The following is a 70,000-nucleotide window of genomic DNA, read 5'->3' as shown; positions in this document are numbered from 1 at the left end:
ACATACATATATATATACATATAAACTAAACAGTTTTATTTGAAGTAATATAGACATTTATTAGAGCTGTTTATCTATTTTTTTTACTTTATATTTTTTTTTTTAAAAAGAAGGGCTTTAAGCCTTTTTAAAAGCATCCACAGTCTGTGGTACCCTCAGGTGGTCAGGGAGAGCGTTCCACAGACTGGACTAGGCGGAGCAGAAAGCAACCTTCTACAATCCAGGTGGGAGGCATGATTTATCATCTTGAATTAACTTTCACCAACTCAGTATGTCAATATAGTAGCATAAGCCAGTTAGCTCTCTGTGATCATGGCCCCACTAAAAGTAGTCCCTCGGCGTCACCGCTTATAATAACAACATCGCCAATAATTGGGTAATATTCAGTATTGTTGGCGGTTTTTGGATGTTTTTTTTTTTTTGGGAGGGAATAGTGCACTCCTCTTTGCTGCATTGTTAGCCACCTCTTACTTGCCGTATCTTACGATTTAGAATGCAGTTCTCCCTTTGAAGAAACACACATCCCGCAGCGCGGTTGCGAGGGACCTCTTCAAACACGTAACATTTGCTGTCCTAATCTGAACAAGTGGATAAATCCTCCACTCTTATCAGCTGTACCTACATCTGCAGCTCTGAGGGGGAACGGGAGGGAGAGGGGGGAAAAAAAGACCTTTATGTTCCCCTAAAGATTTGGATATCTCTTAGGAGAGATTATTCTTGCAATCAAAACAGAATTAGACGGGGGGGGGGGTGGGGAGATTACGTCTGCAAGCAAGCCGGGGGAAAACAAATCTGCGGTAAATATGAAATATGCACATGATTGCGGCGCATAATCGCATTGTAGTCCAGCAACAACTGGGAAACAAAGTCTGTGGCTTTGGCTTTTTAATTCCAGACAAATGTCAAGTGGTACAAATATTGTGTTCATTTGTATAATTCCGCGAGAGATAAATACTGTTTTGTATGGTATGCACGCTAAAAAATGTCAATTGTCATCCACTTTGCTTTAATAAAACAACAATCAGTATCATCACGAGTATTTATGCTGTTACAATTTATGTTTTAGGTTAATCTGTGAGGCGAAATTAAACAAGTTGACATTTTACAACGTTCCAAACGAGCTCACTGGGGGAATAAAAGAGGAAAATACGTACATTGCTTATTATTTTATTCACAATATATAAGAGCCAATACAACACAGTAATTGGAGTCATCCCAATTGGATTTATTTGGGGGCATATCGGGATATCAATCTGATGAAATCGGTCACCTTTTATTCGCACTATCATTTTGCACATTGTACTTATTCATATTTTTCCGTCAGTGCTTAATATTTATTGTTTACATGGAACAGGAGAGCACAGCGTGTCGCTACTGACACGTCGATGCCAGATATCCACGCTCTAATATCCGTTTTCACATCCAAATATCGATACTTTAGTTATTTGAGACATCATTAACCGAAACAGTGTTAAAAATTTTTTTTTTAAAGTCATTAAACTTGTGAATGAGGCAATGTTGGATGATTTTATTGAGTGTTGTTTACATTTTAAGCATTTACTTTAACTGGTAGTTCCCAATACATTTATAGATATTCATGCTCTAATATCCATTTTCACATCCAAATATCGATACTTTAGTTATTTGAGACATCATTAACAGAAACAGTGTAAAAAAAATAAATTTAAAAAAAGTCATTAAACTTGTGAATGAGGCAATGTTGGATGATTTTATTGAGTGTTGTTTACATTTTAAGCATTTACTTTAACTGGTAGTTCCTAATACATTTAATTCTTAAATGCCTGATATTCACGCTCTAATATCCATTTTCACATCCAAATATCGATACTTTAGTTATTTGAGACATCATTAACAGAAACAGTGTAAAAAATGTTTTTAAAAAAGGCATTAAACTTGTGAATGAGGCAATGTTGGATGATTTTATTGAGTGTTGTTTACATTTTAAGCATTTACTTTAACTGGTAGTTCCTAATATGCTTTTATTATTTTACTTATTTCATTTTTTTATGGTTTAAAACAACATTTTCATGTACTTTGTATGATTTTTTTTTAGTTCCTGATATGCTTTTATTATTTTACTTATTTCATTTTTTTATGGTTTAAAACAACATTTTCATGTACTTTGTATGATTTTTTTTTAGTTCCTAATATGCTTTTATTATTTTACTTATTTAATTTTTTTTTTGTTTAAAACAACATTTTCATGTACTTTGTATGATTTTTTTGTAGTTCCTAATATGCTTTTATTATTTTACTTATTTCATTTTTTTATGGTTTAAAACAACATTTTCATGTACTTTGTATGATTTTTTTTAGTTCCTAATATGCTTTTATTATTTTACTTATTTCATTTTTTCATGGTTTAAAACAACATTTTCGTGTACTTTGTATGATTTTTTTTTAGTTCCTAATATGCTTTTATTATTTTACTTATTTCATTTTTTTATGGTTTAAAACAACATTTTCATGTAATTTGTATGATTTTTTTTTAGTTCCTAATATGCTTTTATTATTTTACTTATTTCATTTTTTTATGGTTTAAAACAACATTTTCATGTACTTTGTATGATTTTTTTTTTAGTTCCTAATATGCTTTTACTATTTTACTTATTTCATTTTTTTATGGTTTAAAACAAAATTTTCATGTACTTTGTATGATTTTTTTTTAGTTCCTAATATGCTTTTATTATTTTACTTATTTCATTTTTTTATGGTTTAAAACAACATTTTCATGTACTTTGTATGATTTTTTTTTAGTTCCTAACATGCTTTTATTATTTTACTTATTTCATTTTTTTATGGTTTAAAACAACATTTTCATGTACTTTGTATGATTTTTTTTTAGTTCCTAATATGCTTTTATTATTTTACTTATTTCATTTTTTTATGGTTTAAAAAACATTTTCATGTACTTTGTATGATTTTTTTTTTAGTTCCTAATATGCTTTTATTATTTTACTTATTTCATTTTTTTATGGTTTAAAACAACATTTTCATGTACTTTGTATGATTTTTTTTTAGTTCCTAATATGCTTTTATTATTTTACTTATTTCATTTTTTTATGGTTTAAAACAACATTTTCGTGTACTTTGTATGATTTTTTTTTTAGTTCCTAATATGCTTTTATTATTTTACTTATTTCATTTTTTTATGGCTTAAAACAACATTTTCATGTACTTTGTATGATTTTTTTTTAGTTCCTAATATGCTCTTATTATTTTACTTATTTCATTTTTTTATGGTTTAAAACAACATTTTCATGTACTTTGTATGATTTTTTTTTTAGTTCCTAATATGCTTTTATTATTTCACTTATTTCATTTTTTTATGGTTTAAAACAACATTTTCATGTACTTTGTATGATTTTTTTTTAGTTCCTAATATGCTCTTATTATTTTACTTATTTCATTTTTTTATGGTTTAAAACAACATTTTCATGTACTTTGTATGATTTTTTTTTTAGTTCCTAATGTGCTTTTATTATTATACTTATTTCATTTTTTTATGGTTTAAAACAACATTTTCATGTACTTTGTATGATTTTTTTTTAGTTCCTAATATGCTTTTATTATTTTACTTGTTTCATTTTTTTATGGTTTAAAACAACATTTTCATGTACTTTGCATGATTTTTTTTTAGTTCCTAATATGCTTTTATTATTTTACTTATTTCATTTTTTTATGGTTTAAAACAACATTTTCATGTACTTTGTATGATTTTTTTTTAGTTCCTATAATGCTTTTATTATTTTACTTATTTCATTTTTTTATCATTTAAAACAACATTTTCGTGTACTTTGTATGATTTTTTTTTTAGTTCCTAATATGCTTTTATTATTTTACTTATTTCATTTTTTTATGGCTTAAAACAACATTTTCATGTACTTTGTATGATTTTTTTTTAGTTCCTAATATGCTCTTATTATTTTACTTATTTCATTTTTTTATGGTTTAAAACAACATTTTCATGTACTTTGTATGATTTTTTTTTTAGTTCCTAATATGCTTTTATTATTTCACTTATTTCATTTTTTTATGGTTTAAAACAACATTTTCATGTACTTTGTATGATTTTTTTTTAGTTCCTAATATGCTCTTATTATTTTACTTATTTCATTTTTTTATGGTTTAAAACAACATTTTCATGTACTTTGTATGATTTTTTTTTTAGTTCCTAATGTGCTTTTATTATTATACTTATTTCATTTTTTTATGGTTTAAAACAACATTTTCATGTACTTTGTATGATTTTTTTTTAGTTCCTAATATGCTTTTATTATTTTACTTATTTCATTTTTTTATGGTTTAAAACAACATTTTCATGTATTTTGTATGATTTTTTTTTAGTTCCTAATATGCTTTTATTATTTTACTTATTTCATTTTTTTATGGTTTAAAACAACATTTTCATGTACTTTGTATGATTTTTTTTTAGTTCCTAATATGCTTTTATTATTTTACTTATTTCATTTTTTTATGGTTTAAAACAACATTTTCATGTACTTTGTATGATTTTTTTTTTAGTTCCTAATATGCTTTTATTATTTTACTTATTTCATTTTTTTATGGTTTAAAACAACATTTTCATGTACTTTGTATGATTTTTTTTAGTTCCTAATATGCTTTTATTATTTTACTTATTTCATTTGTTAATGGTTTAAAACAACATTTTCATGTACTTTGTATGATTTTTTTTTAGTTCTTAATATGCTTTTATTATTTTACTTATTTAATTTTTTTATGGTTTAAAACAACATTTTCATGTACTTTGTATGATTTTTTTTTAGTTTCTAATATGCTTTTATTATTTTACTTATTTCATTTTTTTTATGGTTTAAAACAACATTTTCATGTACTTTGTATGATTTTTTTTTAGTTCCTAATATGCTTTTATTATTTTATTTATTTCATTTTTTTATGGTTTAAAACAACATTTTCATGTACTTTGTATGATTTTTTTTTTAGTTCCTAATATGCTTTTATTATTTTACTTATTTCATTTTTTTATGGTTTAAAACAACATTTTCATGTACTTTGTATGATTTTTTTTTTAGTTCCTAATATGCTTTTATTATTTTACTCATTTCATTTTTTTATGGTTTAAAACAACATTTTCATGTACTTTGTATGATTATTTTTTTAGTTCCTAATATGCTTTTATTATTTTACTTATTTCATTTTTTTATGGTTTAAAACAACATTTTCATGTACTTTGTATGATTTTTTTTTTAGTTCCTAATATGCTTTTACTATTTTACTTATTTCATTTTTTTATGGTTTAAAACAAAATTTTCATGTACTTTGTATGATTTTTTTTTAGTTCCTAATATGCTTTTATTATTTTACTTATTTCATTTTTTTATGGTTTAAAACAACATTTTCATGTACTTTGTATGATTTTTTTTTAGTTCCTAACATGCTTTTATTATTTTACTTATTTCATTTTTTTATGGTTTAAAACAACATTTTCATGTACTTTGTATGATTTTTTTTTAGTTCCTAATATGCTTTTATTATTTTACTTATTTCATTTTTTTATGGTTTAAAAAACATTTTCATGTACTTTGTATGATTTTTTTTTTAGTTCCTAATATGCTTTTATTATTTTACTTATTTCATTTTTTTATGGCTTAAAACAACATTTTCATGTACTTTGTATGATTTTTTTTTAGTTCCTAATATGCTCTTATTATTTTACTTATTTCATTTTTTTATGGTTTAAAACAACATTTTCATGTACTTTGTATGATTTTTTTTTTAGTTCCTAATATGCTTTTATTATTTCACTTATTTCATTTTTTTATGGTTTAAAACAACATTTTCATGTACTTTGTATGATTTTTTTTTAGTTCCTAATATGCTCTTATTATTTTACTTATTTCATTTTTTTATGGTTTAAAACAACATTTTCATGTACTTTGTATGATTTTTTTTTTAGTTCCTAATGTGCTTTTATTATTATACTTATTTCATTTTTTTATGGTTTAAAACAACATTTTCATGTACTTTGTATGATTTTTTTTTAGTTCCTAATATGCTTTTATTATTTTACTTGTTTCATTTTTTTATGGTTTAAAACAACATTTTCATGTACTTTGCATGATTTTTTTTTAGTTCCTCATATGCTTTTATTATTTTACTTATTTCATTTTTTTATGGTTTAAAACAACATTTTCATGTACTTTGTATGATTTTTTTTTTAGTTCCTATAATGCTTTTATTATTTTACTTATTTCATTTTTTTATCATTTAAAACAACATTTTCATGTACTTTGTATGATTTTTTTTTTAGTTCCGAATATGCTTTTATTATTTTACTTCTTTCATTTTTTTATGGTTTAAAACAACATTTTCATGTACTTTGTATGATTTTTTTTTTAGTTCCTAATATGCTTTTATTATTTTACTTATTTCATTTTTTTATGGTTTAAAACAACATTTTCATGTACTTTGTATGATTTTTTTTTAGTTCCTAATATGCTTTTATTATTTTACTTATTTCATTTTTTTATGGTTTAAAACAACATTTTCATGTATTTTGTATGATTTTTTTTTAGTTCCTAATATGCTTTTATTATTTTACTTATTTCATTTTTTTATGGTTTAAAACAACATTTTCATGTACTTTGTATGATTTTTTTTTAGTTCCTAATATGCTTTTATTATTTTACTTATTTCATTTTTTTATGGTTTAAAACAACATTTTCATGTACTTTGTATGATTTTTTTTTTAGTTCCTAATATGCTTTTATTATTTTACTTATTTCATTTTTTTATGGTTTAAAACAACATTTTCATGTACTTTGTATGATTTTTTTTAGTTCCTAATATGCTTTTATTATTTTACTTATTTCATTTGTTAATGGTTTAAAACAACATTTTCATGTACTTTGTATGATTTTTTTTTAGTTCTTAATATGCTTTTATTATTTTACTTATTTAATTTTTTTATGGTTTAAAACAACATTTTCATGTACTTTGTATGATTTTTTTTTAGTTTCTAATATGCTTTTATTATTTTACTTATTTCATTTTTTTTATGGTTTAAAACAACATTTTCATGTACTTTGTATGATTTTTTTTTAGTTCCTAATATGCTTTTATTATTTTATTTATTTCATTTTTTTATGGTTTAAAACAACATTTTCATGTACTTTGTATGATTTTTTTTTTAGTTCCTAATATGCTTTTATTATTTTACTTATTTCATTTTTTTATGGTTTAAAACAACATTTTCATGTACTTTGTATGATTTTTTTTTTAGTTCCTAATATGCTTTTATTATTTTACTCATTTCATTTTTTTATGGTTTAAAACAACATTTTCATGTACTTTGTATGATTATTTTTTTAGTTCCTAATATGCTTTTATTATTTTACTTATTTCATTTTTTTATGGTTTAAAACAACATTTTCATGTACTTTGTATGATTTTTTTTTTAGTTCCTAATATGCTTTTACTATTTTACTTATTTCATTTTTTTATGGTTTAAAACAAAATTTTCATGTACTTTGTATGATTTTTTTTTAGTTCCTAATATGCTTTTATTATTTTACTTATTTCATTTTTTTATGGTTTAAAACAACATTTTCATGTACTTTGTATGATTTTTTTTTAGTTCCTAACATGCTTTTATTATTTTACTTATTTCATTTTTTTATGGTTTAAAACAACATTTTCATGTACTTTGTATGATTTTTTTTTAGTTCCTAATATGCTTTTATTATTTTACTTATTTCATTTTTTTATGGTTTAAAAAACATTTTCATGTACTTTGTATGATTTTTTTTTTAGTTCCTAATATGCTTTTATTATTTTACTTATTTCATTTTTTTATGGCTTAAAACAACATTTTCATGTACTTTGTATGATTTTTTTTTAGTTCCTAATATGCTCTTATTATTTTACTTATTTCATTTTTTTATGGTTTAAAACAACATTTTCATGTACTTTGTATGATTTTTTTTTTAGTTCCTAATATGCTTTTATTATTTCACTTATTTCATTTTTTTATGGTTTAAAACAACATTTTCATGTACTTTGTATGATTTTTTTTTAGTTCCTAATATGCTCTTATTATTTTACTTATTTCATTTTTTTATGGTTTAAAACAACATTTTCATGTACTTTGTATGATTTTTTTTTAGTTCCTAATATGCTTTTATTATTTCACTTATTTCATTTTTTTATGGTTTAAAACAACATTTTCATGTACTTTGTATGATTTTTTTTTAGTTCCTAATATGCTCTTATTATTTTACTTATTTCATTTTTTTATGGTTTAAAACAACATTTTCATGTACTTTGTATGATTTTTTTTTTAGTTCCTAATGTGCTTTTATTATTTTACTTATTTCATTTTTTTTATGGTTTAAAACAACATTTTCATGTACTTTGTATGATTTTTTTTTAGTTCCTAATATGCTTTTATTATTTTACTTAATTCATTTTTTTAATGGTTAAAAACAACATTTTCATGTACTTTGTATGATTTTTCCCCCCCTGTTTTATTAGCTACCACAACATACTGTGTTTGGAATAAATGAATAACTCTGTGTTGTGTTCTTTATACTACGAGACGTGTATTTATTTTAAATACACGACTTTTAAAATTTTAGCAAACACCTTAGGTATATCGGTATGGCCGATACCAGCTCAAAAAAGAAAACCAGTGTTATCGCCCGATTACTCAGCCAATAAAGATGATCCTGAGGTTGCACACAGTAGACAATATCCACACCCAAAAGTGTTAAAACTGTGAATAAAATGTATATTTTTAACAAGTCTCACCTGGTGCAGGAGGAGAAAAAAGAGGAATATTTTCAAAGCTCCCATCTTCTGTGATGTATCGAATTATTTAAGATCCTCTTGAAGAAGCAAATATTTGCGGCTCAACCATCTCTGTGGTCACCTGAAGGGATGGGGGGGGGAAAAAAAGTCCACATTTGAACTTTTACATGCAAAAATAATAAGAAGAAGCTGAACGTACCTTACTTGTAATCTAATTGCTGATTTATGTGTCCTGATTCATCATCCTTGTGCGCCGAAGAAAGAAAATCCCCACTGCGTGCCTACATGGGAGAGCGAGGCATCACTTCAACACAATTGCTCCCAAACATCAGAGCTCAGCCGCGGTCCTTCTTCCCGCCAAGCAATTCCCGCCAAGTGCGCGCGTGAAAAAGAGGCGGCTGTGGAGTGAAGTATCCCCACAGTGCGTGTCCACGTCCCACTCTGAGGCAGGCGTTTCGAACATGTCCCACGCTGCTGGGGTGGGGGGTGGGGGGTGGGGGGGGGACACGTCCACGGAGGGTTAACCCTTCAGAGACACTCCCTGGCGTGGTGGACTTTAATTGCTGTATTACAGGCACGATCCATTACAAGCTCGTTTGGCTGTCGTTGTACAAAACGTTTTGCCAATTAATATTTAAGAGTTGTAAACTCCAATGTCACTTATTAAATATGAAGTTGATTGAAAGCAGTCTAATCTTGACCTCTTTATAGAGAGCAAAAGGTCAATTGTGTGCTTCTTGTAAAGCTGCCTTGCAGACATAGGACTTTGGCGCCATCATGTGGTCAACTGTGGACATTTCCACTTGATTTCATTCATTAAAGTCAAATAAAAGAAAACACTATCAACGTAACATTGGAATAAATTATGCAATGCACTTTTTTCTTTCTTCTTCTAGAAATGTCCTGAGTTTTAAGAGCTATTTGCTTGTTGATTCAAATCAGTGTTTTTGTTTTTGTGATTTTTGGTGTGATAATTATTATGACACTTTTATCCAAACTGGTTACGTTAGAAAAGCTCCTTCTGGTTGCATGGAGATGGACTAAAAATGTCTTAAAAAAAAAAAAAATTACTCTCGAGAAAGAAAGGAAATATGTAAAAAAAAAAAAGAAAAAAAAAAGGGAAAAAAAAAAAAAAGAAAAAAATATATATATATATATATTTTTTTCCCCCTTTTTTTATTTTATTTACTCTCGAGAAAGAAAGGAAATATGTAAAAAAAAAAAAAAAAAAGGGAAAAAAACATAAATATATATATATATATATATATATATATATATATATATATATATATATATATATATATATATATATATATATATATATATATATATATATATATATTTTTTCCCCTTTTTATTTTATTTTTTTTTTTATTTTTATTTTATTTACTCTCGAGAAAGAAAGGAAATATGTAAAAAAAAAAAAAAAAAAAGGGAAAAAAACATAAATATATATATATATATATATATATATTTATTTTTTTTCCCCTTTTTTTAATTTTATTTATTTATTTTTATTTTATTTACTCTCGAGAAAGAAAGGAAATATGTAAAAAAAAAAAAAAGGTAAAAAAACATAAATATATATATATATATATATATATATATATATATATATATATATATATATATATATATATATATATATATATATATATATATATTTTTTTTTTTACATATTTCCTTTCTTTCTCGAGAGTACTTTTTTTTTTTTTTTAAGACATTTTTAGTCCATCTCCATGCAACCAGAAGGAGCTTTTCTAACATGTAACCAGTTTGGATAAAAGTGTCATAATAATTATCACACCAAAAATCACAAAAATAAAAACACTGGTTTGAATCAACAAGCAAATAGCTCTTAAAACTCAGGACATTTCTAGAAGAAGAAAAAAGTGCATTGCATAATTTATTCCAATGTTACGTGTATATATATATATATATATATATATATATATATATATATATATATATATATATATATATATATATATATATATATATATATATATATATATATATATATATATACACACTACCGTTCAAAAGTTTGGGGTCACATTGAAATGTCCTTATTTTTGAAGGAAAAGCACTGTACTTTTCAATGAAGATAACTAGGGATGTCCGATAATGGCTTTTTGCCAATATCCGATATTGTCCAACTCTTTAATTACCGATACCGATATCAACCGATACCGATATCAACCGATATATGCAGTCGTGGAATTAACACATTATTATGCCTAATTTGGACAACCAGGTATGGTGAAGATAAGGTACTTTTTAAAAAAATTAGTAAAATAAGATAAATAAATTAAAAACATTTTCTTGAATAAAAAAGAAAGTACAACAATATAAAAACAGTTACATAGAAACTAGTAATGAATGAAAATGAGTAAAATGAACTGTTAAAGGTTAGTACTATTAGTGGACCAGCAGCACGCACAATCATGTATTGATATATATTGATATATAATGTAGGAACCAGAATATTAATAACAGAAAGAAACAACCCTTTTGTGTGAATGAGTGTAAATGGGGGAGGGAGGTTTTTTGGGTTGGTGCACTAATTGTAAGTGTATCTTGTGTTTTTTATATTGATTTAATAAAAAATAAAAAATAAAAATAAAAACGATACCCATAATAAAAAAAACGATACCAATAATTTCCGATATTACATTTTAACGCATATATCGGCCGATATTATCGGACATCTCTAAAGATAACTTTAAACTAGTCTTAACTTTAAATAAATACACTCTATACATTGCTAATGTGGTAAATGACTATTCTAGCTGCAAATGTCTGTTTTTTGGTGCAATATCTACATAGATGTATAGAGGCCCATTTCCAGCAACTATCACTCCAGTGTTCTAATGGTACAATGTGTTTGCTCATTGGCTCAGAAGGCTAATTGATGATTAGAAAACCCTTGTGCAATCATGTTCACACATCTGAAAACAGTTTAGCTCGTTACAGAAGCTACAAAACTGACCTTCCTTTGAGCAGATTTGAGTTTCTGGAGCATCACATTTGTGGGGTCAATTAAACGCTCAAAATGGCCAGAAAAAGAGAACTTTCATCTGAAACTCGACAGTCTATTCTTGTTCTTATAAATGAAGGCTATTCCACTAAATTGTTTGGGTGACCCCAAACTTTTGAACGGTAGTATATATATATATATATACATACATATACGTGTGTGTGTGTGTGTATAAAGTTGGTCTGGTACATGTATGTGTATATATACATATATACATTTACCCATTCTTTGACGTCTCTATATCCGCTTTACCTTGCATGTCACCGGGTAAAGGTTTGGGAACTGAGGAGACACATTTTTGAAGCTTCTCAGGTGGAATTCTCTCCCATTCTTGCTTGATGTACAGCTTAAGTTGTTCAACAGTCCGGGGGTCTCCTTTGTGCTATTTTAGGCTTTATAATGCACCACACATTTTCAATGGGAGACAGGTCTGGACTACAGGCAGGCCAGTCTAGTACCTGCACTCTTTTACTATGAAGCCACGCTGTTGTGACACGTGGTTTGGCATTGTCTTGCTGAAATAAGCAGGGGCGTCCATGGTAACGTTGCTTGGATGGCAACATATGTTGCTCCAAAACCTGTATGTACCTTTCAGCATTAATGGTGCCTTCACAGATGTGTAAGTTACCCATGTCTTGGGCACTAATACACCCCCATACCATCACACATGCTGGCTTTTACACTTTGCGCCTAGAACAATCCGGATGGTTCTTTTCCTCTTTGGTCCGGAGGACACGACGTCCACAGTTTCCAAAAACAATTTGAAATGTGGACTCGTCAGACCACAGAACACTTTTCCACTTTGTATCAGTCCATCTTAGATGAGCTCAGGCCCAGCGAAGTCGACTGCGTTTCTGGGTGTTGTTGATAAACGGTTTTCGCCTTGCATAGGAGAGTTTTAACTTGCACTTACAGATGTAGCGACCAACTGTAGTTACTGACAGTGGTTTTCTGAAGTGTTCCTGAGCCCATGTGGTGATATCCTTTACACACTGATGTGGCTTGTTGATGCAGTACAGCCTGAGGGATGGAAGGTCACGGGCTTAGCTGCTTACGTGCAGTGATTTCTCCAGATTCTCTGAACCCTTTGATGATATTACGGAGCGTAGATGGTGAAATCCCTAAATTCCTTGCAATAGCTGGTTGAGAAAGGTTGTTCTTAAACTGTTCAACAAATTGCTCAGGCATTTGTTGACAAAGTGGTGACCCTCGCCCCATCCTTTGTTTCATGGAATCTACTTTTATACCCAATCATGGCACCCACCTGTTCCCAATTAGCCTGTTCACCTGTGGGATGTTCCAAATAAGTGTTTGATGAGCATTCCTCAACTTTATCAGTATTTATTGCCACCTTTCCCAACTTCTTTGTCACGTGTTGCTGGCATCAAATTCTAAAGTTAATGATTATTTGCACACAAAAAAAATGTTTATGAGTTTAAACATCAAATATGTTGTCTTTGTAGCATATTCAACTGAATATGGCTTGAAAATGATTTGCAAATCATTGTATTCCGTTTATATTTACATCTAACACCATTTCCCAACTAAAATGGAAACGTGGTTTGTAGCTTGTGGTGTGTTTTTGTTGCGTTGTGCCCTACAAAGTGTTGATACTGCAAGCATTGTACTTATTACACACCAGCTGTTTGATTGTACCGTGCATCTTAGTTGTCGTTTTTCCTAACAAATTTGGAGGTGTTGAAGTTGCCGTGTGAATCCGCTAAAGCTAATCAGTAGCGTGTCAATAACACAACCAATTTAAAAAACGAGCTGATTATGACAACTGTCTTCAGGTTTTAATTTTTAAGACATCACCTTTGTGAGTCTCATTTGCAGGTATGACACTCATTTGCCATTGCGGTTGCAATTCCAAGACGCTAGATGGCAGTACTGTATAGTTTGTGGTGTGTTTTTGTTGTGTTGTGCCCTACAATGTGTTGATACTGCAGTGTTTCCCATAAACTGCCAAGATACCTGTGGCGGTGGGGGCGTGGCTATGGGCGTGGTCACCATGACATCATCGAGTAATTTGCATAATGTACTACAATGATATGATTTTCTCTAAAAAGGCTCAAAAAATGTATACTTATTAATTAATAATAACAGTTTTGTTTTAAACGTCCATCCATCCATTTTACAATATAATTACAACACTATGTAAATAAATAAATAAATACGCAATGTACATATTTATATACAGATTTGAACAATAAGTTATTCACTGAAATATATTTTATTAATTGTGGTTCTTACAAAAAATATATCTTATAAAATATAACAGCTAAAATGTCTCTTAAAGCTCTGCCCCTTTAATTAGTGCATACTAAATAATTTAACTTTAGCCTACTACTACAACCATATTATTTACCAGCAACATAATAATTTCTCTCTTTCTATCCCCTCCTGCTCCGGCCCGGCTGCACCAAGTGATAATATAAATACATTTAATAAAGTCAAATACAAATAAGGCAACAAGAGAAGTATCCTACACTTCTCTTTTGTAAAGAAAATCTGAACAGCCGATATGGGTATCTACATCAACTATATCAGTGATCCCCAACCACCGGGCCGCGGCACGGTACCGGTCCGCGGACCGATTGGTACCGGGCCGCACAAGAAAAAAAAAAAAGAAAAAAAAAAAATTTTTTTTTTTTTTTTTATGAAATCAACATAAAAAACACAATATATACATTATATATCAATATAGATCAATACAGTCTGCAGGGATACAGTCCGTAAGCACACACGATTGTATTTATTTTTGTAAAAATAAAAAAAAAAAATAAATAAAAAAAATTAAATACCCCCCCCCACCGGTCCGTGGGACAAATTTTCAAGCGTTGACCGGTCCGCAGCTACAAAAAGCAAAAAGGTTGGGGACCACTGAACCGGTACCGGTCCGCAGACCGATTGGTACCGGGCCGCACAAGAAATTTAAAAAAAATATATATATATATATATATATATATATATATATTTTTTTTTTAATGAAATCAACATAAAAAACACAATATATACATTATATATCAATATAGATCAATACAGTCTGCAGGGATACAGTCCGTAAGCACACATGATTGTATTTATTTTTGTAAAAAAAAATAAAAATAAAAAAAATAAAAAATTAAATACCCCCTCCCCACCGGTCCGTGGGACAAATTTTCAAGCGTTGACCGGTCCGCAGCTACAAAAAGCAAAAAGGTTGGGGACCACTGAACTATATGATTTGCCTGAGAAGCTGGACAGGACAAAAAAAATAAAAAATAAAATAAAAAATAAAAAAATAAAAAGCATACCTAATTATTGCACACCAGCTCTTTGATTGTACCATGCATCTTAATTGTCGTTTTTTTCAAGGTTTCTCATTGTATCCCATTGGGTTGACTTTTGTCTTGCCCTGATGTGAGATCTGAGCAGAGGACGTCGTCGTGGCTTGTGCAGCCCTTTGAGACACTCGTGATTTAGGGCTGTATGAATACACTTTGATTGACTGATTGATCCCTACATTTATTACACGACCCGGCAAAAATCAAACTTCCCTTTTACTCAGCCAGGTGAGGACGTGAGAGTTGACCTCCTGTAAGACGGACTCCTCCGACCGCCCTGGCACCTTCAGGCCGTGGCTTCCTCCGTCCAGCCAGAAAACCTCCGCTTGAGCCTTCATGGCCTTCACCGTGCCGTCAAAAAGAACCTGGACGGAGAAAAATCGTGAAACAAACACGGTGACAGTCAAATGGGGGGGGGGGGGGGGGGGAGCTACCCTGTCGCACATGTTGTCCTCCGTGCCCGACACGAAGAGGACAGATGTGTTTGCAGGAAGCCCCCTGAGATCTGCACTCCGCTGTCGATGGGCAGGAGAGTGTCCTGGGGGGTGCAGAGGGAAGGACAGACAGATGACTCCCTGAACCGCACCGTCCTGTTCCTCACTGAGTTGCTTGGCCAGGGCAGCGGCAGCACGGCAGCCCATGGACCGGCCTGGAGGAAGAACACATTCAAAAAAAATGTTTTCTGGTGTCATAAGAAAAGTACAACTCTGCACTGTTTATGAGCAGCTTACCTCCGAAGAATATGTGCTTCAAACTCTGCAATGTTTTGAAGTAGAGCTGGTGGGAAAGCAAGGAGAGGAAATGATTAGAAATGTATCCATTGTGACAGTGAATACGCTTGACGGTAGGCATGGTGCTCCTTGGATTAAAGGCCTCACTTTTTGTCCTCCAAACATATTGCTGGGTATTGTGGCCAAATAGCTACATTTTTATTTCATCTGACCACAGAACTTTTCTCCAGAAGGTCTTATCTTTGTCCATGTGATGTCAGATGAAACAAAAATACCCAGCAATATGTTGGGAGGAGAAAAGGCGAGGCCTTTAATCCCAGGAATTATTAGTATGAAAAATATTTTGCTTTTTTGTTCGCGTTATATCACAAATTGTTGTACTGTTATTTTTTAATCCAACAATATGTTTCGTCCCGACAAAACTGCAGCTGCGGGCCGGGCTTTGTACACCCCTGTGTTAATATAAAGTTTGAGGGGACAAAGTTTATGGTTATCAATTGTTACACAGGTTAAAAAATAAATAAACAAACAAATAAAATAAAAAAGCAAAAAAAAACTTTATTTCATGAGAAAAGATTTTTTGTTTTTTTACGAAACAAACTAAATCAAAACAGTTCCGCATACGTTGACTTTTCAGTATGAGTCTCTCGGTGGAAGAATTTTGGACACGCCCGGGTTATTAGTATCACATGTTTTGCTTTTTTTTGCAATATATCACAAATTGTTGCTGTTTTTTATTTTATTTAAAAAAAAAAAAATTCTGTTATTTTTTAATTCAACAATATGCTTTGTGTCGACAAAACTGCAGCTGCTTTAATTTAAAGTTAAAAAAAAGAAAAATTAAATTAAAACAATTTAAATTAAAAAAAATTTAAATAAAAAAATAAATGTAAAGTTTGAGGTGACAAAGTGTATGATTAATAATTGTTACACAGGTAATAAAACAGTAAAAAAAAAAAGTAATTTAATTTTTTACAAAATAAAATAACATCTAAATGACCCCACATTCTTTGACTTTTCAGTATGAAATCCTTGATGGAAGAAGTTTAGACATACCTGAGTTATTGGTACACTTTTTTTTTTAGCTTTTTTTCCCACATTAATTCAAAGATTTTTGCTCTTTTTTTAACAGTTATTTTTTTAATCAAACAATATGCAGCTGTGGGCCGCAGTTTGGACACCCCTGTGTTAATTTAATGCTTTAGGTGACAAAGTGTATGATTAATAATTATTACACAGGTAAAAAAAAAGGGGGGAAAAATGTGAAAAAGCAGAAATGTTCAGAATTTTTTTTTTTAATTTTTTCTGTTATGACGGTTAACAGTTATTTTTTTAATTCAACAATATGCTTTGTGCCGACCAAACTGTAGCTGCGGGCCACACTTTGTACATCCCTGTGTTAATTTAAACTTTGAGGTGACAAAGTGTATGATTATTAATTGTTACACAGGTAATAAAACAGTAAAAAAAAAAAAAAAGTAATTTAATGAAAAAAAGTTGAAATGTTCCGATTTTTTTTTTTTTTACAAAATAAAACAAATACAAATGGCCCCACATACTTTGACTTTTCAGTATGAAATCCTTTATGGAAGAAGTTTAGACATACCTGAGTTAGTAGTATCAATTTTTTAAGCTTTTTTTTCACATTATTTCGAAGATTTTTGCTCTTTTTTTTGTTTTTTAAGTTATTTTTTTAATCCAACAATATGTTTCGGGCCGACAAAACTGCAGCTGCGGGCCACACTTTGGACACCCCTGTGTTAATATAATGCTTTAGGTGACAAAGTGTATGATTAATAATTATTACACAGGTAAAAAAAAAAAAAAAAGGGGAAAAAATGTGAAAAAGCAGAAATGTTCTTTTTTTTTTTTTTTAACCAAACAAAAAACATTAAAATGGCCCCACATACTTTAACTTTTCAGTAGGAGATCCTTGAAGGAAGAAGTTTGGACACGCCTGAGTCGTTTAGCTTTTTTTTCGCAATATATCACACATTTTTGTACTGCTTTTTTTTTTTTATCCAACACTATGTTTGGGGCCAACAAAACTGCATCGCACTTTGGACACCCCTGTGTTGATTTAAAGTGTTTTGCATGGTCAGATTGGTCTCAAGTTTAAAACACATGCAATATTTATGTTGAAATTGAACGAAAAAATACGTTTTAGTAAGAAAGATAAAGTGCCTTCTTAATGCACATCATTTCCGGGCTTTCGCGGGCCACATGAAACCATGTGGCTCCCGGGCCTTGAGTTTGACACCTGTAATTTCAATGAACTTACCCACGCTGCACGGTAAGCCTTGACTCGATGCGCAAGGTTTAAACCTTTGCACGTGAAACGCAGGCACAGGAAGCCATTTGACGCCAAAGCATGTGCCAGGGAAATGAGATGTTTAAAGTTCATGTCTCCTCCAGCTCCATGTGTGAGGATGACTCCTGTGGTCGCGTGACTCTCAGGTGAGGAGGCTGGGACGCACAAGGCCGCGTCCAGAAACTTGCTCCCAAACGGCACTTTCACCTTGTCCTGAGAAACACAAGTCAGTCTGAAAGTATCATTTATCCCTGCCATGATAATATTCTGCTTCATGCTAGCTGTTCATTCTCATTTTCACATATAGTTCAGGTTTTGCGTCAAGTTAACTCACATAATGTACACACTTTTATATTCAAATGGTTTTAGTTTGCACATAAAAAAGTTGTACTAGTTTGTATTTACTTTGCAAAGTCTCCAACTTCCGCAATTACAAACAACTTCCGGTAACCCAGGGCGGAAGTGCATGAAGCCGTTCCTATTCCACTTTCTTGAGAGTAAATATTCATTTTATAAATACTAAGCGCTATCAAAATTATTGAAGTTAAATAAAAAAGATACATTGGGCGACATTACTACCATTATTAAAAACGCTGATAATTCGCCATCCTCTGTACGTACACTTCAAATGTTGTACTTAAAAGTGTGTGACGGCGCCTATTAAGACAGTGTAGTATTAATATTACAAAAGGATGATTACAATATGTCCATGTGTTAGTTCTGTATATATAAAAGTTGTACTAGTTTGTATTTACCTCGCAAAACTTGTCCATCTCCAACTTCCGCCAGTACAAGCAACTTCCGGTGACCAAAACGGAAGTGCATAAAGCCATGTTGATAGTAAATAATCATTTTATATGTACTAAGCTCTATAAAAAATTTTGAAATTAAATAAAAAATATACATTGTACGACATTACTACCATTATTATAAATGCTGATAATTCGCCATCCTCTGTACGTACACTTCAACTGTTGTACTTAATTTTGGTGACGGCACCTATTAGGACAGTGTAGTATTAATATTACAAAAAGGATGATTACAATATGTCCATGTGTTAGTTCTGTACGTATAAAAGTTGTACTAGTTTGTATTTACCTCGCAAAACGTGCCCATCTCCAACTTCCGCCAGTACAAGCAACTTCCGGTGACCAAAACGGAAGTGCATAAAGCCATGTTGATATTAAATAATCATTTTATATGTACTAAGCTCTATAAAAATTATTGAAATTAAATAAAAAATATACATTGTACGACATTACTACCATTATTAGAAATGCGGATAATTCGCCATCCTCTGTACGTACACTTCAACTGTTGTACTTAATTTTGGTGACGGCACCTATTGGGACAGTGTAGTATTAATATTACAAAAAGGATGATTACAATATGTCCATGTGTTAGTTCTGTACGTATAAAAGTTGTACTAGTTTGTATTTACCTCGCAAAACGTGTCCATCTCCAACTTCCGCCAGTACAAGCAACTTCCGGTGGCCAAAACGGAAGTGCATGAAACCGTTTCCATTCCAGTTTATTGATAGTAAATAATATTATATGCACTAAGCTCTATCAAAATTATTGAAATGAAATAAAAAAGATACATTGGGCGACATTACTACCATTATTATAAACGCTGATAATTCGCCATCCTCTGTACGTACACTTCACTTCAAATGTGGTACTTAAAGTTTGTGACGGCACCTATTAAGACAGTGTAGTATTAATATTACAAAAAGGATGATTACAATATGTCCATGTGTTAGTTCTGTACATATAAAAGTTGTACTAGTTTGTATTTACCTCGCAAAACTTGTCCATCTCCAACTTCCGAAATTACAAGCAACTTCCGGTGACCAAAACGGAAGTGCATGAAGCCATTTCCGTTCGTTTCTTGATAGTAAATATTTATTTTATGTGTACGAAGCGCTATCAAAATTATTGAAATTAAATAAAAAAGATACATTGGGCGACATTACTACCATTATTATAAATGTTGATAATTCACCATCCTCTGTACATACACTTCAAATGTTGTACTCATAGACATCTCATAAGTAGACGCAGCATGGAGCGCTACTGCCTACTGGCGCTGACGAGACGCGGGGCCGCCATCTTGGAGTGGTGATGCGCGCCACTCAGTGCAATTCATTTGGCAGGAGCAATTAATCAATTTACCTCACTGAATACCACTGATTTTCACGCTTTTTTTGTCATACGTGTAGCTATGATAAAGGACACGTTTTGGCGTGTTTTATTACCCATAGTTTGCTTAACAGTAATAGAATATTCTTATATGCTATAAAGGACCAGACGTCCGAGACAATATGATTAGGTTATATATACATGCTTATATCCTACATAAACAATGTATGAATACATTATATATATATATATATATATATATATATATATATATATATATATATATATATATATATATATATATATATATATATATATATATATATATATATATATATATCCTAGGGACCTATAGACTAGTCTGTATCTCTGTTGCTGCAGCAGCAGAATAGTCTGGACACTTTGTATTGATATTTTGTATTACATTCTTTCCTTAAATGATCATGTTTACAGAGATTGTTTTATATGTATTTTTTATGTGTGTCGCTTTGGATAAAAGCGTCTGCCAAATACTTACACATAACATATATAAACACCTGAAAGTCTTTATATCAGCTAAAACCACCAATCTGTTTCACTGGATTCAGAATAAAACCAAATTATGTTTTACCCAACAATGTTAGTATTTGAATATTGATACTTGAAGACTTCTTCCTGGTTACAATTATACTGTTAAGAAAGTATTGTCTTATACTTTGCCTAAAATGAGAATGCATCATAATCAGTACTATTGAATATCTTTGCTCCTTCTCAACTCTGTGGTAATATTCTTTTCACAAAATACAACCAATAGTATGTTAATGTTAAATCTTACTTGTGAAAAGTAATTCCCCGATTCCTATTTTCAACAGTCCGCTCATTTGAGCAGGAAAACGCTGAACACCATCTTTGTTTTGTACCTGTCAACTGTCACTTTAGGCTGCTAATCACCACTTCAAGATGGCGGCAGAATTTCTCGCGTCACAGCAGCAAATGCTGCGTCTACTTATAAGATGTCTATGGTTGTACTTCGTTTGTGACGGCGCTTATTATGACAGTGTAGTATTAATATTACAAAAAGTCCCTGCTTATTCGTGTCTCTTTTAAGTTTGAATTGCATTAAATTCCCACTTTTGTTGCCAGAATGGCAATGAATGACAACCTTTTAGTGCAAATACCCGATCGGTCCACGCATGCGCAGAGTACACGCCACTTCCTTAAATCGCAAAAAACAATGTTTTTAATAAAACGGATAGCTTGGATAGTAGTGAACAGAATAATAATATAAAAACAAACATTTATATAAAAAAAAAATCAGGGAGTATAATCGCCACAATTTCAACCACTTTCGCTCTTGGAAAGTCTTTTTAAAGACTTGATTTTTTTTAATGAGGTACTTAACTTGAATCATCTGTTGCCTCACAATAAGTAGACGTTAAAATTGTCAGTATCGTGAATGGATGTTTAATAAAGAAGTAAAAAAGATTAATTTATTTGCCATCGTTCGGGTTTCAGTACGGTTTCGAAATAAACAATGTATTATTAAATAACATTTGTTTTGTGTGTAATTTTATATGACATTGTAAGAAATTACAAAAGAGAAAACCATGGTAACCGTGACAGCGTGCACGAACATAGCCGGAAGTGACGTAGCCTAGTTGCGTGCCGCATCCGGGTACCTGTTACTTTTTGTCAAATTTACGATGTGAACGCACTTATACTCAAAATGCAAAGCGTAAATATGGAAGTGCGCCAAAATTAAAGAAAGCCTTAAAAAATACAAAATATAAAACAATTGTCAATTGTATACAGCAGTGGTCCCCAACCCCCGGGCACAAGAAATAAAAAAATAAAATAAAATAAAATTAAAAAAAATATATATATTTTTTTAATGAAATCAACATAAAAAACACAATATATGCATTATATATCAATATAGATCAATACAGTCTGCAGGGATACAGTCCGTAAGCACACATGATTGTATTTATTTATGTAAAAAAAAAAATAAAATAAAATAAAAAAAAAATACTCCCCCCCTTCCCCCCCCCCCCCCACCGGTCCGTGGGACAAATTTTCAAGCGTTGACCGGTCCGCAGCTACAAAAAGGTTGGGGACTACTGGTATACAGCATATAGTCAGATCCAGATTCATGTTTCTGTAAGACTACATGTAAAAATTGTATTAAGATTATGCAGTTATCAAAGCATGATTGGAATGGGTATTCAACTATTAGGCGCAAACACAATATTCCAATCAATTGTGTGCGGAATACGTCAGTTCAACAAATGTTTTTGAGCGAGTTCGTCCCACAAAAGTAGAATACTAGGATGATTCTAACAATTTACATACCAAGAGTAAAAAAATCTTTATTAAAACTTAGACTGTAAAACATTCAATATTCAAGTCATAATGGAGACAAACTATGGTAATAACATGTTATCACACAATATGTGACAAACATCAAAAAAGATGTGTGGTCTTCTTGGAAGTCATCAAAGTTCATCCTTCACCTATAAAAGAAAAATAAAGATTTTTGGTGGTAAACAGATGCCATGCAGTCACTGGAAGATAACATCCCGGAGTGTTTTAGTGACACTAAATTGATTTATTTACTCAAATCTGGACAGCAGTGAAGTATAATGACATCGTGCAGTTGTTACTTGAGATCGACCCATCATTAGCGCCAATATTTGGCATTTTGACATACATCGGCATCAACCAAATACATACACGCATTATTATACCTGTGTTTAGTATTTGAAAAAATAAATAAATAGTGAAGCAGATAGTAGTAACCACTGCTCAAGCACAAGAAAAAGTTCCCTTTCGCTGGAGCCCTTTTTAATTTTTTTTCAAAAGTCATTTAAGAACTAGATGAGGCAAATCCAGATGGAACTGCGTGTGAATGCTCCAAAGCTGAGGTTTAACTGAAATCCTGGAATTTTTTTTATAATTGTTGAAGTAGAACACACAATTCCCAAACAGGCTGAATATTTTGAAGTTGGAACAGTTTGAATCAGATGAAACATGTTGGAGTTGTGGAAATTTGAAGAATGTTCCATTGATTTCAATGGGAATTTCCCCAAAATTTGGGAATTTCTGGAAAAGCGGGAATTTTTTTGAAAATGGTAAAAAAAAAACCATGAATGGTCTGAATAAGTTGAAACGGTTGGTGACGGAATTTTTCGAATCGGTCAAGAAATGTTGAAGTTGTAACATGTTGAATTGAGAAATGGTATTATGGAATTCCTGGAATTTCGGGAAAACCAGGCATTTTTCCAGTTCAAAAAACAACTTTGTTTTTTGTCCTGATTAAGAGGAATGTTTTGACGGTGGAATGGTTGAAATGTGTTGAAAGCCAGAAAAAAGGGTAAGAATAGAGCTTTGGAAAACCAGGAATTCTGGAAAATCCTGGAATTTGTTTGAACTTGGAAAAAAGGTAGTTTAAATTTCCAGGATGGTGCATTGTGTTGAAGGTGGAATGGTTTGAATCGGTTAAAAATGTGTAAATGGTGGAAGTTTGAAAAATGGCCAATACATTTTGGAATGGGAAAAATGTCCCAGGAAAACCTGGAATTTTGGGAATTTTTGGAATTTGTCAAGGGAAAGCCCGCGATTCCCGAACAGGCTGAATATTTTGAAGTTGGAACCGTTTGAATCAGATGAAAAATGTGGGTGTTGTGGAAATTTGAAGAATGTTCCATTGATTTCGGGGACGGCGTGGCGAAGTTGGTAGAGTGGCCGTGCCAGCAATCGGAAGGTTGCTGGTTACTGGGGTTCAATCCCCACCTTCTACCATCCTAGTCACATCCGTTGTGTCCTTGGGCAAGACACTTCACCCTTGCTCCTGATGGCTACTGGTTAGCGCCTTGCATGGCAGCTCCCTCCATCAGTGTGTGAATGTGTGTGTGAATGTGGAAATAGTGTCAAAGCGCTTTGAGTACCTTGAAGGTAGAAAAGCGCTATACAAGTATAACCCATTTATCATTTATCATTTATTTCAAATGGAATTTCCCCCAAATTTGGGAATTTCTGGAAAAGCGGGAATTTTTTTGAAAATGGTAAAAAAAACTTGAATGGTCTGAATAAGTTGAAACGGTTGGTGTTGAAATTTTTCCAAATCGCTGGAGAAATGTTGAAGTAGTAACATGTTGAATTGAGAAATGGTATTACAGAATTCCTGGAATTTCGGGAAAACCAGGAATTTTTCCAGTTCAAACAACTTTGTTTTGTGTGCTGATTTAGAGGAATGTTTTGACGGTGGAACGGTTGAAATGTGTTGAAAAATGTGGAAGGAGTAGTCCGCCAGAAAAAAAGGTGGAAATAGGGCTTTGGAAAAGCAGGAATCCTGGAAAATCCTGGAATGTTTTTGAACTTGGAAAAAAGGTAGTTTAAATTTCCAGGATGGTGGAATGGTTTGAATTGGTTGAAAAATGTGGAAATGGTGGCAGTTTGAAAAATGGCCAATTCATTTTGAATGGGAAAAATGTCCTGGAAAACCTGGAATTTTGGGAATTTTTGGAATTTGTCAAGGGAAAGCCTGCGATTCCTGAACAGGCTGAACAGTTTGAATCAGATGAAACATGTTGGAGTTGTGGAAATTTGAAGAATGTTCCATTGATTTCAATGGGAAATTCCCCCAAATTTAGGACTTTCTGGAAAAGTGGGAATTTTTTTTGAAAATGGTAAAAAAAAAACTTGAATGTTCTGAATAAGTTGAAATGGTTGGTGTTGGAATTTTTAGAATCGGTCGAGAAATGCTGAAGTTGTAACATGTTGAATTGAGAAATGGTATTACGGAACCCCTGGAATTTTGGGAAAACCAGGAATTTTTCCAGTTCAAAAAACAACTTTGTTTTGTGTCCTGATTAAGAGGAATGTTTTGACGGTGGAACGGTTGAAATGTGTTGAAAAAATGTGGAAGGAGTAGTCGCCAGAAAGAAGGGTAGGAATAGAGCTTTGGAAAACCAGGAATTCTGGAAAATCCTGGAATTTTTTTGAACTTGGAAAAAGGGTAGTTTAAATTTCCAGGATGGTGGATTGTGTTGAAGGTGGACTGGTTTGAATCGGTTGAAATATGTGGAAATTTGAAAAATGGCCAATTAATTTTTGAATGGGAAAAATGTCCCCGAAAAACCTGGAATTTTGGGAATTTTTGGAATTTTCCAAGGGAATGCCCGCGATTCCCGAACAGGCTGAATATTTTGAATGTTTGAATCAGATGAAAAATGTGGGAGTTGTGGAAATTTGAAAAATGTTCCATTGATTTCAATGGGAATTTCCCTAAATTTGGGAATTTCTGGAAAACCAGGAATTTTTTTGAAAATGGTAAAAAAAAAACTTGAATGGTCTGAATAAGTTGAAACGATTGGTGTTGGACTTTTTTTGAATCGGTCGAGAAATGTTGAATTGAGAAATGGTATTACGGAATCCCTGAAATTTCGGGGAAACCAGGAATTTTTCCAGTTCAAAAAACACTTTGTTTTTTTGTCCTGATTTAGAGGAATGTTTTGACGGTGGAACGGTTGAAAAAATGTGGAAGGAGTAGTCGCCAGAAAAAAGGGTGGGAATAGGGCTTTGGAAAACCAGGAATCCTGGAAAATCCTGGAATTTTTTTGAACTTGTAAAAAAGGTAGATTAAATTTCCAGGATGGTGGAATGTGTTGAAGGTGGAATGGTTTGAATCGGTTGAAAAATGTGGAAATGGTGGAAGTTTGAAAAATGGCCAATTCATTTTTGAATGGGAAAAATGTCCCCGGAAAACCTGGAATTCTGGGAAATTGTCAAGGGAAAGCCTGCGATTCCCGAACAGGCTGAACAGTTTGAAGTTGGAACAGTTTGAATCGGGTGAAAAATGTGGAAGGTAAAGCGCGCCAAAATCTGGAGAAGAAGAAGAAGTTGAAGAAGTTGAATAAATAGATGAATTTTGGTGTAGAAAAGCATGTGTGTGTGAATGTTTTGGTGCATTCACACAATAAAAAAAATACTCTCATTGTCAATTTATTCTCCCAAAATATGTTAACTTTTACTGCAAATTAATATCTGCTCCAAGTATCGGTTATCGGCCTCTTGGATACAGATCATCTGTATCGGCCTTGAAAAAACAACATGGGTCGATCTCTGGTCCTTACCTGCGTCCGAAGGCAGGAACACGGAAACAGGTCATCACTGGGCTGTTCCACCAGCTCCATCCCTTCACGAATCTTCGGTCCTGTGACCTGGAGTCCAGCATATTCCTATACAGAGAGAAATCACAATTCTACTCACAAACAGATTGGCGTATTTGAATTCCTTTTTGCAGAAATCGCAACATTTGTACACCTACCTGGAAGAGTGTGAAATAGTAGCAAAGTATGTTGTCGCCCATTAGGTGCTTGCGTGCAAACTGTTGGCCTGTAAGAGCAATCTTCTTGGCCTGGAAGGCAGAAATCACAGCAGTGTAAAACAGCACTGAAAACATTTACCGGATTTTTACTTAAAAGCTTTTCATTTTCTCAAAACTCGACAATGCGCCTTATAACCCGGTGCGCCTAATATACGGAATAATTCTGGTTGTGCTTACCGGCCTCGAAAATATTTTATTTGGTACATGGTGTAATCGGTCGAGATTAGATTGTAAATAATGTAAATAATTCAATGTGATTATCTTGTGTGATGACTGTATTATGATGATAGTATATATGATAGTATATATCTGTATCATGAATCAATTTAAGTGGACCCCGACTTAAACAAGTTGAAAAACTTATTCGGGTGTTACCATTTAGTGGTCAATTGTACGGAATATGTACTTCACTGTGCAACCTACTAATAAAAGTCTCAATCAATCAATCAAAAACCAGTGCACTGCAAAAACTGAAATCTAAGTAAGATGAAATATCTCAAATAAGGGTGATATTTGCTTATTTTCTGTCTGATAAGATAATTCTTCTCACTAAGCAGATTTTGTTAGAATGTTTTACTTGTTTTAAGTGTTTTGATTAGAGATGTCCGATAATATCGGTCTGCCGATATTATCGGCCGATAAATGCGTTAAAATGTAATATCGGAAATTACCGGTATCGTTTTTTTTATTATCAGTATCGTTTTTTTTTTTGTTTTTTTTTAATTAAATCCACATAAAAAACACAAGATACACTTACAATTAGTGCACCAACCCAAAAAACCTCCCTCCCCCATTTACACTCATTCACACAAAAGGGTTGTTTCCTTCTGTTATTAATATTCTGGTTCCTACATTATATATCAATATATATCAATACAGTCTGCAAGGGATACAGTCCGTAAGCACACATGATTGTGCGTGCTGCTGGTCCACTAATAGTACTAACCTTTAACAGTTAATTTTACAAATTTTCATTAATTACTAGTTTCTATGCAACTGTTTTTATATTGTTTTACTTTATTTTTTATTCAAGAAAATGTTTGTAATTTATTTATCTTATTTTATTTTATAACATTTTTTAAAAAGTACCTTATCTTCACTATACCTGGTTGTCCAAATTAGGCATAATAATGTGTTAATTCCACGACTGTACATATCGGTTGATATCGGTATCGGTTGATAGCGGTATCGGTAATTAAAGAGTTGGACAATATCGGAATATCGGATATCGGCAAAAAGCCATTATCGGACATCCCTAGTTCTTACTTATATCTGTCAGTAAACTCGCCATGAAAGCGCTAAAACATACCGGTGTAGTGAGTTTACATTATTCACCCAAGGAACTTTAGTTATTAGAGAGTTCCGGTCGGACAGTTTTTCACGGGACACATTTTGGGCGTTGTTGTTGCACTAGTGAGCCACGGATGAGGAGATGCTGCTCCGTTATTGATTGAAGTAAAGTCTGAATGTCATTAAAACAGTTAGCTCCATCTTTTGACACTTCTTCCACTCCCGTCCTTGCACGCTACACCGCTACAACAAAGACGACGGGGAGAAGACGCTGTCGAAGGTGAGCCACGTAAATAAGACCGCCCACAAAACGGCGCATCCTGAAGCGACTGTCAGAAAGCGGCTTGAAGATGATGTGTAAAACATCATCTATGCAACATTTTGACCAAAGAACTACCATTACATGTTATGTAGACCACAAGGAAGTCTTTTACATTTAGAAAAAATCATAATAATATGACTCCTTTAATGCACCTTATAATCTGGTGAGCCTTATATATGAAAAAAGATCAAAAATAGACCAGTGCGCCTTATAATCCGGTGCGCCCTATGGTCCGGAAAATACGGTACCAGGTAATAATCAACCGAGGAGCAACATTACATCACTTCACCTCGTGGTCGTGTTCTTTAGCCCACTGGATCTTTTCCAGTAGATCTTGGAGGTCGGCCCTGACTGGTATGTAGTGTTCCCACGGTGCGAGCTGGTTGTAGAAATGCTCGTAGTAGCCAGAATCCTGCTTCAATACCACGCTGTCTCCGGCCAAAAGGTAAGGCAGGCGGTACGCCGCCACCGTGCCATCGATGTTTATTTGGTACTTGTACTGTGGGCAGAAGAGAAACACACGCGCTTCACTCAAGCAATTTACCAATCTACAATGCATACCGTAAATTCTGCAACTTTTTTCCCTACGCTTTGAACCCTACGGCTATTTTTAAGGATTTTTCTTCGCTGACGGCCATTATGCAAAAAGAAAAAAAAAAAACGAAACAAGTAAAGACACTTAAAGGCCTACTGAAAGCCACTACTAGCGACCACGCAGTCTGATAGTTTATATATCAATGATGAAATATTAACATTGCAACACATGCCAATACGGCCGGGTTAACTTATAAAGTGACATTTTAAAATTCCCGGGAAATATCCGGCTGAAACATCGCGGTATGATGACGTATGCGCGTGACGAAGTCCGAGTAACGGAAGTTATGGTACCCCGTAGAATCCTATACAAAAAGCTCTGTTTTCATTTCATAATTCCACAGTATTCTGGACATCTTTTGCAATTTTTTTAATGAACAATGAAGGCTGCAAAGAAGACAGTTGTAGGTGGGATCGGTGTATTAGCAGCGGACTACAGCAACACAACCAGGAGGACTTTGTTGGAGCGCTAGCCGCGCTAGCCGCGCTAGCCGCCGACTTCACCTTGACTTCCTACGTCTCCGGGCCGCCAAACGCATCGGGTGAAGTCCTTCGTCCTTCTGCCGATCGCTGGAACGCAGGTGAGCACGGGTGTTGATGAGCAAATGAGGGCTGGCTGGCGTAGGTGGAGAGCTAATGTTTTTAGCATAGCTCTGTGCAATCCGGTTGCTAAGTTAGCTTCAATGGCGTCCTTAGCACAGCATTGTTAACTTTCGCCAGCCTGGAAAGCATTAACCGTGTATTTACATGTCCACGGTTTAATAGTATTGTTGATTTTCTATCTATACTTCGAGTCAGGGGTTTATTTCTTTTGTTTCTATATGCAGTTAAAGCAAGATGCTATCACATTAGCTCGTAGCTAAAGCATTTCGCCGATGTAAAAGGCACTGAATGTCCATTTTGCGTTCTCGACTCTCATTTTCAAGAGGATATAGTATCCGAGGTGGTTTAAAATACAAATCCGTGATCCACAATAGAAAAAGGAGAGAGTGTGGAATCCAATGAGCCAGCTTGTACCTAAGTTACGGTCAGAGCGAAAAAAGATACGTCCATCACTGCCTCTCAAGTCCTTCACTGTAACGTTCCTCATCTACGAATCTTTCATCCTCGCTCAAATTAATGGGGTAATCATCACTTTCTCGGTCCGAATCTCTCTCGCTCCATTGTAAATAACGGGGAATTGTGAGGAATACTAGCTCCTGTGACGTCACGCTACTTCCGGTACAGGCAAGGCTTTTTTTTATCAGCGAGCAAAAGTTGCGAACTTTATCGTCGATTTTCTCTACTAAATCCTTTCAGCAAAAATATGGCAATATCGCGAAATGATCAAGTATGACACATAGAATGGATCTGCTATTCCCGTTTAAATAAAAAAAAATTATTTCAGTAGGCCTTTAAAGGCCTACTGAAAGCCACTACTACCGACCACGCAGTCTGATAGTTTATATATCAATGATGAAATCTTAACATTGCAACACATGCCAATACGGCCGGGTTAACTTATAAAGTGACATTTTAAATTTGCCGCTAAACTTCCGGTTCGAAACGCCTCTGAGGATGACGTATGCGTGTGACGTAGCCCGGCGAACACGGGTATGCCTTCCACATTGAAGCCGATACGAAAAAGCTCTGTTTTCATTTCATAATTCCACAGTATTCTGGACATCTGTGTTCGTGAATCTGTTGCAATCATGTTCATTGCATTATAGAGAAGGAAGCCGAGCAAGCAAAGAAGAAAGTTGTCGGTGCGAAATGGACGTATTTTTCGAACGTAGTCAGCCACAACAGTACACAGCCGGCGCTTCTTTGTTTACATTCCCGAAAGATGCAGTCAAGATGGAAGAACTCGGATAACAGAGACTCTAACCAGGAGGACTTTTGATTTGGATACACAGACGCCTGTAGAGAACTGGGACAACACAGACTCTTACCAGGATTACTTTGATTTGGATGACAAAGACGCAGACGTGCTACTGTGAGTATGCAGCTTTGGCTTTTTTTTGCGTATGTACGTAACTTTTTTAAAATATATAAGCTTTATGAACCTTGGGTTAGGTGAACGGTCTTTTGGGCTGAGTGATTGTGTGTGTTGATCATGTGTTTGAATTGTATTGGCGTGTTCTATGGAGCTAGGAGCTAGCAGAGGAGCTAGGAGCTAGCATAACACGTACCGTACCGTACGTGCGCGTCACGTACGTAACTTTTTAAAAATATATAAGCTTTATGAACCTTGGGTTAGGTGAACGGTCTTTTGGGCTGAGTGATTGTGTGTGTTGATCAGGTGTTTGAATTGTATTGGCGTGTTCTATGGAGCTAGGAGCTAGCAGAGGAGCTAGGAGCTAGCATAACAAACACGCAGGTGTTATTATGCAGGATTAATTTGTGGCATATTAAATATAAGCCTGGTTGTGTTGTGGCTAATAGAGTATATATATGTCTTGTGTTTATTTACTGTTGTAGTCATTCCCAGCTGAATATCAGGTACCGTGAGTATGCAGCCTTGGCTGCTAAACATTCGATAACTTGACCGTATGTGCGCGTCACGTACGTAACTTTTTAAAAATATATAAGCTTTATGAACCTTGGGTTAGGTAAACGGTCTTTTGGGCTGAGTGATTGTGTGTGTTGATCAGGTGTTTGAATTGTATTGGCGTGTTCTATGGAGCTAGGAGCTAGCATAGGAGCTAGGAGCTAGCATAACAAACACGCAGGTGTTTTTATGCAGGATTAATTTGTGGCATATTAAATATAAGCCTGGTTGTGTTGTGGCTAATAGAGTATATATATGTCTTGTGTTTATTTACTGTTGTAGTCATTCCCAGCTGAATATCAGGTCACCCCCGGCTCTCACAGCATCTTCCCTATCTGAATAGCTTCAACTCCCCACTAGTCCTTCACTTGCACTTTACTCATCCACAAATCTTTCATCCTCGCTCAAATTAATGGGGAAATTGTCGCTTTCTCGGTCCGAATCTCTCTCACTTCATGCGGCCATCATTGTAAACAATAGGGAACTTTGCGTATATGTTCAACTGACTACGTCACGCTACTTCCGGTAGGTGCAAGCCTTTTTTTTATCAGATACCAAAAGTTGCAATCTTTATCGTCGTTGTTCTATACTAAATCCTTTCAGCAAAAATATGGCAATATCGCGAAATGATCAAGTATGACACATAGAATAGATCTGCTATCCCCGTTTAAATTAAAAAAATTCATTTCAGTAGGCCTTTAAGAAGTGTGTTATTTGTGCTATGGTGACACCTTTTGGACGAGTTTGCTCACTGCAGGTGCTGCAGCGCCCTTCTGTTTAGATTGAACCGGAAGTAGAAGTGCCGTTCCGTCTTTTAGCCCGTCTATAGCGTTTCTACTCGTACAGATTTTTCATTCATCACTCCAAGCAACATTTTTAAGTTTTACAATATAACTACAACTATTCTTACCGACTAAACAGTCCCATGTGTGATGTCTGGAGGAGTGTTTTCATGCATAATTGTACGTGTTATCCTAATGTAATGAAGCTAGCCTTGTTAGCATTAGCTAATATGTTAACACTTTTACAAGTGTCTGTGTTAGTATTATTAATTTACAATGGGATTTTTTGGTACCCGTTTTAGTTTTGTAAAACAGTAGTTATTGAGTCTGTTAAGCTAATTGGAGAGCTCGCTTCCGCATGACGATGACTTCCGTTTTGTTTGATCAGCCGCTTTACTGCCGTGTTATAGAAACCGTTTGGAAAAAATTAAGATATGTAAATAAACATTTACAAAATCTGTCTGCGTAAATAACCCATTTCATAACATATATATCTGTGGCTTGTATTTGTTTCCTTAAATTTAGTGGGTACTGCTTTATAGTCCGGAAAATACGGTAACTCTAAATACTTCATAGTCTGAGGCTTATTCAAGTTGAAAGCTCAAAATTAGGGATGTGAATATTACAACAATTTAATTTGATTCCGATTCTTGTGGTGACGACTGGATTTGGAATCGATTCTTGATTCAACACAATTCTTGATTCTCGCAATACCTTATTTGTTATATAAATGATAATACATTTAAAGTTAAAATTAAAGTACCAATGAGTGTCATGCACACACTAGGAATGGCGAAATTATTCTCTGCATTTGACCCATCACCCTTGATCACCCCCTGGGAGGTGAGGGGAGCAGTGGGCAGCAGCGACGGCCACGCCCGGGAATCATGTTTGGTGATTTAACCCCCAATTCCAACCCTTGATGCTGAGTGCCAAGCAGGGAGGTAATTGGTCCCATTTTTATAGTCTTTGGTATGAAATAAACCCTAATTAAAACGGGTTCATCTTGGCTGCTGATGTATAAATGCAGTGAGTAAAGGCGGAGATGGCCTAAAAACGTATTTTTAAAGATCGATTCTTGAACATTTTGAATCGATTTAGAAAATTGTACTAAAAAAAGAATCTCGATTCAGTTGTACATTTATTTTTTTCGGCACCCCTACTGAATATACTGTACAATAGCTCCTCAGGATATCTTTGCCTAAGAATTTTCAAAGTAGAATCTGGCTCATTAGATTTTGCCCATATCTGTTAAATCTATGGCGTTGTTTTTTTTAAAGAGAGAAAAAAAGGTGTGATGATAGTTGTGTATACTGACTGGTCACTAGGTGTCAGTATAACATCACATGTTATTTTGAAGGTGATTCTTTAACATATTTGTGAAAGGATAAAAAGTATTTTATTTAAAGGGGAACTGCATTTCTTTTTTTTTATGCCTATCATTCACAATCCACAATCTTGCCGGAGAAGGCGAGAAAGACATGAAAAGGCGCTCGTTTGTGTGTGTTTTTTTTAACCCGTGTGAGGATTATGATTACCGTATATTACCAAATAAACGCCCTTGGGCAAATAACCGCCCATGTCCTAATAGCCGCCCGGGGTCGGACCCCATTTTGTGAATTAACCGCCTCTTCCTGTTAACCGCCTATGTCCAAATAGCCGCCCATGGGCTGTTATTTGCATAATTTAGATTAAAATGCTACTGGGGTTGCGTTTGCTGCAGTATTATTGTTTTGATGGTTTTATAGAGTACTTGGTACCATCATTTTATTTTTCCTGTATGCTGCTTTATTAAAAATGGAGTACTATAGCCTTTATTTTATTTAAGTGACAGTATTATTGTTCTGTTTTGATGGTGGGTTTCATACTTCAGTACTTGGTACCATAATTTTATTTTTCCCGGTAGGCTGCTTTATTTAAAAAGTTTATTTATTTGTAGTATTGGTATTCTATTTGACAATTGTTGCACTACTGCCATGTTGAGGACTTGTTGATCTCTTGTCTTTTGATAGCTTACCTCATGTTGATCTCTTGTTTTTTTGTTTGTATGTTTCAATAGCTTTTACATTTAAAGTTTTCTGTACGAAAAAAAAATACTGGACAGTAACCATTGTGACCAAATAATGGCCTGGTGCAGGCTGGTGCAAAAATAAATAAAAGCCTTGTGCAAATAACCGCCTGCTTCTTTTAAACGCCCGTCTCCAAAATCGATTTTGTGAAATCTATTCGGTAATATTTGGTAATTCTCCATCTAAACGGGAAGATATGAACAGCCCATCAGTCTTTATCCCAGTGAGAGCAGACATTGTTCAGTAAGTGATGGTGTCATTATGTTGATAAGTTTGTACATCTTGTTAAGCACTTAGCAATACTGCTACATTGATTGATTGATGCTTAGTGTTTCACTAAAGCTGCATCTTTTTAGTACACAGCTTCTAAAACATGTAGTTCTTCCTCCTTATGTTCAGGCTCAAAAATATAAGTTTCTGGCTCATCATTAGTCCCAAAGTAGTCTTTGTTGTCTCTCATGAAGTCTGCAATGATTAGTAGTGTTGTTGTTGTTGTTGAAGGGAAAAGTGAACGTTGTGATGAGTCTGTGAAAATATTACGCCGCTGTATGCTTAAAATAGGTAGTAAATATCACATGTTATGAATGTTACTCCATTACATACAAAACAGGCCAAACGTTTAGACACCCCTTCTCATTCAATGGGGTTTCTTTATTTTTCATGACTATTTACATTGTAGATTGTCACTGAAGGCACCAAAACTATGAATGAACACATGTGGAGTTATGTACCTAACCAAAAAAGGTGAAATAACTGAAAACATGTTTTATATTCCAGTTTCTTCAAAACAGCCACCCTTTGCTCTGATTACTGCTTTGCACACTCTTGGCATTCTCTCGATGAGCGTCAAGCACACCTGTGAAGTGAAAACCATTCCAGGTGACTACCTCTTGAAGCTCATCGAGAGAATGCCAAGAGTGTGCGAAAGTGAGCAAAGGGTTGCTATAGTCATGAAAATAAAGAAAACGCATTGAATGAGAAGGTGTGTCCAAACTTTAGGCCTGTACTGTATATACTTGCAGCATGCTTGTAAAACGATGATGGATGTTTTTAGAGCGCTTCATAGGCAGAATAGAGCAACTCCAATTAGCCCCGTTGTTAGCTGACTTTTGCTAAACTTTATTTACGAGTCAGAATGCATACAAAAAGAAAAAAAAAAGTGCTCGTCTTACATAAGGATTGTGAATGATAGACAATTCCAAAAACAGTACGGTTCCCCTTTAAGAATTTAATTCAATTTAAGACTAGTTTACTAATGATAAACGCCTTTGATCCATCCTCCCAGAACTCAATTGGACTGCGAGGTTTGTAGTCAAATCTACCGTAATTGAATCACCGAATATTGGACGATTTAAAGACAGGCCTAACAGCTGCTGTTACAGCTGTAGCTTCAGTCAGGGCTTTATGATGTTGTTTTTAAATGAAAGAATAACATTTGAACTGGACTACAGCTGAATAATGTTAAAAGCCCAACATGGACGGACACCAGCCGCACAGAGGCACGCTCACCTTGAAGAAGTCGAAGAAAGAGACGTGCTTGACCAGCGGCCCGTACAAGCTCTCGTCGTGTTTGAAGAAGAAAAAGTTGGTGAACGCTGCATCTATCGTGTTGGGGTGGGCCCTTGACAGCTTGACCAGTTCCAGACGCTCCTGGCGACTGTCCCGCCCCCTCCAGAAGGCCGTGGCGTTCTTCTCAGCCCACGGTGGCCCAGTGTTTGCCTGCACGGACATCATGTCCAGGCTTACTCTGCATATTGGGTGGACGACATCAATTAGTTTCAAGTTTGATGTGCAAAGACCACTATTTATACATTATATTTATACAAATGTGTTATTTTTGTCCTGAAAGGAATTACAATATTTACACATTGTCATTTTATGCTAAGTGCTGAAATCCATGGCTGCGTTTGAAATGTAATACTTCCGTCAGTAATAGGGGTGTAACGGTACGTGTATTTCATACTTGCCAACCTTGAGACCCCTTGGTCGGGGGTGGGGGGGGGAGGGTGTTTGGGGGCGGGGGTGTGGTTGGGGGCGTGGTTATTTATAGCTAGAATTCACCAACTCGAGTATTTCATATATATTTCATATATATATATGTCTTAATTAGATTATCCAAAAAAATAAAATAAAAAATAGTGCTCGATACCGTGGTAGAGCGTAATATGTATGTGTGGGAAAAAAATCACAAGACTATTTCATCTCTACAGGCCTGTTCTCCTGATGACCCTCATGAAACAGGCCTGTAGACATGAAATAGTCTTGTGATTTTTTCCCACACATATATATATATATATATATATATATATATATATATATATATATATATATATATATATATATATATATATATATATATATATATATATATATATATATATATATATGAAATACTTGACTTTCAGTGAATTCTAGCTATATATATATATATTTTTTTTTAATTTATTTTATATACATAGAAAAAAAAAACAAATACTTGAATTTCAGTGTTCCAGTGGCTATCCATTAGATGGCAGTATTGTCCTGTTTAACTTCTCCGTTCATGATGAGTATATCATTTCGGCCGCCATGTCTGTAATTTCCTCGTTCTTCTGCTTCGTCTCCTTGTTGTGTGCGCAGTTGTGCACTCTATAAAAGCCCTAGATCAGGGGTCGGCAACCCGCGGCTCTAGAGCCGCATGCGGCTCTTTAGCGCCGCCCTAGTGGCTCTCTGGAGCTTTTTCAAAAATGTATGAAAAATGGAAAAAGATGATGGGAAAAAAAAAAATTTTTTGTTTTAGTATGGTTACTGTAGGAGGACAAACATGACACTAATTGTTATAAATCACACTGTTTGTATTAAACATGCTTCACTGATTCGAGTATTTGGCGAGCGCCGTTTTGTCCTACTAATTTTGGCGGTCCTTGAACTCACCTTAGTTTGTTTACATGTATAACTTTCTCCGACTTTCTAGGACGTGTTTTATGCCACTACTTTTTCTGTCTCATTTTGTCCACCAAACCTTTAACGTTGTGCATGAATGCACAAAGGTGAGTATTGTTGATGTTATTGACTTGTGTGGAGTGCTAATCAGACATATTTGATCATTGCATGACTGCAAGCTAATCGATGCTAACATGCTATTTAGGCTAGCTATATGTACATATTGCATCATTATGCCTCATTTGTAGCTATATTTGAGCTCATTTAGCTTCCTTTAAGTCCTCTTAATTCAATTTATATCTCATGACACACTATCTGTATGTAATATGGCTTCTAATTTGTTGCGGCTCCAGACAGATTTGTTTTTGTATTTTTGGTCCAATATGGCTCTTTCAACATTTTGGGTTGCCGACCCCTGCCCTAGATGTTATGACGTCTTTGGGCAGGCAAGCTGTTTATTTTGTGGGAAAGCGGACGTGAGAACAGGCTGTCCCCACTCAGTCTCAGGTCCGCATTGAGCTGGAGGGGGCGTGGCCTCCAGCTCCGGCTGAATACCGGGAGTTTGTCGGGAGAAAATCTCTGCCGGGAGGTTGTCGGGAGAGGCGCTGAATACCGGGATTCTCCCGCTAAAAACGGGAGGGTTGGCAAGCATGGTGTATTTGTATTGAACCGTTTCGGTACGGGGGTGTTGGTTTGGTTCGGAGGTGTACCGAACGAGTTTCCACACGGACATATTAAGTAGCGTAACGCACATTGTGTAAACAATGCACACCGAGGCACAACACACGGCATGTTAGCAGCTAACGGGCTAGGATAGACTGACCATACGTCCTCTTTTCACCGGACATGTCCTCTTTGGCGGAGCTGTCCGGTTTCTTAAATGCCTCTAATTTTGAGTGTATTTTCAATGTACGTTCAGGGTTAAGAAGGGGTTAAAAACAAAACAAATTGTGCGCGCAGCAGCATTGGTGAGGGAGGGGCAGAGACAGAGAGAGCGAGAGAGTTATGATAAACGCGCATGCGTCGCCAGGCTCTGCTTTTTATCCATAGATTTATCAGATTTAATTTTTTATTATCTATAGCAGGGGTGTCAAAAGTGTGTCCCGGAGGCCATTTGCGGCCCACAGCTAATGTTTTTAAAGGCCCACGGCACATTCTAAAAATACTATTAAAATAAACAAAAACATAACAAAAGTGAAAAAAAAAAGCTTAAAGGTTAAATGTAATTTAGAAAAAGTTGCAATGTTGACTAATAAAACAAAGCTGTTTTTTTCCCTTTCAAACTGTCATTGCTCAAAACATAATATTGAATCAAAATCAATGTTATCATGAATTATTGACCTATCCAAGGTTCTGATTACTTCACATCAAATATTCCACTAGGAAAAATATTTTTGGTGGAAGATTTTGCAAATTTGGTAAATAAATAACCAAAACATTTATATTTTGTTGTTTTCTTACTGTACCGAAAATGAACCGAACCGTGACCTCTATACCGAGGTACGTACCGAACCGACATTTTTGTGTACCGTTACACCGCTAATATATACAGATGTATATAAGAAATACTTGAAAATATATACACCCCCCGCTATCCCTAAACACCCCCCGCCCCCATCTCCCGAATTCGGAGGTCTCAAGGTTGGCAAGTATGTTTTAGGCAGGAGGAACGTCGAATACATGCGGCTGAGGCGAGCGTTTACCACATTTTGTTTACATCCTATTTTCGTTATATTTGTAGTGAGTTTACATAATTCACCCACGGAACATTTTGTTATTGTTTGAGTTCCGGTGGGACGGGTTTTCACGGGACACGTTTCCGGTGTTGTGTGTTGCACTGAGATGCCACGGATGCACAGATACTGATCGATTACTGATAAGAAAACAAAGTTAGCTCCATCTTTTGACAATCCTCCTTCGACTTCCATCTTTACACGCTACAATATTTCATTAAAAAAAGCGGAAGTGAATGTTTCAAAACACGGACATATCCCACGTCTCGTATTTGTCAAAAATATTGACACAAAGTTTGGATTTTTGGAAGATATATTTTTTTCTGTCATCTCCATTTCCTTCCATCTCTGTCACGTTGTTGAATCTCGGAACGTGAAACCCGCTCCTTTAATTTAGCATCAACACTGTAGAGCAGGGGTGGGCAATTAATTTTTACCGGGGGCCGCATGAGCAACCCGTGCACTGCTTGAGGGCCACATCGACAATATTTCAATTAAATATTGCTCAATATTATTTTTGATATATACCATAAGATAAATAATAATAATAATAATAATAATACTTTCATTTAACCTAACTTAACTTTATACCAAAAGCACTGCTTTGGAAATCATTTGTACCCCTTTCAGAGATCACATTTAGTTCCCCTTAAACATCCTCATGTTGCACAATGAAATGTAAGCATAGGATGAAGTGTGCATTCCTGTAACTTTGCCTAGTAACAGCATTCCATGATTAATATCAATAAATTAACATTAATAATAAATGACAGTAGAATAAGCACACGTATGACTGAGGAGTCATAGTGTAACTTTGTGTGGTGTTTGAGTTGTCCGACTTTTTGTGTGGCCATAAACGCATCAGTGGTTTAGTGGTATGCGTGTTGGTGACAGATGACAAGTTGGTTTTGGCCTGGTTTGTACGGCAGAAAATGACTAGTTTTTCGAGATAGAAGTGTTTTACTCATGTTTTTGGTGTGGTTATGGCCCAATATAAACAGTTTTGCTTAATAAAGTGACCGATATAATTCCTGGCCTCGAAGCATCTCGATAGACGTTACAATAAATGAACGGTGTTCAATTGAACGGTGTTGACGAACACCGCTAGGGCCGCTTGTTGTCACTGTCACTCAGAGTTGCATTGCAAAATTACACAGAATAAATGTGTCTATTTTGTTTAGAATTCAGATGGGATTTGATTTGGTGCGCGGCATATATTTGCTGTGCGCAGAGGGCGCTTGAGCAGTGCGCAATTGCGCAGGCGCGCACCTTAGAGGGAACGTTGCTTGGCAGTCCATGTCTTGTTGAAAACACGACATTCGTCATCAACTTTTCTCTTTTTAGAGTCTCGGGTGTAGACCAGGCATCAGTTGTTGCTGTGCACCTTCACTCACAGGTTACACACGGACATACGCTCATAAATAACACTTTTCAAAATAAAAGCAGCACAGTTGTGTTGCGCGCACGACATAGATGTTTTTTCAACTTTATTTTGTAATTTGTGATTGCAGCTGTTCACATTCACTCACAATCACGCACGTGCATACGTCCACACGGAAGTAATACAAATAACGCTTTTCAAAACAAAAGCAGCACCGCTGTATTGCACACTCGACATAGATACTTTTTTAAATGTATTTTGTAATTTATGATTGGCCTCACGCGGGCCGGACAGGGACGCACAAAGGGCCGGATGTGGCCCGCGGGCCGCAGAATGCCCAGGTCTGCTGTAGAGGTTGGTTGTTTTGTACGAGTCTTACCTTCCCATGGTCTCAAGGACAGACTCGGTCAGGTCATAAGTGGGCATGACAATATCTCTGGTGAGGTTCGAGCCACACCAGGAGAAGATGGGATGCAGCTTCTGCGTGGGCTTCCTCTTCTCGAGTGGCCAGTCACCCAGGTTGACAAAAAACTCCACGTCGGGTAACTTCACCTGAACGCAACAACACGGACGGTGAGTCCTTCGAATGAGAGCCGTGCTCGGTTGGAACTTACCTTTCTGGTGAGTGACAGGAGGATGGCGTCCATAAAGATCCTGAAACCCACATGCTCACCGTGTGTTTTAACATAGACCTGGGGAAAAAAATGTTAGAAACTATAAGAAAAGCTTAGGAGCTTTTGAATGAGGTCATCTGAAGAATGTTTAATTGTGATATAATTATGTGGACGACACAACCTCAGCATGAACTTTAAAGATTTAGCAACCGTTTTGGGTTCATTCCGAAACATAAACGTATCATATTCACAATACTACCTGTTATAGTGTAAATATATATTTTTTGTGAAGTAAACTATATGTATATATCTTGCCCAAGAACTAGAGATGTCTGATAATGGCTTTTTTGCCGATATCCGAAATTCCGATATTGTCCAACTCTTAATTACCGATTCTGATATCAACCGATACGATATATACAGTCGTGGAATTAACACATTATTATGCCTAATTTTGTTGCGATGCCCCGCTGGATGCATTAAACAATGTAACAAGGTTTTCCAAAATAAATCAACTCAAGTTATGGAAAAAAAACAACATGGCACTGCCATATTTAGGGACCGAATGTCCCTTTGGGAGAGAGGACCCTATTGTATTTGTAGTTATTGTTGAAGTCACAAAGTTCATTATTTCTTTTAACATACCTCAAAACAGCAGCTTGGAATTTGCGACATGCTCTCCCTGAGAGAGCATGAGGAGGTTGAGGTGGGCGGGGTTAGAGTGTGTGTGTGTGTGGGGTGGGGGGGGGGGGGTGTATATTGTAGCGTCCCGGAAGAGTTAGTGCTGCAAGGGCTTCTGGGTATTTGTTCTGTTGTGTTTATGTTGTGTTATGGTGCGGATGTTCTCCCGAAATGTGTTTGTCATTCTTGTTTGGTGTGGGTTCACAGTGTGGCGCATATTTGTAACAGTGTTAAAGTTGTTTATACGGCCACTCTCAGTGTGACCTGTATGGCTGTAGGTGTTATGTGATTGGGCCGGCAAACAGAGGCAATGCCTTTAAGGTTTATTGGCGCTCTGTACTTCTCCCTACGCCCGTGTACCACTCCGTACAGCGGCGTTTTAAAAAGTCATACATTTTACTTTTTAAAACCGATACCGATAATTTCCGATATTACATTTTAAAGCATTTATCGGCCGATAATATCGGCAGTCCGATATTATCGGACATCTGTAGCTGCAACCAATTATTCATATGGACATGAAATGTGCTTTCTCTATACAAACTTTTTGATTTACAAACCCTGTTAATAAACTAACTAAGTTTGCGGAATGAGGTTCCAGTATATGCTTAGTTTGTCTACTAAGTTGTGTCGATTTAATATCACGATTTAAGAGAAGCCAAAATACTTTTGACAGCAGTTTTTTTACACACATTGAGTGACACGACTAATACGTGGTGTTGTCATAGTAGAAATACCCAATCATTCTTTAAAGTCCCTGAAAAGCGGGCCAAAAGCAAAGGAAAGCGGAAGTTACAAAGACAAGTCACAGGAAGTACCATAATTCTACGAACAATGCTATAGTTACTGCAATTGCCTTACTTTTACAATGTCTTCTTTTCAACAGTTTTAAGAATAAAGTATAGAATGGAATATATATTTTTTATTGCTACATTTGTAAAGGACACCGAGCCTGTGTCCTTACAGGAAGTATAATTAAAAATGGTAAAATACTGCCACCCTGAGATGGAAGTCAAGAAGAAAGTGTTAGTTAAAGTAGAGTCTTAACAAACATACACTTGAGTGTTTGTTGTGTACCTTGTTGTCTTTGATGGTGTAGTGGCAGAGGCTTTGTCGCTGCCCAAAGCGCTGCGGGATCTCCTGAGCGTTGCGATCTGGGTCGACATCGGTAAAATGGGACAGGTCCTGGTCTATCTGGACGTAGGACTGAGGGCAGTGCATGTGGTTCTGCCAGACTAAGCCGTCGGGCTGCGGACAGTCACAGCCCTCGTGGTAGACTGGGCCTGGGGAGGACAAGTGCCGTCACAAAAAATAATGAGGAAAACCTGTGAGAATGCTTATTATCAAAAGCATTCCCTGAAGTGATGTGGATGTGTACGAGTACTTCTGCAGTACTGATAGAATTCTAAGGTTTTTTTTCGTGTTTTTCGTGATGTCACGAAAGCAGGCTAACAGTCCCGCTGTAAGGAAAACTGTAATGATAACTGTAGAGACAGTAATGCAAGAGTTGAAGAAAATAATAATTAATTAAACAAAAAAATAAAAAATAAATAAATATATATATATATATATATATATATATATATATATATATATATATATATATATATATATATATATATATACATATATATATATATATATATATATAAATTAAATAAAAAAATAATTAAACAAAAAATCACAGAGTTGCTATATTGACTTATTGAGCTGCTGCATCACTTCTTCTGAGTTGGTGAAAGTTGATTGTAGATTAAAAATCACGCCTCTCACCTGGATAGTAGAAGGTTGTGGACATAAACCGACAAATTTGTCAACTTTGACAGATGGCGAGAAAGTTATGTTAGATCCACTATGGAGTAGACTCTCACTATTATGTTAGATCCACTATGGACTGGACTTTCACTATTATGTTAGATCCACTATGGACTGGACTCTCACTATCATGTTAGATCCACTATGGACTGGACTCTCACTATCATGTTAGATCCACTATGGACTGGACTCTCACTATTATGTTGGATCCACTATGGAGTAGACTCTCACTATTATGTTAGATCCACTATGGACTGGACTCTCACTATTATGTTAGATCCACTATGGACTGGACTCTCACTATTATGTTAGATCCACTATGGAGTAGACTCTCACTATTATGTTAGATCCACTATGGACTGGACTCTCACTATCATGTTAGATCCACTATGGACTGGACTCTCACTATTATGTTAGATCCACTATGGAGTAGACTCTCACTATTATGTTAGATCCACTATGGACTGGACTCTCACACTATTATGTTAGATCCACTATGGACTGGACTTTCACTATTATATTAGATCCACAATGGACTGGACTCTCACACTATTATGTTAGATCCACTATGGACTGGACTCTCACTATTATGTTAGATCCACTATGGACTGGACTCTCACACTATTATGTTAGATCCACTATGGAGTAGACTCTCACTATTATGTTAGATCCACTATGGACTGGACTCTCACACTATTATGTTAGATCCACTATGGACTGGACTCTCACACTATTATGTTAGATCCACTATGGACTGGACTTTCACAATATTATGCTAGATCCACTATGGACTGGACTCTCACTATTATGTCAGATCCACTATGGACTGGACTCTCACACTATTATGTTAGATCCACTATGGACTGGACTCTCACACTATTATGTTAGATCCACTATGGACTGGACTCTCACACTATTATGTTAGATCCACTATGGACTGGACTCTCACACTATTATGTTAGATCCACTATGGACTGGACTTTCACAATATTATGCTAGATCCACTATGGACTGGACTCTCACACTATTATGCTAGATCCACTATGGACTGGACTCTCACTATTATGTTAGATCCACTATGGACTGGACTCTCACACTATTATGTTAGATCCACTATGGACTGGACTTTCACAATATTATGCTAGATCCACTCAACGTCCATTGCAGCGGTCGCCCTAGAGGGAGGGAGGGGGGGGGGGGGGGGTCACCCACATGTGCGGTCCTCTCCAAGGTTTCTCATTGTCACCCCACTGGGTTGAGTTTTTCCTTGCTCTGATGTGGGATCTGAACCGAGGATGTGGTTGTGGCTTGTGCAGCCCTTGGAGACACTTGTGATTTAGGGCTATGTAAATAAACATTGATTGATTGACTGATTGATGCAATGTCATTTCCAACTATTTTTTGATGAAATAAAAGCAAAACTTGTTTTGAATTATCTCCGTCATTTGTATTCATTGGTTTCTTTAAAAAGTAGTGGAAAACAATCGGAAAGCAAATTAGTGAAACAATCTGAGACTGTATCTTTAGGCCGTATCGCCCAGGCCTATATCAGCCCCTGGCCTAGTGTCTGCCACGTATACAAAATGTATAGTTTTCAGGTTGAACTTCTTTTTACACTTGGATGGCAGCGTTTTATAGAGGGGTATAAAATGGGATTCTTCTTTTCTGGAACAGACTGTCTTGAACCTTAAAGATTCCACCGTACTTCTGACGTCACAACACAATTGTAGGCACTACTACCTGTGAGGATAAATGGAGACTTGGCCACATCTTTGTCCTGGAGCAGAACATGGATGTGAACGTCCGTGTAGCTGGCATACATTCTATAGCGAACCAGGAAAGACCCATCCCGACGATCCAGAACCTGAATCCAAATCCTGGGGAACTGTTCCGACGGGGACACAATCTTCACCTGAAATGTTTTCTCCCCGGGTGATGTCGTTAGACTGCGGAGAGATAAAAGGGAGAGTCGCGGCCATGTTGCTTCTCCAAAGGGTATAATAGCACAATCAATTTGAAAAGGATCTTCATTTGTACTTGTAGAACACAGATCACAGTACTGTATATACAGTATATATATATATATATATATATATATAGGGATGATGTTTGATAAGAAATTATCGAGTTCGAGCCTATTATCGAATCCTCTTATCGAACCGATTCCTTATTGATTCTCTTATGGAGTCCAGATAGGTTGTTGTATATGTAAAAAAACACACAATATTTGGTTTAACTCACTTTTATTATATAAGAAAAACATAAAATCTAATAAATAAATAAATATTGACTGTTACCCCCCTAAAAAAATTAAATTAAAAAAATAAATATTGACTGTTGTTACCCAAAGTATATTAAGTGGGATTTTTCAGAGAAACAAATATATACAGTAACACAAAAACAACCTGTCTCTGTGCTCACTATAGGTGTATAAATAATAATATAGTGTTAAATAAAATCAGTCCCTTGGGCACAAAACTGAAAATAATACAGCTCTCCAAAAAGTGCACTTCTGCTGCTATTTGACATAACTGTTTGTTATGATGCTTTGACATTTTTGCAATTTATTTCTTTTATTGAAAGACAATTCTATGAAGAGAAAAGTTGTTTTCAAATGTGGTTACAATGCTAAAAAATTAGGGATGTCCGATAATGGCTTTTTGCCGATATCCGATATTGTCCAACTCTTTAATTACCGATACCGATATCAACCGATACCGATATCAACCGATGTATGCAGTCGTGGAATTAACACATTATTATGCCTAATTTGGACAACCATGTATGGTGAAGATAAGGTACTTTTTAAAAATAATAATAAAATAAGATAACTAAATTAAAAACATTTTCTTGAATAAAAAAGAAAGTAAAACAATATAAAAACAGTTACATAGAAACTAGTAATGAATGAAAATGAGTAAAATTAACTGTTAAAGGTTAGTACTATTAGTGGAGCAGCAGCACGCACAATCATGTGTGCTTACGGACTGTATCCCTTGCAGACTGTATTGATATATATTGATATATAATGTAGGAACCAGAATATTGATAACAGAAAGAAATGGGGGGAGGGAGGTTTTTTGGGTTGGTGCACTAATTGTAAGTGTATCTTGTGTTTTTTATGTTGATTTAATAAAAAATAAAAATAAAAAAATAAAAAAAATAAAAAAAACCGATACACATAATAAAAAAACCGATACCGATAATTTCCGATTTTACATTTTAACGCATTTATCGGCCGATAATATCGGCAGGCCGATATTATCGGACATCCCTATAAAAAATGAAAAGTTAAAGCTAAAAAAAGAAATACATTTTATTGAGTTAACATTATTTCTTTATAGGGGGAAAGATGTGATGTTATATTACACATATACAGTGTGATTTTGTTTTGTTTACAAGGAAAGAAAAACAAAAGTTAAAAAAGGGAGATATATGTTGTATATACTGTATATGTATGTGCTGCGGTTGCTTCAAGAACGTTGTGACAGCTGCCGTAAAGGAGGTGCGTTGCTAGCCTGGTTGCTATGTTTCCGGTTGGTCGTAAAAGTGTTGGTCATGTGTTTGTACCCTGCTCAAATCTCTCAGTAAAGTTATTCATTGGATTATACCTTTTGTTTTGAACTTTATTACACCTTGGAGCACTTTTTCCCGTCCATTGTTTTTCTGCTTCCCCTATCTGCGCCTAATGACTGAGCTACATGACGTAATTTCTTGTGATGTCTCACGGGGCATTTCTGGTCGGGAAGGGATTCATTCCGAGGGATTCGAATAAAGAACCAACTCTTTTTCTTTACTATAGTGGTCTCGATAAGGGATTCGAGTCCGAGGACTCGGTTCTTTTCTTATCGAACAACCGGGAAAACCGGTTTCGAGTATCATCCCTATATATATATATATATATATATATATATATATATATATATATATATATATATATATATATATACATATATATACATATATACATACATACATATATATACACATATATATACATACATACATATATATATATACATATACATACATACACACACATATATACATATATACATATATATACATATATATATATATATATATATATATATATATATATGTATATATATATATATATATATATATATATATATATATATATATATATATATATATATATATATATATATATATATATATATATATATATATATATGTATATACAGTGGGGCAAAAAAGTATTTAGTCATTGATTGTCAATGGGTGGCTGACTAAATACTTTTTTGCCCCACTGTATATATACATTTATATATACCTGTATATACACATATACATATATACACACATATACATATATACATACATATATACATACATACATATATATATACATACATATATACACACATATATATATATATACATACATACATATACACATATATATACATACATACATACACATACATACATACACATACATACATACATACATACATACATACATACATATATATATATATATATATATATATATATATATATATATATATATATATATATATATATATATATATATATATATATATATATATATATATATATATATACTACCGTTCAAAAGTTTGGGGTCACATTGAAATGTCCTTATTTTTGAAGGAAAAGCACTGTACTTTTCAATAAAGATAACTTTAAACTAGTCTTAACTTTAAAGAAATACACTCTATACATTGCTAATGTGGTAAATGACTATTCTAGCTGCAAATGTCTGGTTTTTGGTGCAATATCTACATAGGTGTATAGAGGCCCATTTCCAGCAACTATCACTTCAGTGTTCTAATGGTACAATGTGTTTGCTCATTGGCTCAGAAGGCTAATTGATGATTAGAAAACCCTTGTGCAATCATGTTCACACATCTGAAAACAGTTTAGCTCGTTACAGAAGCTACAAAACTGACCTTCCTTTGAGCAGATTGAGTTTCTGGAGCGTCACATTTGTGGGGTCCATTAAACGCTCAAAATGGCCAGAAAAAGAGAACTTTTGTCTGAAACTTGACAGTCTATTCTTGTTCTTAGAAATGAAGGCTATTCCACAAAATTGTTTGGGTGACCCCAAACTTTTGAACGGTAGTGTGTATATATATATATATATATATATATATATATATATATATATATATATATATATATATATATATATATATATATATATATATATATATATATATATATATTTACATATATACATACATACATACATTCATATATATACACACACACATATATATAATATTCAACTTTTAAATTTCTAGATACACTTCAGGCTTATCTGTCGACAAATATTTTAAAAAAACTTTTTTTCACATTTTTATGGCAAAAACACCAAACATGCAATATCTTTGGCAAAGACATTTTCAAAGTGGAATATTTGATGTGAAGTAATTAGAGCTTAAAATAGGTCAATAATCCATAACAACACTGATTTGTATTTTTGGAGCAAAACACTGAAAAATAAATAAAAAGTCCATAATTGGGGATGCAATTAAAAGTATTAAAAAAGGTCATCCTTTTTATTTATTTTTTACTTTAAATGCTTAAGTCTCTAGCTCAACTTAAAACGTATTTGTCAATTATAAGTTTTTTTTTTTTTTTTTAAATTTTGTTTTTATATTTCTTTATTTTATTTTATGACCTTGTTGTCAAAGAAAACTTTGTTTTTGATATGGCAATTACACAATATCTTCGCCCCAAAAAATAAAAAAACGCAGTCGTTTGTTTTGGTCTCTTCTCGTGGCCAATACTAGTGTCTGATTAATATTTTTGGTTCATTTAGCCTTTTTTATGCTTGAAAATGCTTCATTTATGGTCAAATTACGTAAAATATGCTTTTTTTTTTGCCGGTAACACAAAATTAAAAATATTGATGTTTTATATTCAGATAGTTTAGCATATATTGACTGACTATATTGTATTCGTGTGTATTGGTATATTTAATTTACAAAATGTATCAAAGTGGCCCCCGCATTCTTCAATTTGTATTTATGTGGCCCTCACTGGAAAAAGTTTGGACACATCCGCTTTAGCATTTTGACGCCTATGACTTGTTACATGAGTTTGTAAGTATAAAAAAAATAGTATTTAATAGCGAAAATTACAACAACACTACACAAATCACATATTTAAGGAAATAGGCAAACTGAAGAAGTGGGGGGAAAATATCGATCTGGTATCGATTCGATACGGCTACCTACCCTCGATATAGACACCATTGCTATGTGTATGGATCCGCCCTCTTTCAGAACAATAGATAAACAATACTTACTTTTTCCCGGAGCTGTCCACTGCCTGGATGAAGAAGAACCGGGCTGGCAGGACAATGTTAGGCTCCAGTCCGGGGCCCCATACCAGACTGTCGGCGGCGCTGGGGGCCAAGTTGGCTCCCGTTAGTTCCGGTCTCCACAGAAAAAGACCCAAAAGCAGCAACAAATGCGGTCGAGGCAACATTACGTCGAGCGAGGTGTGTTGACGTTGCTTCCATGAGGATAAAACAGCTAAATGTGTCCACTATGTCGCCATTGTTTGGGGCTAAATTAGCTTAGCAATGTTAGCTCCTCTGCTTTCTAGAATTCTATCATTCCTCAGCTGTAAGTCGGGCAAGAGGGAGGCGGGGCCTTGGGAACGGCGCTTTCTGATTGGTCCATACTCTGCTTCAATACGGAAGTAGACAATGAAATTCTAAGCGGCGTTTTGTTTGTAGTAGAGATGTGACGTTCGCGAACGAGTCGAGTCTTTTTAACGGTTCCTTTAGGTCAAGGGCGTTCAAACCCGCACACTAAAGAATGAAAGCATACGGGTGCCACTTGGATATTTTTGTTTGTTTGTTTGTTTTTTCATTTTCCATTAATTCTGTCAATTCTGGTGGCCCAAAAGGGTCTCAGTTATTAAAGTGTTAAAAAAGGGCATATATATTTGTTGTATATATTATTGATATCTATACTGTCATATATCAATAGATATTATGTGCCCACTCTGCGAATGAGTGCCTCTCGACCAGAAACTGGACTAGAAAAATGAGTCAGAGTTAAAGAAAATTTAGCAGGACTTGAATTAACTTTTTTATTAAAATAAAAACAAAAATAATATTGATAGCAATAATAATATATATATATATACATACACACACACAAACACGCACATATAACGTTAAAGTTAAAGTACCAATGATTGTCACACACACACACTCGGTGTGGCGAAATTATTCTCTGCTTTTGACCCATCACCCTTGATCACCCCCTGAGAGGTGAGGGGAGCAGTGAGCAGCAGCGGTGGCCACGCCCGGGAATAATTTTTCGTGAATAAACCCCCAATTCCAACCCTTGATGCTGAGTGCCTAACACATATGTACAAAAAAAAAAAAAAAATAAAAAAAAAAAAATATATATATATATATATAAATGCATATATGTATATATATATATATAAATACATATATACACATATACATACATATGTATATATATATACATACTTATATGTATATATACATATATGTATATGTGTATATATGTATATATACATACTTATATGTATATATACATATATATGTATATATATACATATATGTATATGTGTATATATGTATATATATATATATTTATATATGTATATGTGTATATATGTATATATATATATATATATATATATATATATATATATATATATATATATATATATATATATATATATATTTATATACATACATACTTATGTATATATATATACATATATGGGCGGTATAGCTCGGTTGGTAGAGTGGCCGTGCCATCAACCTGAGGGTTGCAGGTTCGATCCCCGCTTCCGCCATCCTAGTCACTGCCGTTGTGTCCTTGGGCAAGACACTTTACCCACCTGCTCTCAGTGCCACCCACACTGGTTTAAATGTAACTTAGATATTGGGGTTTCACTATGTAAAGCGCTTTGAGTCACTAGAGAAAAGCGCTATATAAATAGAATTCACTTCACATATGTATATATATATACATATATGTATGTGTATATATATGTATCTGTATATATTACACACATATATACATACATATATGTGTATATATATACATATATATGTATATATATATAATTTATATATATATATATATACATATATGTATATATGTATATATATATATGTATATATGTATATATATATACATATATGTATATGTGTATGTATGTATATATATATTTATATATATACATACTTATATGTATAGATATATACATATATGTATATATATATGTATCTGTATATATTACACACATATATACATACATATATATGTGTATATATATATATGTGTGTATATATATATATACAGGTATATGTGTATATATATATATATATATATATATATATATATATATATATATATATATATATATATGTATAGACTGAGGTGTATACCTGTTAAATTAGCTAACAAATCTAGCATGCTAACAGAACTATGCTAACATGCTAAACATAGCATGCTTACAGTTAGCATCGGCGAAATACACTGATATGTATACTTGCCAAATTAACTAAAAAAATATTGCATACTAACAGTACTATACTAACATGCTAAACATTGCATGCTTACAGTTAGCATTAATGAAATACACTGAAGTGACAAAAAAAAAATGTAGCATGCTAAAATGCTAACTACCATTTCCTCACAGTAGCGTAATGGAACCGTTGCATTGTGAAATAACATCGCTCAACCATTTTACATCAATCAATGTTTATTTCAGTTTGTTCTGCGTCGTCATATTTTCAGCTCTTTTCGTCAAGTCATCTCTATTACACTAGTATAATACTAACAAGAAGAAAATGTGGTAGAATCCATTTAAATAAGACAAACTTTGCTGCCATCATTGAGAAAACCAGAGAATTGCTTCATTTTTTTGTTTGTTTTTTGTCTCTTTTCGAAGGATATTACAGTGTGAAGAACAACAAGAGTTCCAGTGACAGATTCAAGAGTACCAGCAGTGACAGGTACAACATACACAGAGAAAAATACCCCAACCTGTGTCATCTTTTTTCTTTGCTTCATGGAAAAGTACATTGAATATAGAAAACAAAACAAACAAAAATGTGTTAACAAAAACACCCTGTCTGAAAAGGTCTTTTTTTTTTTTTCTTTCATTTTAATTTTTTGCCCTCGCCCCGTCCTGTGTAAAACATACATTTACAGTAAAGCGCACATTTATTTGGTTTGGAAACTACGGAGCCCCTAAAGGGACATGGGGGAAATTTTTATTTTTATAATTTTTTTTTAATTTTTGTATTTTTTAGACATGTTCTCGTGCGCACAAGAAACTTTTTATTAAAAATAAATAAATAAATAAAAATGCATAATTTTTTTTTATTTTTTTTTTAGACATGTATCTCATGCGCACGAGATACATGTCTAAAAAAAAATAATTAAAAAAAAGTATATTTAAAAAATTTTTTTAATAACTTTATAAAAAGTAATAATTAAAAAAAAAAAAAAAAGTATAATAATTTTTTTTTTTTAGACATGTATCTCGTGCGCACAAGAAAGTTTCCCGTGCGCACGAGATACATGTCTAAAAAAAAAAATTTGAAAAATATTAAATTTAAAAATTTTTTTTTTATAACTTTATAAAAAGTAATAATTAAAAATGTTTTTAAAAAAAAGGATAATTATTATTTTTTTTAGACATGTATCTCGTGCGCAAGAGAAAGTTTCTCGTGCACACGAGATACATGTCTGAAAAAAAAATGTAAAAAATATAAAATTTTTCAAATTTAAAAATTTGTTTTTATAACTTCATAAAAAGTAGTAATTACATTTTTTTTTAAAAAAAAAGTATAATTATTATAATTTTTTTTAGACATGTATCTCGTGCGCACGAGATACATGTCTAAAAAAAATTAAAAAATATATTAATTTTTAAATTTTTATTTTTTTTATAACTTTATAAAAAGTTTTTCGTGTGCACGAGATACATGTCTAAAAAAAAATAAAAAACTATTAAAAAAAATAAAAAATAAAAAATAAAAAAATTATTAAAAATGTTTTTCCACCCATGTCCCTTTAGGGGCTCCGTAGGAAACTCAAAATAAATATGGGATTTGAGATGCTATTCGTACTAAAAGACATTTGTCGTTCTTTGTGTGCCATCGACATGATAATATGCGCGTGTGCATAAAGGCCTGACGTGTCCCGGATAAATATAAACTTTTTTTTTTTTCTTAGATCATTTCAAAATACAGACAAATACACGGGTACAAAATATCCTTTTTTTCTCCCCCCCCCTCTCACTGCTGTTGGCCTGTGTCGTGTGGCACTGACATGTACAACACAATCACGATATGATACACCACCATGTATCATGAAACATTTGTTGTTTTGGAACGCACACGAGCCTTCAGTCGGAGAGGCCGTCACCATCAAATATAGGACTGCGACGAGAGGATACCATAATCATCAAGAACGATATCGAATGAAATAAAACAACGTTGGCTTTGGAGTTGAAACACATGTACATCGTCACCGACTCACATCTGAATATTACTGGAAAAATACTGTTTTTTTTTCTCTTTTCTGAACCATTTTACTGATAAACAACTGGCGGGGGGGGGGCTGATGCCACCAACTCCCGTCACAACACTCAGTATCATCAAAGATCCTGAAAGTACACGAACCACCACTTGTAACGACGTCTTTTTTCATTGCTTTGGCAGAATGGAATTATTATTTTTTGAACACACGTGGCTAGGGATGGGTACCGATCACGTTTGAACCGATACGGTACCAATTCCAGGTACCTGGGAATCGATGACGCTACCAATTTTTGAACACTTATGGCTAGGGATGGGTACCGATCACGTTTTAACCGATACGGTACAAATTCTAGGTACCTGGGAATCGATGACGCTACCAATTTTTGAACAGTTATGGCTAGGGATGGGTACCGATCACGTTTTAACCGATACGGTACAAATTCTAGGTACCTGGGAATCGATGACGCTACCAATTATGGAACACATGTGGCTAAGGATGGATACCGATCACGTTTGAACCGATACGGTATAAATTCCAGGTACCTGGGAATCCATGACGCTACCAATTTTTGAACACATGTGGCTGAGGATGGGTACAGGTCACGTTTGAACCGATACGGTACCAATTCCATGTACCTGGGAATCAATGACACTACCGATTTTTGAACACATGTGGCTAGGGATGGGTTCCGATCACGTTCGAACCGATACGGTATCAATTCCAGGTACCTGGGAATCGATGACGCTACCGATTTTTGAACACATGTGGCTAGGGATGGGTACCAATCATGTTTGAACCGATACTGTATCAATTCCATGTACCTGGGAATCAATGACCCTACCAATTTGTGAACACATGTGGCTAGGGATGGGTACCAATCACGTTTGAACCGATACGGTATAAATTCCAGGTACCTGGGAATCGATGAAGCTACCAATTTTTTAACACATGTGGCTAGGGATGGGTACCGATCACGTTTAGAACCGATACGGTACCAATTTCAGGTATCTGGGAATCAATGATGCTACCAATTTTTGGAACACATGTGGCTAGGGATAGGTACCGATCACGTTTTAACCGATATGGTACCAATTCCAGGTACCTGCGAATCGAGGACGCTACCAATTTTTGAACACATATGGCTAGGGATGGGTACCGATCACGTTTGAACCGATACGTTATCAATTCCAGGCACCTGGGAATCGATGACGCTACCAATTTTTGAACACATGTGGCTAGGGATGGGTACTGATCACGTTTGAACCGATACGGTCTCAATTCCATGTACCTGGGAATCGATGACCCTACCAATTTTTGAACACATGTCGCTAGGGATGGGTACCAATCACGTTTTGAACCGATAGGGTATCAATTCCAGGTTCCTGGGAATCGAGGACGCTACTAATTTTTGAACACATGTGGCTAGAGATGGGTACCGATCACGTTTGAACCGATACGGTATCAATTCCAGGTACCTAGGAATCAATGACGCTACCAATTTTTGAACACGTGACTAGGAATGGGTACCGATCACATTTGAACCGATACGGTACCAATTCCAGGTACCTGGGAATCGATGACGCTACCAATTTTTGAACACATGTGGCTAGGGATGGGTACCGATCACGTTTGAACCGATACGGTATAAATTCCAGGTACCTGGGAATCGATGACGCTACCAATTCCAGGTACCTGGGAATCGATGAAGCTACCAATTTTTTAACACAGGTGGCTAGGGATGAGTACCGATCACGTTTAGAACCGATACGGTATCAATTCCAAGTACCTGGGAATTGAGGACGCTACCAATTTATGAACACATGTGGCTAAGGATGTGTACCGATCACGTTTGAACCGATACCATACCATACCATACCAACTTTATTTATAAAGCCCTTTAAAAACAACCACAGTTGAAAAACAAAGGGCTGTACACCACAAAGAAATAAAGGCAAACAGACAAAAAAATACGGTACCAATTCCAAGTACCTGGGAATTGAGGACGCTACCAATTTTTGAACACATGTGGCTAAGGATGGGTACCGATCACGTTTGAACCGATGAGGTACCAATTCCAGGTACCTGGGAATCGATGACGGTACCAATTTTCGGTATGTTTGTGTGTTAATGAATGCATTACATGAGTCTCATTTGCAATGCAGTTGCACTTTCAAGACATTAGATGGCAGTAGTAGGAGCTCACAAAAAATTCAAGTCACAATTTTTATTCATCCCGATTTCAAATCGATCCATCATTTTCTAAAATGTATTAATAAAAAATAAAATAAAAATATATATATGAGAATCAATTTTTAAAATTATGCTTTTAGACCATCTTCATGCAACCAGAAGGAGCTTTTCTAACCTGTAACCTGTTTTGAAAAGGTTTCATTATATTTATTATACCAAATAATAAATTGCGAGAATCGGTTTGAATCGAGAATTGATTCTGAATCGAATGGTCACCCATGGAATTGGATTAAATCGTTAGATGCCCAAAGAGAGACGTTTTCCCGGGAATCGATGATGCTACCAATTTTTGAACACATGTGGCTGGGGATGGGTACACATCACGTTTTGAACCGATACGGTACCAATTCCAGGTAGCTGGGAATCGATGACGCTAACAATTTTCGGTACATTTGTGCGTGAATAAATGTTAATTGTTTGATAGTAAAATGTTATATTTTATTGTAGCATTTGAAAAACATTAGAAATATTAGAAAAAACTAATACCAACAGATACATCTGAAGTTAATCTATAATTTTTTTTATATATTTAACTTATTTTTAACACTTTTATTGGTGGGACCTTTTATGGTCCGAGGGACCTACAATGTGGGATTTTATTAAATACTGTCAATGTTCAAAAACTAATTATGAATTAAAATGAATGTTATGAAATATTGACCTATTTAAGGCTGTAATCACTTCACAACATATAGTTGAGCATCTATTTTTTGGGGAGAAATATTTTGTATTTTGTGTATATGCTGTAGAAAAAAAGTGTTTCTTTGGCAAAAAGGGATAATACATAAAAAATAATAATAACCTAATATCAACGGATAGATCTGGGGCCGTACTTATCAAGCTTCTTAGAATTACTCCTAAGAAGTCTGCTAAGAGTTGACTTAAGAGTAAATAAATTCTTCGCTGAAAGCTGCACTTAAAAGTTAGTTATCAAGCGTCTTACTCACACTTTCAACGAAGTGTAGGACTGAATCTTAAGTGTCACACTCAGAGCTGAATTACGACATTTCTATGTGCCATAAACGGAATTTTAGGTGACGTCATTTCTGTGTCCATAGAAATGACCAATCACGGAAGGGAATCCGTTGTCTAAGAATAAAGAAATATCTTGGAAATATTTAAGTGGACAATGGGAGTGTATATTTTGACAATAAACTACAAAATAATACAAAACAAACTAGTCCCCGCCGGCACTCACGCTACCGCTCCCTCTCTTCTATCGCCCACACACTCACTGACGTCACTCACCTCACGGCCACACACATACGCTACTGTCATAACATTTTCTTTCCAATTCATTAATTAGGCAACTAATTTGAAACTGGTGTGGGTGGCTCTATATATACTAGCCCACTGCAGACACATGCAGAAATCAACAAGGAATCGAAAAGTATTAAATCTGTGACAAAAATAATACCCGCTCTGTCTAAACGATACCGTTTGATCAGCTGCTCGTCATCAAAAAAAACAAAACATTGTTCCGTTCCCTGAACGTTCGCGCACGTCTCTCTCGCCTCAGTGCCATCCCCTGTTGGCAACTCCTAACCACTTAAGACACCTCTGAAGGTCTCTTAAATATCGTGGAGAGTAGGAGTGATTCTTAGACTTAAGAACGTTGATAAAAAGCTTTTATTCTTAAGTTTGAGAGTAGGACTACATTTCGCAAATTCTCAGGACTTAAGTGTAAAATGGCACTCTAAGAAGCTTGATAAGCACAGCCCCTGAAGTTGATCTAGGAACTTAAGAGTTCAAATTATAAAAGCATATTATTACATTACTTACTTTTAACACTTTTATGAGCGGGACCTTTGAGGGTCCAAGGGACCTATATGGTGGAATTGTAATAATCACGCACAATGTTCAAAAACAAATGATTCCAAATAAAATAATGTTGTTATGAATTATTGACCTATTTAAGGTTCCGATCACTTTACATGAAATATTTGACTTTTTAATTTTTTGGGAGAAAATTTAGCATATTTTGTGTTTTTGCCATAGAAACAAGGGTGTTTCTTTGAGGAAAAAACGGTGTAAAACATTAAAAAAATAATAATAATAAAAAAAAACTAATATCAGCACATAAATCTGAAGTTAATCTATAATTTTTAATATATTTATATTAATATATGACTTACTTTTAACACTTTTATGAGCGGGACCTTTGAGGGTCCAAGGGACCTATATGGTGGAATTGTAATAATCACGCACAAAGTTCAAAAACAAATTATTCCAAATAAAATAATGTTGTTATGAATTATTGACATATTTAAGGCTCTGATCACTTTACATGAAATATTTCACTTTTTAATTTTTGGGGAGAAAATTTAGCATATTTTGTGTTTTTGACATAGAAACAAGGGTGTTTCTTTGAGGAAAAAACGGTGTAAAACATAAAAAAATTAAAAAAAATAAACTAATATCAGCACATAAATCTGAAGTTAATCTATAATTTTTTATATATTTATATTCATATATGACTTACTTTTAACACTTTTATGAGCGGGACTTTTGAGGGTCCAAGGGACCTATATGGTGGAATTTTAATAAACACGCTCAATGTTCAAAAATTAATTATGAATTAAAATGAATGTTATGAATTATTGACGTATTTGGGGCTCCACTCACTTCACAACAAATATTTGACTTTTGAATTTTTTTGGGGGAAAATAAGAACTTAATATCAACAGATACATCTAAGTTGATCTGGAAATGGAAGCGTTCAAAGCATAATATTAATGTATGATTTACTTTTAACACTTTTAAAACCAGTTTTCTTTTAATTGATCAGAGCTGTTTATGTATTCTATGGAGTAATGTAGTCAATCATAGAACTGGCATCCAATGGTATTCAAAAAGTATTGATTTTGAATCGAGAATCGTTTTGAACCGATTCTGAATCGAATCGTTACCCCCAAGAATGGAATGGAATCGTGCGGTGCCCGAAGATTCACAGCCCTAATCTCTAAAACTAATAGTAGCATGTCTATGGCAAATCCAGTGCAAATTAGCATCAAGCTAACGCATTTTGGAAGAACGCAGCCTTACTTTACGTGGGAGCGTATTTCTACCGGGCACGCTTGCTTTGTCGCAACCGGACGTGACGCAACCAAAACATCGGAATATTTTGTGGACGGAATTCAGTCGGCGCCTACAAAAGTACCGAATTCGGTACCCATCCCTACCCGTGGCACACATTCTTCCACACGCACGAACACACACTAAACTCGCACATCTGGCAAAGTCAAGCTAAACACCCGACTGGCGACTTGATTTTGTTACTTATTACAAAAAAACCATAAGAAATGCCCCTTGAACGTCCATCAGGAGGGACGACCTGTTAGCTCTTTGTTACTTGACATTGATTGCACTCTTTTTTATGGCACGTGAATAACATATAAGTCATTATAAACATCCTGGGTCCACTTTTCTCAACCTTTGCATACATCCTGTGTTTTTTTTTCTTTCTTTTTTTTGGATTGCAGTTGGCCTCATCATTTGTTGTTATTGTAAGTCGCAGCAGCTAAAATTAATTAAAATCAGATTAATTGGTTGCACTTTTTTTTCCCTTTATTGTAGTGCGCTGACCGTTGCTAAAATAAATCAAAAGTTGACGTAAAGGAACGCAGGTTTTGGCTTAATAGCGATGCAGGTATACATTTCTGTTTTTATATATAGATTTTGTTGATATTTCAAAAAATAGAATGTTTTTTTTAATAGCTTCTGTAGTCGGCTATATTATGAAATAAAAAAATTAATCGTTGACTCTCCTGTTAAAGTAGCATTAAAGTAAGCATGCTGCTTTTTAATATGGCAGTTTGATATTTTTGATAGGCATTCCTTATTAGTTTCATGCACGTCTTGTTTGCTTAATTGTTGAGTATCTACACAGTGAGGTCCAGAGGACCAACACACACACACACACACGCACACGCACACGCACACACACACACACGCTGACAGGCGGTCCTCCAGATGCTCCCGCTGTGGTTCCTAACGAGGGACTAACCATTAGGGACTATCCTGACCTCCCACCGTGTGTGACGATGACTCGGCGTAAAAAGCCGCAAAGAGAAAGTCTTTCTTCCGTCTTTCTTTCTCGTCTGTGGAGTCAAAATTCCTGTCCTTGGCAAGAAGCCCTCAGAAATCCATCGCTTGACCTCGCTCGTTCGATTACAACTGGTACCATTTCTTGTCCTTGCACTTCAACATGAGCTGAAAGAAAGGTGAGAAAATGTTAGGTTAGTTTGTTTTTGCCATTAAAAAAGGTAGTTTCTTTGACTAAAAGGCTATAAAACATAAAAAATATTAACAAAAACTTAATATCAAAGTATAATATTAATAAATGATTTACTTTTAACACTTTTATGAGTGGGGCCTTTGAGGGTCCAGGGGGCCTATAATGCGGACTTTTATTAAACAAACTATGAATCAAATCAATATTATGAATTATTGACATATTTAAGGCTTCGATCACTTTACATTAAATATTTGTTTGTTAAAATTATTTTTGGGGAAAATTTAGCATATTTTGTGTTTTTGCCATAGAAACAAGAGTGTTTCTTTGATTAAAAAAAAAAGGGTGTAAAACATACAAAAACAACAACAACAAAAAACTAATATCAGCACATAAATCTGAAGGTAATCTATAATTTGTTATATATTTATACTAATATATGACTTACTTTTAACACTTTTATGAGCGGGACCTTTGAGGATCCAAGGGGTCTATATGGTGGAATTTTAATAAACACGCTCAATGTTCAAAAACGAATTATAAATTAAAATCAATGTTGTTTTGAATTATTGACCTATTTAAGGCTTCGATCACTTTTATGCCATAGAAAAAAAAGGATGTTTTTTTGACAAAAAGGGCATAAAACATACAAAAAAAAACAACAACAAAAAACAACCTAATATTAACGGATATCTCTGAAGTTTATCTAGAAATGTAAGCGTTCAAAGTATAAATTTTTTTTTTAATATATGACTTACTTTTACAATCTTTATGAGTGGGACCTTTGAGGGTCCAATGGACCTACAATGTAGAATTGTATTAAAAAAAATAAAATAAAAAATTATGTATATATATATATATATATATATATATATATATATATATATATATATATATATATATATATATATATATATATATATATATATATATATATATATATATATATATAGAATGACAATATTTGACTTAATTTTTTTTATGGAAAAATATTGCATTTTTTGTGTTTATGCCATAGAAAAAAAGGGTGTTTCTCTGACAAAAAGGGTACAAAACATATATATCAAATATATATATATATATATATATATATATATATATATATATATATATATATATATATATATATATATATATATATATATATATATGTATAAAATATATAAAAGAATAATAAAAACCTAATACAAACAGATAGATCTAAAGTTTATCTAGAAATGTAAGTGTTCAAAGTAAAAAAAAAAAAAGATAATATATGACTTACATTTAATATTTTTATGAGTGGGACCTTTGAGGGTCAAAATGTGGAATTGTATTAAAAATCGTCAATGCTAAAAAAAAATACAAAAAAAATAAAATTCAAAAGTCAAATATTGTCATTATATATACATATATATATATACATATATATATATATATATATATATATATATATATATATACATATACATATATATATATATATATATATATATATATATATTTGACGTTTTTCAAAAGTCAAATATTGTCATTATACATATATATAAATATATATATATATACATATATATAAATATATATATATATATATATATATAATGACAATATTTGACTTTTATATACTGTATATATATATATATATATATATATATATATATATATATATATATATATATATATATATATATATATAATGACAATATTTAACTTTTGAATTTTGTAATGGAAAAATATTGCATAGAGGGTTTTTGCCTTAAAAAAAGTATTTTAATTGACAATAAATGCCTTAATCCTAAAAATTTTTTTTTTTTAATTATTCAACGGCTAAATCTGAAGTTGATTTGAGCATAGAAAGTAAAAAAATATATATAATAAAAAATAATGAATGACTTTTATGCCTGACAACCTTCCCGAGTCCCCAGGACATATACCATTAACCACCAGGGTTCAGTCCAAAGGTAGGATTTACCTCATGAGCATGCTTGGAGAAGGACTCTGCACTGGTCATCATCAGCGCCGTTCTTTCCTCCAGCTCACCCAGTCTCTGTCCTCTCTCGTCCAGAGCCACGCGGGCTCGGGCCAGCTCGCCCACGGCCCCGCTGGCCGCCACCTTCATGCCCTCCACCCCTGCCTGACCAGGGATGTGCTGGGCCAGACTCCTGGAGCCCTTGCCGGCCGCTGCCTCGCCGACTGCGGGTGGGATCAGACCAGGGTGGTTTTGAGTCCGGGAAAGATGGATTTTAACGGCAGATGAAAACAAATACCCACATAGCTCCTCTCTGTCGAAGGTGTGAGCGGTTCCTCCGAAGAAGCCCTTCAGGAAGCCTCTGTTCTGGGCCTCTGGTGTTTCTATGGGTGTAAACAATTCTCCCAGCATTTCCTGGACAAGAACAAAAAACATTTCATGGAGTCAGTAGATCAACTCCAACAGGAGCGTCCAAACTTTTTACTAAATATTCCCGTGAGTCGGTTTCTGGTTAGAACAGATTACGAGACCCAGCACACCATTGTGCAATTGTCTCTCGTTTAGACTTAGACAAACTTTATTTTCCACAAGGGAAATTGTTTCACACAGTAGCTCAGTTACAAAGGATGGAAAGGGTAAGGAAGTAGACTACAAATGTACCATAGTATCAAAATAAAATATAACATTGTGGAGGGGGGCGTGGTCTGCGGGCCTGCAGGTGAGTGGATTGCCCAGCTGGGGCTGGTTATCTAATCACCTGTCGCCCTGTATTAGCAGCAGCCGGTCCGAGACACGTGGTTGGAGTTGGAGCGAGAGACATGGTAGAAAGCAGCGCGAGACACACGCTAGAGAGACCGAGACTGGAAAGTTGCAAGAACAGTGTGCTGTTTTGGCACGTGTGCGTACAAATAAAAGTCTTTGTTACACCAGACTACCGGGCTCACAAGGAGGTTTATTACGGTCAGGAGGACCCACCAGGGTGAAACTTCACAAACATATACACTATATTGCCAAAACTATTTGGCCACCCATCCAAATGATGAGAATCAGGTGCCATAATCACTTGGCCCAGTGTATCAAATCAAGCACTTAGGCATGGAGACTGTTTCTACAAACATTTGTGAAAGAATGGGCCGCTCTCAGTGATTTCCAGCGTGGAGCTGTCATAGGATGCCACCTGTGCAACAAATCCAGTCGTGAAATTTCCTCTCTCCTAAATATTCCAGAGTCAACTTTATTATAAGAAAATGGAAGATTTTTGGGAACAACAGCAACTCAGCCACCAAGTGGTAGGCCACGTAAACTATAATATGTTAAAACAAACAAACAAACAAAAAAAAGTAGTGAAGCCGCAATATTAGAAGCGAAATGTGGCGAGGGATGACTGCAAATTTACAGTAAGTGCCCCCCCAAACAATGGTTTATTGGCTTTTATAATAGTTGTATTATTTCTGCGCTTCTACCGTATTTATTTCAATATTATTTCTAAATTAAAGAAGAAAAATGCATTTGCTTTGCGACCAATATTACTTGGTTATTTAGTTTCTTCAGTCATTTTTATCTTAGAAAATGCTTAATTTAAGACCAAAAATGTGTTAAATATGCTAAAATAAAAAAATAAAAAAATAAAATAAAAAACTTGAGTGAAGCTGCATATAAGCTGCGAGGAGTTACTTCATATCCAACCATTTTTTCCCACAATGGTTTATTGGCTTTTATAATAATTGTATTATCTCTGCACTTCTATCTATTTATTTAATATAATTTTTAAATGAAAGAAGAAAAATATGTTTGCTTTGCGGCCAATATTAATTTGTATTGATATTTTTTCTTGGTTTATTTAGTCATTTTCATCTTGGAAAATGCATAATGTAGGACCACATTTTTTAAATATATGCTGAAAACAAAACAAACGAAAACAAAACAAAAAACAAAGCAATATTTGAAGCGAGATGTGGTGAGGGATGACTGTATATTGAATTTTTTCTTTTTTAAACAATCGTTTATTGGCTTTTATAATAATTGTATTGTCTGTGCACTTTTATCGTATTTATTTAATATTATTTTTAAACGAAAGAACAAAAAAATGTTTGCTTTGCGGCCAATATTAATTTGTATTGATATTTTTTCTTGGTTTATTTAGTCATTTTCATCTTGGAAAATGCATAATGTAGGACCACATTTTTTAAATATATGCTAAAAACAAAAACGAAAACAAAACAAAAAACAAAGCAATATTTGAAGCGAGATGTGGTGAGAGATGACTGTATATTGAATTTTTTCTTTTTTAAACAATCATTTATTGGCTTTTATAATAATTTTATTGTCTGTGCACTTTTATCGTATTTATTTAACATTATTTTTAAATGAAAGAAGAAAAATATGTTTGCTTTGCGGCCAATATTACTTTGTATTGATATTTTTTTTTGGTTTATTTAGTCATTTTCATCTTGGAAAAAGCATAATGTAGGACCACATTTTTTTAAATACAAAATAAACGAAAACAAAACAAAAAACAAAGCAATATTTGAAGCGAGATGTGGTGAGGGATGACTGTATATTTAATTTTTAGTTTTTTAAACAATCGTTTATTGGCTTTTATAATAATTGTATTATCTCTGCACTTCTATCGTATTTATTTAATATCATTTTCAAACAAAAGAAAAAAAATATGTTTGCTCTGCGGCCAATATTACATTGTATTGATTTTCGTTTTTTTTTACTTTATTTAGTCATTTCTATCTTGGAAAATGCTGAATGTATGACAATTTTTTTTCAATATATGCTAAAAACACAACAAACGAAAAACAAAACAAAAAAACAAAGCAATATTTGAAGTGAAATGTGTATACTACATTTTTTTTTCTTTTTTAAACAATCATTTATTGTTTTTTTATAATAATTGTATTATCTCTGCACTTTTATTGTATTTATTTAAATATTATTTTCAAATGAAAGAAGACAAATAAGTTTGCTTTGCGGCCAAAATTAATTTGTGTTAATATATATATTTTTAGTCTATTCAGTCATTTTTATCTCGGACCAAAATAAAATTGGAATATATAGTAAAAACAAAACAAAGGAAAAAGAAAAAAAAAAGCAATATTGAAGTGAGATGTGGCAAAGGGATGACTATATTTAAGCATTGTTTTTCTTTTTTACACAATAGTTTATTGGCTTTTATAATAATTGTATTATCTCTGCACTTTTATTGTATTTATTTTAATATTATTTTTAAATTAATTAAGAAAAATAAGTTTTCTTAGCGGCCAAAATTAATTTGTGTTAATATATATATTTTTAGTTAATTTAGTCATTTTTATCTCGGACCAAATTTTTTTTGAATATATAGTAAAAACAAAACAAACGAAAACAAAAAAAAAAGCAATATTAAAGTGAGATGTGGCAAAGGGATGACTATATTTAAGCATTGTTTTTCTTTTTTACACAATAGTTTATTGGCTTTTATAATAATTGTATTATCTCTGCACTTTTATTGTATTTATTTAAATATTATTTTTAAATGAAAGAACAAAAATAAGATTGCTTTGCGGCCAAAATGTATTTGTGTTCATATATATATCTTTAGTTAATTTAGTCATTTTTATCTCGGATCAAATTTTTTTTTAATATATAGTAAAAACAATACAGACGAAAAAAAAAAAAAAAAGCAATATTGAAGTGAGATGTGGCAAAGGGATGACTATATTTAAGCATTGTTTTTCTTTTTTACACAATAGTTTATTGGCTTTTATAATAATTGTATTATCTCCGCACTTTTATTGTATTTATGTAAATATTATTTTTAAATGAAAGAAGAAAAATATGTTTTCTTTGCGGCCAAAATTAATTTGTGTTTATATATATATTTTTAGTTAATTTAGTCATTTTTATCTCGGACCAAAACAATTTTGATTATATAGTAACTGCGTGGGTTCCCTCCGGGTACTCCGGCTTCCTCCCACCTCCAAAGACATGCACCTGGGGATAAGTTGATTGGCAACACTAAATTGGCCCTAGTGTGTGAATGTGAGTGTGAATGTTGTCTGTCTATCTGTGTTGGCCCTGCGATGAGGTGGCGACTCGTCCAGGGTGTACCCCGCCTTCCGCCCGATTGTAGCTGAGATAGGCTCCAACGCCCCCCGCAACCCCGAAGGGAATAAGCGGTAGAAAATGGATGGATAGTAAAAACAAAACAAACGAAAACAAAAAAAAAAGCAATATTGAAGTGAGATGTGGCAAAGGGATGACTATATTTAAGCATTGTTTTTCATTTTTACACAATAGTTTATTGGCTTTTATAATAATTGTATTATCTCTGCACTTTTATTGTATTTATTTAAATATTATTTTTAAATGAAAGAAGACAAACAAGTTTGTTTTGTGGCCAAAATTAATTTGTGTTAATAAATATATATATTTTTAGTTAATTTAGTCATTTTTATCTCGGACCAAAAAAAAATTGGAATTTACAGTAAAAAACAAAACAAACGAAAACAACAAAAAAGCAATATTTGAAGTGAGATGTGGCAAAGGGATGACTATATTTAAGCATTGTTTTTATTTTTTACACAATAGTTTATTGGCTTTTATAATAATTGTATTATCTCTGCACTTTTATTGTATTTATTTAAATATTATTTTTAAATGAAAGAAGACAAATAAGTTTGCTTTGCGGCCAAAGTTAATTTTTGTTCATATATATATTTTTAGTTTATTTAGTCATTTTTATCTCGGACCAAAATAAAATTGGAATATATAGTAAAAACAAAACAAACGAAAAAAAAAAAAAAAGCAATATTGAAGTGAGATGTGGCAAAGGGATGACTATATTTAAGCATTGTTTTTCTTTTTTACACAATAGTTTATTGGCTTTTATAATAATTGTATTATCTCTGCACTTTTATTGTATTTATTTAAATATTATTTTTAAATGAAAGAAGACAAATAAGTTTGCTTTGCGGCCAAAGTTAATTTTTGTTAATATATATATTTTTAGTTTATTTAGTCATTTTTATCTCGGACCAAAAATGTTTTGAATATATAGTAAAAACAAAACAAACGAAAACAAAAAAAAAAGCAATATTGAAGTGAGATGTGGCAAAGGGATGACTATATTTAAGCATTGTTTTTCTTTTTTACACAATAGTTTATTGGCTTTTATAATAATTGTATCATCTCTGCACTTTTATTGTATTTATGTAAATATTATTTTTAAATGAAAGAAGAAAAATATGTTTTCTTTGCGGCCAATATTAATGTGTGTTTATATATATATTTTTAGTTAATTTAGTCATTTTTATGTCGGACCAAAAATTTTTTGAATATATAGTAAAAACAAAACAAACGAAAACAACAAAAAAAAGCAATATTGAAGTGAGATGTGGCAAAGGGATGACTATATTTAAGCATTGTTTTTCTTTTTTACACTATAGTTTATTGGTTTTTATAATAATTGTATTATCTCTGCACTTTTATTGTATTTATGTAAATATTATTTTTAAATGAAAGAAGAAAAATATGTTTTCTTTGCGGCCAAAATTAATGTGTGTTTATATATATATTTTTAGTTAATTTAGTCATTTTTATGTCGGACCAAAATTTTTTTGAATATATAGTAAAAACAAAACAAACGAAAACAAAAAAAAAAGCAATATTTGAAGTGAGATGTGGCAAAGGGATGACTATATTTACGCATTGTTTTTCTTTTTTACACAATAGTTTATTGTCTTTTATAATAATTGTATTATCTCTGCACTTTAATTGTATTTATTTAAATATTATTTTTAAATGAAAGAAGAAAAATAAGATTGCTTTGCGGCCAAAATTTATTTGTGTTCATATATATATCTTTAGTTAATTTAGTCATTTTTATCTCGGATCAAAAAAAAATTGAATATATAGTAAAAACAAAACAAACAAAAACAAAAAAAAAAAGCAATATTTGAAGTGAGATGTGGCAAAGGGATGACTATATTTAAGCATTGTTTTTCTTTTTTTACACAATAGTTTATTGTCTTTTATAATAATTGTATTATCTCTGCACTTTTATTGTATTTATTGAAATATTATTTTTAAATGAAAGAAGAAAAATAAGTTTGCTTTGTGGCCAAAATTAATTTGTGTTAATAAATATATATATTGTTAGTTAATTTAGTCATTTTTAATCTCGGACCAGAAAAAAATTGGAATATACAGTAAAAACAAAACAAACGGAAAAAAAAAAAAAAGCAATATTGAAGTGAGATGTGGCAAAGGGATGACTATATTTAAGCATTGTTTTTCTTTTTTTACACAATAGTTTATTGGCTTTTATAATAATTGTATTATCTCTGCACTTTTATTCGATTTATTTAAATATTATTTTTAAATGAAAGAAGACAAATAAGTTTGCTTTGCGGCCAAAGTTAATTTTTGTTAATATATATATTTTTAGTTTATTTAGTCATTTTTATCTCGGACCAAAATAAAATTGGAATATATAGTAAAAACAAAACAAATGAAAAAAAAAAAAAAGCAATATTGAAGTGAGATGTGGCAAAGGGATGACTATATTTAAGCATTGTTTTTATTTTTTACACAATAGTTTATTGGCTTTTATAATAATTGCATTATCTCTGCACTTTTATTGTATTTATTTAAATATTATTTTTAAATGAAAGAAGAAAAATAAGATTGCTTTGCGGCCAAAATTTATTTGTGTTCATATATATATCTTTAGTTAATTTAGTCATTTTTATCTCGGATCAAATTTTTTTTTGAATATATGGTAAAAACAAAACAAACGAAAACAAACAAAAAAAAGCAATATTGAAGTGAGATGTGGCAAAGGGATGACTATATTTAAGCATTGTTTTTATTTTTACACAATTGTTTATTGGCTTTTATAATAATTGTATTATCTCTGCACTTTTATTGTATTTATTAAAATATTAGTTTTAAATGAAAGAAGACAAATAAGTTTGCTTTGCGGCCAAAGTGAATTTTTGTTAATATATATATTTTTAGATTATTTAGTCATTTTTATCTCGGACCAAAAATTTTTTTGAATATATAGTAAAAACAAAACAAACGAAAACAAACAAAAAAAAAGCAATATTGAAGTGAGATGTGGCAAAGGGATGACTATATTTAAGCATTGTTTTTCTTTTTTACACAATAGTTTATTGGCTTTTATAATAATTATATTATCTCTGCAATTTTATTGTATTTATTTAAATATTATTTTTAAATGAAAGAAGAAAAATAAGTTTTCTTTGCGGCCAAAATTAATTTGCGTTTATATATATATTTTTAGTTAATTTACGTAGTCATTTTTATCTCGGACCAAAACATTTTTGAATATATAGTAAAAACAAAACAAACGAAACAATATTTGAAGCGACAGTATATTTAAGCATTTTTTTTCTTTTTTACACATTAGTTTATTGGCTTTTTTATAATAAACGTAGTATCTCTGCATTTCTACCTAATTTATTTCAATACTATTTTTGAATTGAAGAAGAAAAATATGTTACATAATATGTATGTAAGAATGTGTTCTAAAAAGCATGTCAT

The 70,000-nt window shown here is 33.4% G+C and overlaps 4 protein-coding genes across 14 annotated transcripts in view; all 4 read right to left on the bottom strand.

The window, feature by feature from the left end:
* nxph2a (neurexophilin 2a) overlaps positions 1-9,241 on the bottom strand; it is a 52,834-nt gene extending 43,593 nt beyond the window's left edge. The window contains exons 1-2 of the mRNA XM_062068474.1: positions 9,011-9,241; positions 8,812-8,932 (exon numbers count right to left, since the gene is read on the bottom strand). Of these exons, the coding sequence (XP_061924458.1) occupies positions 8,812-8,856 (45 nt within the window). The 5' untranslated portion in view covers positions 8,857-8,932; positions 9,011-9,241. The remainder of the gene's footprint in view (positions 1-8,811; positions 8,933-9,010) is intronic.
* A 5,654-nt stretch (positions 9,242-14,895) lies between these two features.
* Positions 14,896-20,087, bottom strand: tex30 (testis expressed 30). 4 transcript variants are annotated; one of them, XM_062068472.1, is made up of 5 exons: positions 20,020-20,087; positions 18,190-18,432; positions 15,909-15,954; positions 15,612-15,826; positions 14,896-15,542 (listed from the first exon to the last, which is right to left on the bottom strand). In XM_062068472.1, exons 1-5 carry the CDS (start codon positions 20,035-20,037, stop codon positions 15,381-15,383), a joined length of 684 nt encoding a protein of 227 aa, XP_061924456.1. In that variant the 5' UTR covers positions 20,038-20,087; the 3' UTR covers positions 14,896-15,380. The 4 variants fall into 4 exon arrangements, with proteins under 4 accessions (XP_061924456.1, XP_061924454.1, XP_061924457.1 ...); XM_062068470.1 differs by lacking the exon at positions 20,020-20,087 and adding an exon at positions 19,661-19,761; XM_062068473.1 differs by lacking the exon at positions 20,020-20,087 and adding an exon at positions 19,318-19,361.
* Positions 20,088-22,693: 2,606 nt separating this feature from the next.
* poglut2 (protein O-glucosyltransferase 2) lies at positions 22,694-50,161 on the bottom strand. The gene is made up of 10 exons (XM_062068469.1): positions 49,766-50,161; positions 45,202-45,407; positions 42,724-42,929; positions 40,966-41,043; positions 40,731-40,903; positions 35,825-36,062; positions 28,630-28,839; positions 26,669-26,758; positions 26,475-26,579; positions 22,694-22,853 (listed from the first exon to the last, which is right to left on the bottom strand). Exons 1-10 carry the CDS (start codon positions 49,945-49,947, stop codon positions 22,836-22,838), a joined length of 1,506 nt encoding a protein of 501 aa, XP_061924453.1. The 5' UTR covers positions 49,948-50,161; the 3' UTR covers positions 22,694-22,835.
* An 8,080-nt stretch (positions 50,162-58,241) lies between these two features.
* Positions 58,242-70,000, bottom strand: part of stxbp5l (syntaxin binding protein 5L) — a 516,749-nt gene continuing 504,990 nt past the window's right edge. For all 8 annotated transcript variants that reach the window (XM_062067482.1, XM_062067484.1, XM_062067485.1 and 5 more), the window contains 3 exons: positions 62,746-62,857; positions 62,447-62,667; positions 58,242-60,473 (listed from right to left, as the gene is read on the bottom strand). In XM_062067482.1, the coding sequence (XP_061923466.1) occupies positions 60,432-60,473; positions 62,447-62,667; positions 62,746-62,857 (375 nt within the window). In that variant the 3' untranslated portion in view covers positions 58,242-60,431. The remainder of the gene's footprint in view (positions 60,474-62,446; positions 62,668-62,745; positions 62,858-70,000) is intronic.

The sequence above is a fragment of the Entelurus aequoreus genome, linkage group LG13 (assembly GCF_033978785.1).
Source record: "Entelurus aequoreus isolate RoL-2023_Sb linkage group LG13, RoL_Eaeq_v1.1, whole genome shotgun sequence".
Lineage (NCBI taxonomy): Eukaryota > Metazoa > Chordata > Actinopteri > Syngnathiformes > Syngnathidae > Entelurus > Entelurus aequoreus.
Note: the sequence above shows the minus strand (reverse complement) of the source record. Positions and strands in the feature narration are given on the sequence as shown.

Bases quoted from the DNA above. Each gene is read 5' to 3' on its own strand.
- tex30 (XM_062068470.1), bottom strand. From the start codon at position 19,744: ATGGAAACGGTTTCATGCACTTCCGTTTTGGCCACCGGAAGTTGCTTG. The intron at 15,827-15,908 runs GTAAGCTGCTCA...TTCTTCCTCCAG, and splicing joins GAAGCACATATTCTTCGGAG to GCCGGTCCATGGGCTGCCGT. The intron at 15,543-15,611 runs GTAGCTCCCCCC...TTCTCCGTCCAG, and splicing joins AGGACAACATGTGCGACAGG to GTTCTTTTTGACGGCACGGT.
- poglut2 (XM_062068469.1), bottom strand. From the start codon at position 49,947: ATGTTGCCTCGACCGCATTTGTTGCTGCTTTTGGGTCTTTTTCTGTGG. The intron at 41,044-42,723 runs GTACACAACAAA...TTTTTTCCCCAG, and splicing joins ACACCATCAAAGACAACAAG to GTCTATGTTAAAACACACGG. The intron at 28,840-35,824 runs GTGAGCGTGCCT...TTCTGCCCACAG, and splicing joins CTTTCTTCGACTTCTTCAAG to TACAAGTACCAAATAAACAT.